This window comes from Sus scrofa, chromosome 1 (assembly GCF_054392235.1).
Source record: "Sus scrofa isolate SSC_HxYL_T2T_F1_AM1 chromosome 1, Sscrofa_HxYL_maternal_Yorkshire_Landrace_v2.0, whole genome shotgun sequence".
Lineage (NCBI taxonomy): Eukaryota > Metazoa > Chordata > Mammalia > Artiodactyla > Suidae > Sus > Sus scrofa.
The window spans coordinates 162390240-162462328 of record NC_139383.1 but is presented as its reverse complement, the minus strand read 5'-3'; positions in this window follow the sequence as shown (position 1 = coordinate 162462328).

The following is a 72089-nucleotide window of genomic DNA, read 5'->3' as shown; positions in this document are numbered from 1 at the left end:
AGAGACGGACAACGAAAAGTGATCTGAATCATCTTCCAAGGCTTAGAGCACTCAATTTTATATATAAAGTTTTCCTTTTCCTAATGGTAGAAAATATAATGCTGTGTTTTTGGGAATATTATCCATATAGAATGAGGAAAACTAAATTTACCAGTAAGGCATTTAGATATTAAAGGCATGATATGTGTGTAGAGATACTGTAATATATATATTATGAGATATTGATATGGTTTTACCTTTATTCATTTATGTTTGGTAATTTTATTTTGAGTGTGTGTATATGTGGCAGTAAGCATTTTACCTAAAAGCATTTCACATGTTCCTTGCATTAATTGCAGAGTTATAAGAAGGTGACAGTGTTAGAATATGTGGCAATTAAGCTGACTGGATAAGTTCCCAGTTGAAAAGAGTAAGAATAAAATAGTACATTGGGAACAATTTGAAACAGTCGCATTAAGTATGAATTTGCACATGAAAAGGAACGCACAACTCTGTGAATGTATTTAAAGCAATATCTCTGTCCTCAATTCAATAAAAGTATAATGGTTACATGTGATATCTGTGAATTTGTCAGTACTAAGGAATCTCTCAGAAAATATGCTCAAAAATGTCAAGTACTGGACAGAACAAGATGCAGAGTACTAGCTTATGTCATTACCATTTAGAAAAAAGAGAGAAAAACCTAGACATCAAATCATTAAATATGTTAATGATTTCAGGAACTTAGGAAAAAAAAAAACCTCCTGTGAAGAGTTATTCCCCTAGTAGCTCCAAAAATTGTAAATATTTGGAAGATATAATAAACTTAGAGAAAAATATCATTCTAGATTTTTACCTAGCAAGTCTCATATTCTTCCTACAGAGAGGAATGGGAAGGAAGCTCTGGCCCGGCAGCTCTATTACTCTGGGCCAGATTTTTATTATTGTCATTCCTTGGTGGGCTTCAGGTTGAACATAAATCATGAAAGGAGCTCAATAAGTTGGCAAGAAAACAGACTTTCCAGCAGTATTTATTACCATTCTGGTATTATGGAAATTGTATGTGTGTAACAGCAGATTGAATAGTTCTGCTGAGGTTTAGAAGACACAAGTAAGTGATATATAATAAATTTTATAGGCATTTCCTTCTATGGATTCAATACTCACCTTAGAGACTCGTTTGATTTCTTCCATAACATTTTGCTTTAGTGAGCTTATTTAATTTTTTTAAGGAAAATGCAGTCAATAAAAATTAAGCTGTCACAGATTCACAACTTTTCAGAACTTAATATGGCTGAATATTTCTAGATTCATGGGTCATTTCCAGACTATTGTTAAGTTGCCTTTACATCCATCCAAAGGATTTCTGAATCTTATTTCACTTAGAAACACTGACTGTATTTTATCTTTATTTGTTTTGCACACACTCTAATATGATGCATCTCAGGGCCACCTTATAATACACAATAACTATTGATAGAAAGGGGTCCAAGCAAAACCAGGCAAGGGTTTAACAAAAGATGAAAGGAAAGAGGAAAGTAGAAATGAAGCTTAATTGTTAGTTTCAGGTATGCTTGAAAAGCAAAGATGAAGGCAATGAGAAATGAATGCTGACTCTGTCAGCCTTGTATAGATGATGATCAAAAATAGCAGAGCACAGGACACCTACTTTACATAAGGTCATTATGATGATAACATACTGCTTAAAAATTAAGCAACAATCATACAGTTGTATGCATGAACTAAATGAGATGGGAAATTGAGCTTGTCTATATAATTGTAATTCATAGTTTTGTAAAGGAAGTATATGATGCAATGATGTCAAACAGGTCTTATGGAAATTAATTGTATTAGTAAAAAAAAATAAAATTAACCAGCTCCCCATAATCCTTTTGAACTCAGGATTAGTTTCCTATTGCATGTGTGTCAAGTTACCACACACTTAATAGTTTTAAAAAGTAGCAATTATTCTTAGAGTTTTGGAGGTCAGAAGTCTAAAATGGGTCTTATGGAGTAAAGTCAAGGGGTTGACAAGGCTACTCCTACTGAAGGTTCTTAAAGGAAAATGTCTTTCTTTGCTTTTTCAACTCATTGAAAAAGCTTCTCCACTCCTTCACTCCTGGCCCCCTAACCCACCTCACTCCAACTTCTCCTTCCATCATTGCATCTAAATCCAACTCTAGCCTTCTTTCCTCCCTTTTCTAAGGACCATTCTGATTAGACTGAACACCTGGATAATCCAGGCTCCTCCTCCCTTCTCAAGTTCTTTAATGTAATCACATGTGCAGCATGCCCTTTGCCATATAAGGTGACATTCATGGGTTTCAAGGATTAGGATGTGTACATTTCAGGAAAGGGGCCATTATTGTATCTACTTGAAGCACCTTCTATATGTATGGTATTGTTCTATATACTAGAGTGAATAAAAGCAAAGTGTGTTATCCTCAAAGAACTTACGGTACATGTGAGATGAATACTTACAATAGGTCCATGGTGAATTAGGGGCTAGGGGGATTACACTAGGAAGACTAGAGAAATAATTTGGAATCAGAGATGAAATCTGATAGACAAGAGTCAAGTTGGACAACATGGGTAAAAGTAATTTTATAGGAAAAGGGAAATGTGTAAATAAAGGAGTTTGTCAAGATCATGAGAGAGAAGTATTTGAGGAAGGGAGTGATGGTTTATGAGCTCCATAGATGAGAACCAGGTTATGTAGAGCATTTTACGTGAGCCTAAGACAGTAGGTCTCTTCCTTGATTTCTCATCAGCATCACCAAGGAACGTTTAACATCTCTGATACTGAGATCTTTTATCAAGTTTGCTTGCTATAAAGTGGATTTTGAACATGGGTAATGATAATATTACCACCATTTTTTAAATGCATATTCAGAATGAAAAATGCTTTGAATTTCTAAAAACTTTAAAATATTATCCAAGCACAGTGGAAAACTAATGGATTTTAAAAGGTCCAGGTCTGACATGGTTAAATTTCTACCTTAGAAAGATAAGTATGGTAGCTGCACAGACGTTAAATGGGATTGCACAAAATGGGAAACATAAAGAATTGAAAAGAATCTGGTATTTTAAATCAGAAACTGCAAGGGCTTGACTTAGAGAAATGGCATCTTTAATCCCTTAATGAGTACAGAGATAAATCATTGTTAATGGCTAACATGAAATGCTGAGTGGTGCTTTGGGGTGAATTTACAGGATACAGTGTTTTCTGTATAAAATTATTTTTACTTTTTTATCCTCAACCCTGACTTTGCTCCTAACACTAGATGTCTTCATGACTTTTGCAATTGATGTCATAAAAATATTTCAAATTTGATATAAATAAAATAAAAATCTTGATTAATTTACCTTCCCCACTATCAATTTTACCCATGGTATATATGAAAAATTAATTCTTCCATTTGTTCTGAGAAAATGTTTTGGAATTATCCTTATCTTCTCTTTTTCTTTCACTCCACCACTAAGCCAGCAAAATATCCTGGAGTCTCTACCTCCAAACTATTTTCAGAATATTATCTCTTCTCAAAAATTCCACCATGGCCACTTATATACCATAGTTAATATTGCAATAGATCTTAAATAGATATTTATGCCTTAGATTTTGCTTTCTTCAACTCTAGTCAACCTAAGAATCAGAAAGATTCTTTTAAAATGTAACTGTAAGGTCTTATCACTTTACTATTCAAAATGCTCCATTTGCTTCTCATTTCTCTCAGAGTAAAATCCAGGTCCCTATTGATTAATGCCACTTTTTTGTTTCCTGAAACCAAAGTCCATAATTGTATCCACAAAATATGTTTATTAATTCAATCAAAATGTAAAAGAATATAAGTAGGATTTCTGTGAGCTTCATATATTTAATATATGGTGATTATAAAGATGATTTGAGACACAGTAAAGGATATTTATGATATAAGGATTAGCTGACCATTGAATATGTATACTTTAAGTAGGTAAAAGAAACACGTTCACCTATGTTCTATATCTTGTATGCTACTGACTCTGCAAATTCATAAGAATAAATATAAAATTACCTACCACATAGAATTTAAAAGGTGTTGAAAATGATAAATGAAAATACATTTTACTGTTAATAATAGCAGTTAACTCTAAGCAATTACTAGTAAGCAATGATAGCAATTCCTGCAAAGATATAATTTTTTAGGATTAGAGCTTTACTATTACTCTAAATGAGAATCAAATAATATTTTACAATTTTATGATATTATTTTAACATCTAGTGATGTTTTATAAGTAAGATAGAGAAATTAAAAAAAAAAGTTGAGTGCTGAGTGCTTTGTCCTTTAAATTGTTCCTTTATTTACAGTCATAACATCAGTGATTTATTGTTAGATCTCTCAATCTCTCAAGCACAAAGATGCTGTAAAATATTGAACTCTGACAAACGTCTAGGAAAAATATTGAATAAAGAGGTCGAAAGTTCTGCTGAAAATTATTTTTGTAGTCAAGGGAAACATACATTTTTGACTTTCCATTTCTGTTTTTCTAGGGATGAAATATTTAATATATCCCTGAAAACTGTATTCTTAGAGATCTCTAGCTAAAATGGCCAAAATGGCCTAATGCTCTAAATTTTTTAGAGTATGCTTGAAGGAAGGAATTTGAAGTAGGTTTTGTTCATTTTGTTTTGTTTGTTTGTCTTTGTATTTTGGTTTTTTGTGTTTTCCATGTTGTAACACAGTATCGTGATATAGCTAGAAAGTAAGACAGAAATGAAAATTTTGAGAATAAAAATTACACATGGCTGTGAAAACTGAAGTCAGTTGATAAATTCCCCTGTCATACAATTAATACAATTATATTTATTAGTGCATTCCCACTATCACATCTGAAATGAAATCATGGAGAGCTCCAGAGTAGCCTCTGTGCTATAAGCTGGTGACTAAATGTTAATGTGATTGACACACCTTTGGATTCACACAAATTACTGTGTAGGATAAGAGACAGAAATTTTTTTAGACTCTCTGATTATGTTTATCATGCCTTGTGAGCATGGAGAGGGTTTCTTGCCCTAAATTCACCACAAAGGAGGAGCAAGAAGTTCAGGTTGAGGGAGCAAGGGTTCAGTATGCTAAGACCTTAATAGGATAAGGATTAAGAAGAAATCTAATCTGCCTGGAAAGTAGAGGGTGAACTGTGAGTCAGGACCAAAGCTGCTGGGAAGATGGTCATGAATGTTCTAGTATGTTTGCCAGGAGACCTGATTATTTCTTCAGAATAATGGGAAGCTAGTGAAAGATCTTATGATTCATAATTTTAGATGATTTTTTTATCTCAGAAGGAACAGCATGGTGGGAATATGAAGAGCAGGCTAAAGAGCAGGGCTAAAGCATGGAGGAAACTGTTGTGCTGAGACTGGGTTAGGAAAACTTCTCATAGTAGAGTGAGTGGGGTTGGAAAGAGATGAGTGGATTTGAATTGCAATTTACAATATTGTGGCAAGTGTATGTGGAAGCAATTACCCTAGTCTTTCTCCAAATAGCTCCATGAGGTTTTATCCATGTAACCATATACTAGGAAAAATAAAATACACACATATTTTGAGGAATGCTGTGTATAAGACATGAGCTAACACTGATCTTTGTGGACACAGAGTGTTCATGACACCCTCTATTAGGGGGAAATTGGTAGGGGCCATTGAGGATTAAGTAGTAAGTGGAGCTTTTGGTTAGGTCACTGTAAAGGGAACCTTCATCCATCTCACAGTGGTTCAAATGTCATGGTTCATAGAGATGTCGTCTTAGTATATTAGCACATATGGTTTCACTCAGGTGATACCGAAGGACTGAGTAGAGAGCAAATCCTTCTACTGGTCAGAGATTTAGACAGTGTCCCTGGTCATTCATTTTGGATGAGCAACTACAAAATGGCTCGTCCAGTTCATCAGGAACCTGGAAGGAGTGCCAGTAGAGTGTGTGTGTGATGGCTTTGAAAGATTCAATCAACCAGCTCCTGTTTGTTTATACACATAGTGGCTTTTAGAGATAAAACTGGACTATGTGTAACTCTGGATATCCACAAATAATCTCCCAGGGTGCCCAGGTAGGTATAGCTATACTTCAAGGATCACTGTGCAAACTTTAATTTTCCTTAGCACAATTTCTTAAAACTTCTCTGCCTGGAAAGACACATTCAAGGCGCCAAGCTTGTTACACTTTCCCACTCCCTCTTCCATAAGCATCCTTCTCCTACTTTAAGTTAGAGAAACATATTCATCATCCAGCCTGCTTTATATTCCAACACAATGACCTGGGGTGTAGAAACCTCTGGAGACTCAAAGGACAAGGGGAAACACTGACCTCTTCAAAGTCTCCCACCAATTCACAAACTGGATGAGGGAAATTGTCAGAGTTTACAGAAAATGCATGTAAAGCTCTTTAAAATATGTGAACATTTAACTGATAATGGCAAGTTAATGGTATGTCTGTTGTCTGCAGTGGTTCTGAATATATTAGGATAAATGAGTGTTTCTAAATAAAATGTAAAGTTGAAATTAATAATAATTTAATATTTCCTCATAAAATTATTGGCTAAATCCCCAGAGGATGAAGATAAATTAATTAATATGTAAAAAATTCTATTGGAAAGATGGTGTAAAGGAGTATGCTTTCAGTAATATTGTAGAAACAGCTAAATGATGTATCAATAGTCATATATTGCTGGGTAATTTTTTTTCATGTAAACTAAAAATAATTTAAAACCAAAATTGCATTGCTATGAAAGTCTTTCAGTTCTAATATACTTATTTATATAAATAAATGGTCTCAATTCTCAAAACAATATACAAAATTAGAGATAGAATTGATGCTGAGAGCTATCTTGTTTTCACAGTAACACACAAACTGAGGCCAAAAAAATCCCACCTGCCTCCTTGAGGAATGCATTTCCAATAAAAGTTCTCTGTTATGTTTCATAATTATTTATCAAAATGTATATTATCTATTTTGGTGGGCTATATTAAATGTAAATATAAATTGAACAAGAAGAAATAAGGCATAACTAGTAAACATGGAGCATGTGTGTATATATATGTATGCATGTATAATAGATGGTGGCAGTGATCAAATCACTGTTGTATATGGAGGATCCAGTTAGATAAAATTAGAAGACAGCTTATTATCTTTATTGCAGTGTACCAATATGTATTAATTCAGGAGTTATGTAATATCATATAAACTACATTTGCCACTTGAACAACATAGGATTGAACTGCATAGGTCCCCTTATATTTCAGTAGTAAATATTACAGTTCTACATGATTTTATACATTAGTCAGCTTTTTAGATTTTACAGTGCTCAGATTACAGGACTCAGAATTTCAGCTATGCAGGAGGTCAGCACCACTAACCAATGCAGTGTTCAAGAGGCTACTGTATTTAAGTGAAAATTTAGGTTTCTAATAAAAATCTTTATTATTTTTAGCCTGTCATCACTTTTCAAGAAATTAAATATTCAGAGAATAAAGTATGTTGAAGTCAATAGCTCTCAAGGGCCATTTGGTTCTCTGACTTCAGGAGTTTCTGATTCAGTAGTATCTGACATGTTTTATTATGACTATAGGAAACAATAGTTGACAAAAATATAAAGAAATTATTGTGCTTGTTTACTAAAATACATTTTAAACAACCTTTAAACCCCTGTGGAAGATTGTCTGTTAAAAATGGCATGGAACGTGGACATGAAATTTTGGCTACTTGGCTGACAAGGGCTCTGAATTCTGAGAATTATATTTCTTCCCATTCAGATTACCTAAAATGGACAAATTAAAATAACTCTACCCAATGCCATAAGTTGCTTGATTGATTAATATATTTTAATTTATCATGTGTTTTAACAGATTAACTATTAATTATTAAGACAAATCACCTTAATTATATACACAGTCTCTCATGGCAGAAGCATGATAGGATCATTATGGGATTGATTTGAAATTTCCAGTTAAATTTTCAACTATAAATTTGGAGGAAACTCCTGTGTCTCTTTTCAATAAGAAATTAGATATAATCCATTCAAAAACAATTAAGTTGGAAAGATTCAATAACAACATATGTATATTTAATCAGTACCTGAAAATCAGACTTTTTTCCCCCTCATACTCCTAAAGTTCCAATTAGTACCTGCCATTCTAGTGGAAGAAAATGCTATGAAATATACACCAGGGAGAAGAACTGTAATTTATTAAAGTTTTTAATAAGTATTTGGAGGAGAATATGCATTGCTTAGTTTTTATTCAACTTTTAACCTACATTTAAATTTTCAGGTTATAATGGTATTGTGTGGTCAGGGTGAGTGCTGATAAATGGAGTGCAAGTTTAAACATTTTAGTTTAATAATGGTCACTATTTACCCTGGCAATAAAACTCAGATTCATAATTTATTACCTTCTGTTATAGACACTGACCTGAAGTCACGCTTCACCATGTCAAGTGAAAAGAGCATGATAACACTTTTCTTAAAACTGAAGCCATAAATATAATAGTTCCTTGGTTAGGTAGCTGAAGGTCAAGACACCCAACTCCAGAATCTCAAGTTATATTGCAAGAAGAATGAATAATGCATTCTTTAGAAAATATCCTCTTTATTCCCAATCTAATTTTTGTACCTAGTCCATCAGAAAAGTTTTAGATGATTGTTAACTTACGCCATTGTCATCAAACTTTCTAAGTGTTTGACAACATTGGTCACTTTTGCTTTACTATATGATTGTTTTATAAGGAAACAGGACTCACTATTCCTGCCAAGAGGCTTTCATTTTGTTCCAGGCTTGAGTGCTTTTTCATGGTGCCATATATAGAACCCCATATACACTATGTTTAAGATGTTCTTGGCAGCAAATTGGCAGATGATTTCCCGAAGGAGTTACTGAAGAGAGTTTTTGAAAGGGATTATTGCAGAATTTGGGTAAGGATAAAGGTAAGAATATGATTTAGTGAAGGATTCAGGGACTAGGACAGATAAAAGCCCTGTCATGCCTGGTCTGAAGGGGCAAGAAGTATAGGGAACTCAGAGAGAGCTGCAGCAGGGTACAGGGACCCCCAGCTGGCTTTTGGTGGAGTTATAATCACTGTCCACAGTGATCCCTCACAGGGTGTGGGAGGGATTTGAGATAGCCACAATTCTCAATCCTCCTCTCTCTAATCCCTTGAAATTTCCTTCTATTGACTAATAAGCTGTATATTAACATATACTTTCCAGAGACTGCCAAAATCACATGGGTATTTAGTTTTTGTGGGAAAATACCTTTGCCAATCTCACTAGTCATCACCAACATTCTAAATGAATGTAAATTGCCCTCGACCATTTCCTGATAATTTTATAAAGACGTGGGTGGTTTTAATATGCTAAAGCATTTTGAAATTGTCATTATTCATTTTAAATTCTCAGGAAACACAAAATTACCCATTTCTTGTAGATAATGAAAAAAAATGATTCATTCTTTTCTTTGAATGTGCATTTCCTGTTTTCTGCATCAGAGATTAAATGTTCTTCCCAGTACACCTGACTTTAAGAAACTTGCAAAATTTGGAAGCTGGTTACATAAGGACTTCCAAGAACTTAAAAGGCAGGCACAGATACATTTCAAACCAGCACTTTTTCAACATTTTACAGATTATTTTGCATGAAGTAAAAATGGTGTCAAACTAGGAGAATGTGATTCTGTAGACAGAGATCCCCAAGGCTTCCCACACATTCCAAATACCCCAAGCAATTTTCTGCTTGAAAAATGGAGCAAGTGTTTCTTCCAGGTTTAATCTACTTCACATCAATGAACTGAAGAGAGGGACAAAGGTCCAATTGAAAGGCCTATTTTACACAATCGTCATATAACCTCAAAAACCTGCGTCATTTTAGGAGTGATGTATTTTTTTTAACAAGAGAATTTAAAATGCCTTATGAAAGGTACTGAATATAAAAATCTCAATGCAGATCTAGAAAATGCACATTGTACAAGTAGTCATAAAAAATGAAATCTGCAATAAAGAGATGCTTTGTAGTTTGAAATAATGTGATATATTCTGGATAGTCTTCCCTGTTTCCTAAAATCATAAATTGCTAGCTTGTCAGACAGTAAGTCATCTAAAATGCCAAGATCAATGAGTCTTATGTAAAGATTCAACATTTAAAGTAGCAACAAATAAAGTCACAGTTTAAATAATACCTCATGTAAGTATATATAAATATAAAATACTGAAAAAGAGCAAACAAGTGTTTAGTTATAAGCGATTAACTTCTTTCCGTGAAAGGTTACTTTTTCTTATTTAACCGGAGTGTGAAGAAGCTTATGTTGGAATTTGGGGAAATAAAATTGAAATAAATGATTTAAATACATGAACTAATCCATTTTGACTGTAAAATTATTTTTAAACATACACTTTAAGAAAATGTTAAAATCTTTCATACCATATTTATTTATCAAAATGAACAAAAATATATATTTTCTCCAGAGAATATTCCATATATATATCCATATTGATGGAAAAATATGAATGCTCTATGATTAAAATTAATGCCATGATAGTCATTTATTAACTATAAATGGTTTCACAAAGTAATAAATGTTTTAGCCTTAGAAGTAGGTGAACTGTCAGGTTTTGCTTTCATAACATTTCCCTAAGCTTTGTGGGTAGCTGGGTGTACCTTAACAAGCATAAACTCAAATAACAAACATTCACCATAATTTCTTCAGACTTGGATGACATTAAATATACCATAAAAACTTATATGACCTGTCATAGTGAATGTAGGTTACTTATGCCTATTTAAATATACATAGGTGTAGGAGGTCCTGTTGTAGCTCAGCACAAGTAGCCCAAGTAGTAATCATGAGGATGCAGGTTCGATCCCTGGCCTCACTCAGTGCGTTAAGGATCTGGTGTTGCCCTGAGCTGTGGTGTAAGTCACAGATGTAGCTCAAATCCTGCATTGCTCTCTCTGTGGCATAGGCCGGCAGCTGTAGCTCCAAAAAATTTGACCCCTAGTCTAAGAATTTCCATACACTGCATGTGTGACCCTAAAAAGCAAAATACAAAAATAAATAGGCCAATTCTTGGACAATCCCTCTGAGTTGGGTGCTCTGGGGAAGAGCCTCTTGGGTTCGCAGCAGCCCAGCTAGCTGCTCCAACCCTCAGGGGGTGTCACACTCCTACGGAATAGCTGCTCAGCACCCCCAGTCCACTGGAGTTGCCCCTGCAGCCCAGAAAAAGCTAGAACAAGCTTGGCCGGGCCGTGTAAAGATCTGCCTACATTCTCAGACCGTCCTTCTGAATCAGGCTGCCCTGAGGAAGAGCCTCTTGGGTTCTCAGTGACCCAGATAGCTGCTCCAACCCTGGGGGGGGATGGTCACTGCACTCCTGCGAAACAGCTCCCCAGGAGCGCCAGCACCCTGCAAGAGCCCCACAGCCCAAAATCACCAGAGCAAGCTCTGCCCCGCTGAGTGAAATCTGCTCTTTTCGTGGTGTGGATCTCCCAGCCCTGTCTGCCCTCAGGAAGTCCTCCTTTGCTTCAGAGAGACCCTGTTAGCCCCACCAACACTCCAGAAAAGCCACACTGCCTCAAAAAAGACTGACCAACAACGCCAGCCCTCAGGAAATATTCCACGGCAGTGACAAGGCAAACACTGCCTGGTCACGGGGAGTACAACTCCACCAGGAAAAAGAAAACAACAAGCAAGATGAAGAAGCTGAGAAACCACTCCCAGTTAAACCAACAGGAGAACTCACCTAAAGTAGTCAACAATGAAACAGACCTCTGCAGTCTGACAGACCTGGAGTTCAAATGAGAAATAGTGAAAATAATGAAGTAATAAAGAGAAGATATGAACAGTCATGCAGACACCCTCAAAAAGGAACTAGAAAATATAAGGAGGAGCCAAGAAAAACTAGAAAATTCATTTGAAGAGATACAAACTGAACTAAGGGCAGTAAAAGCCAGAATGAATAATGCAGAAGAACGAATTAGTGATATGGAAGATAGAGTAATGGAAATCACCCAATGAGGTCAGCAGACAGAAAACCAAATGAAAAAACATGAAAGCAATATAAGAGACCTATGGGATAATATAAAGCGGGCCAATTGATGCATAATAGGAATTCCAGAAGGAGTAGAAAAAGATAAGGGAAGGGAAATATATTTGAAGAAATTATCACTGGAAACGTCCCAAATCTAAAGGATACTGAGTTCAAAACAGAGGAAGCACAGAGGGCCCCAAACAAACTGAACCCAAATAGACCCACACCAAGACACATCATAATAAAAATGGCAAAAGTTAGTGATAAAGAGAGGATCCTAAAGGCAGCAAGAGAAAAGCAGAATGTTACCTACAAGGGAACCCCCATAAGATTATCAGCTGATTTCTCTACAGAAACTCTACAGGCCAGGAGGGAATGGCAAGAGATATTTAAAATGCTAAAAGGAAAAAATATGCAACCTAGAATACTCTATCCAGCAAGAATATCATTTAAAATAGAAGGAGAAATAAAATTTTTTTCCAACAAACAAAAGCTAAAAGAATACAGCAATACAAAACCCAAGCTAAAAGAAATACTGAAAGGGTTTCTCTAAACCAAAAAGAAAGGAAGGAAAGAAAGGGAGGAAAATGAAAAAAAAAAAAAGAAGAAGAGGAAGAACTAGGATTGAGGAAACCACAATCAGAGAGCAGTCACTCAAATAAGCCAGCATACAGATTTAATAATGAACAAGTTTCAAACAAAATAAAATTAACACGAAAAAAAAAAAAGAGTCATCAAAATCACAAAATGTGGGCAAGGGATGTTAGGAAATAAATAGACCCTTTGTTTGTTTGTTTGTTTGTATCTCTTCTTAATTTTAATATAGTAATGAAGTGTTTGAACCTACAGGACCATCAGGCTAAAACACACAATTATAGGAAGGGGTTAGCATACTTAAAAAACAGCGCAACCACAAGCCAAAACCAAACATTGCATTTCCAAAAAATGGAAAAAAAAAAACACTCAAACAGATAATAACTGGAGACCATCCAAGCAAAAAAAGAAAGGAAGAATGGAGAACCATAGAATCAACTGGAACACGAGGTTCAAAATGGCAATAAATAATCATCTATCAATTATCACTTTAAATGTCAATGGACTGAATGCTCCAATCAAAAGACACAGAGTGGCTGAGTGGATAAAAAGGCAAAAACCTTCAATATGCTGCCTACAAGAAACTCACCTCAGGACAAAGGATACATATAGATGAAAGTGAATGGGTGGGAAAAAGTATTTCATGCCAAGAGACATGACAGGAAAGCAGGAGTTGCAATACTCATATCAGACAAAATAGACTTTAATACAAAAGACATAAAGAAAGACAAAGAAGGACGCTATTTAATGATTAAGGGAATCTATCCAAGGAGAGGATGTTACTATCATCAACATATATGCCCCAAATACAGGAGCACCCAGATACATACAACAAATACTAACAGACATAAAGGGAGAAATTGATGAGAATACAATCATAGTAGAAGACTTTAATACCCCACTCACACCAATGGATAGATCCTCTAGACAGAAAACCAATAAAGCAACAGAGATCCTAAAGGAAACAATAGAAAAGTTAGACTTAATTGATATCTTCAGGACACTACATCCAAAAAAATCAGAATACACATTCTTCTCAAATGCACATCGAACATTCTCAAGAATCGACCACATATTGGGACACAAAGCTAACCTCAATAAATTTAGGAGCATAGAAATTATCTCAAGTATCTTCTCTGACCACAACGCCATGAAATCAGAAATCAACCATGGGAAAAGAAATGAGGAAAAACCTACTACATGGAGACTAAACAACATGCTACTAAAAAACCAATGGGTCAATGAGGAAATCAAGAAGGAAATTAAAAAAATACCTTGAAACAAATGATAATGAAGACACAACCTCTCAAAATCTATGGGATGCTGCGAAAGCAGTGCTCAGAGGGAAATTTATAGCAATACAGGCCTTTCTCAAAAAAGAAGAAAGATCCCAAATTGACAACTTAACCCTCCACCTAAACGAATTAGAAAAAGAAGAACAAAAAAGACCTAAAGGCAGCAGAAGGAAGGAAATTATAAACATCAAAGAAATCAATAAAGTAGAGATTCAAAAAACAATAGAGAAAATTAGCAAGATAAATAAAATTGACAACCCCCTGGCCAGACTCACTAAAAAGAGGAGAGAAAGAACTCAAATAACCAAAATTATAAATGAAAAAGGAGAAATCAAACGGATACTGCAGAAATACGAAAAACCATAAGAGAATACTATGAACAACTATATGCCAACAAGTTTGACAATATGGAAGAAATGGACAATTTTCTAGAATCTTACAGCCTGCCAAAACTGAAACAAGAAGAAACAGACCAACTGAACAGACCAATCACTAGAAATGAAATTGAAGAGACCATAAAAACACTCCCTACAAATAAAAGTCCAGGACCAGATGGCTTCACAGGTGAATTCTATCAAACATATAAAGAGGAACTGGTGCCCATCCTCCTTAAACTCTTTGAAAAGGTTGAAGAAGAAGGAATACTCCCAAAGACATTCTATGATGCCACCATCACCCTAATTCCAAAACCAGACAGAGATAACACCAATAAGAAAACTATCCGCCAATATCTTCGATGAATATAGACACAAAAATTCTCAACAAAATCTTAGCCAACCGAATCCAAAAACATATAAAAAAATTATACACCATGACAAGGTAGGGTTCATCCCAGGTTCACAAGGATGGTTCAACATACGCAAGTCAATTAACATCATACACCACATTAACAAAAGAAAAGTCAAAAATCATATGATCATCTCAATAGACACAGAAAAAGCATTTGACAAAGTCCAAAATCCATTCATGATCAAGACCCTCACCAAAGTGGATATAGAGGCAACATACCTTAACATAATCAAAGCCATTTATGATAAACCCACAGCAAATATAATCCTCAATGGGGAAAAACTGAAAGCCTTCTCACTCAAATCTGGAACAAGACAGGGATGCCCACTCTCACCACTGCTAATCAACATAGTTTTGGAAGTCTTAGCCACAGCAATTAGACAAACAAAAGAAATAAAAGGCATCCATATAGGAAGAGAAGAGATCAAACTGTCACTGTATGCAGACGACATATCACTATATAGAAAACCCTAAGGACTCAACCCAAAAACTACCTGAACTGATTAATAAATTCAGCAAAGTAACAGGATATAAGATTAACATTCAGATACCAGTCACAATTCTGTATACTAACAATGTAACATTAGAAAAGGAATAGAGAAATACCTTTTAAAATTGCACCTCACAAAATCAAATACCTGGGAATACACCTGACCAAGGAGGTAAAAGACTTATATGCCGAGAACTATAAAACATTAATCAAGGAAATTAAAGAAGACATAAAGAAATGGAAAGATATTCCATGTTCCTGGATTGGGAAAATCAATATTGTAAAAATGGCCATACTACCCAAAGCAAACTACAGATTCAATGCAATCCCTATCAGATTACCCATGACATTTTTTAAGAACTAGAACAAACAATTCAAAAATTTATATGGAACCACAAAAGACCCAGAATTGCCAAAGCAATCCTGAGAAACAAAAACCAAGCAGGAGGCATAACTCTCCCAGACTTCAAGAAATACTACAAAGCCACAGTCATCAAAACAGTGTGGTACTGGTATCAAAACAGACAGACAGACGAATGGAACAGAATAGAGAACCCAGAAATAAACCCTGACACCTATGGTCAAGTAATCTTTGACAAGGGAGGCAAGAACATAAAATGGGAAAAAGAAAGTCTATTCAGCAAGCATTGCTGGGAAATCTGAACAGCTGCATGCAAAGCAATGAAACTAGAACACACCCTCACACCATGCAGAAAAATAAATTCAAAATAGCTGAAAGACTTAAAGACGGGACACCATCAAACTCCTAGAAGAAAACATAGGCAAAACACTCTCTGACATCACCATCATGAATATTTTCTCAGGTCAGCCTTCCAAAGCAATAGAAATAAGAGCAAAAATAAACCAATGGGACCTAATCAAACTGACAAGCTTTTGCACAGCAAAGGAAACCAAAAAGAAAACAAAAAGACAACTCGCAGAATGGGAGAAAATAGTTTCAAATGATGCAATGGACAAGGGCTTAATCTCTAGAATATATAAACAACTTATACAACTCAACAGCAAAAAAACCAATCAATCAATGGAAAAATGGGCAAAAGACCTGAATAGACATTTCTCCAAAGAAGATATACAGATGGCCAACAAGCACATGAAAAAATGTTCAACATCGCTGATTATGAGAGAAATGCAAATCAAAACTACCATGAGATACCACCTCACACTAGTCAGAATGGCCATCATGATTAAGTCCACAAATAACAAGTGCTGGAAGGGGTGTGGAGAAAAGGGAATGCTCCTGCACTGTTGGTGGGGATGTAAACTGGTACAGCCACTATGGAGAACAGTTTGGAGATACCTTAGAAATCTATACATAGAACTTCCATATGACCCCACAATCCCACTCTTGGGCATATATCCGGACAAAACTCTTCTTAAAAGAGACACGTGTACCCGCATGTTCATTGCAGCACTATTCACAATAGCCAGGACATGGAAACAACCCAAATGTCCATCAACGGATGATTGGATTTGGAAGATGTGGTATATATACACAATGGAATACTACTCAGCCATAAAAAGAATGACATAATGCCATTTGCAGCAACATGGATGGAACTAGAGACTCTCATACTGAGTGAAATGAGTCAGAAAGACAAAGGGAAATACCATATGATATCACTCATAACTGGAATCTAATATCCAGCACAAATGAACATCTCCACAGAAAAGAAAATCATGGACTTGGAAAATAGACTTATGGCTGCCAGGATGGGAGAAGGAGGGAGTAGGAGGGATCGGGAGCTTGGGCTTATCAGACACAACTTGGAACGGATTTACAAGGAGATCCTGCTGAGTAGCATTGAGAACTATGTCTAGATACTCATATTGCAACAGAACAAAGGGTGGGAAATAATGCATACATGTAAGGATAACTTGATCCCCTTGCTGTACAGTGGGGAAAAAAATAAATTAATAAAAAGCTTAAAAAATATAAAAATAGACAAACAAGGATATATGCACACATATTTTTGTACAAATCACAACTAGAATACATTGTATATATTACAAGTAATGGCTGTTACATGGGTAGGTGTGTGTTCATATCACATAATTTTTCCTCTGGGGGAGGGAAGGGAGGAAAGTTCACAGACATATTGAAGTGAAAACTTATGAAGATGTAACAGAGATCCAGGGAGAGACACCAGGAAATTAGAAATCATGAAATTAATGGAAACATCTGATGTATATATACATACACACACTTCTATACATACATACATACTTATATACATATGCATATATGTACATGTACATGCACACACATACACCTTGTGATTGATATATGCATTAATATAAATGTATATATGTATTTATATCTCCTTAAAAATCTTATATGAAATAATATGTACATAGTTATTTACCTGTATTGATGGACTGTCTCCTTTTCATAAAGTATAGTAAAAGACACACATGAGATAGTAATCCATGTCCCCCAACAGCTGACACTGAGCCCTTGAGTATCTTGGAAGGGACAGGAATGCTAGTTGACTGTGGCAAGTGATACATGGAATATGTTAAATGGCATTTTAAGAAGCCAAGAACTGCTGTGGATGCTTGGAATTTAATACGATGGGGGGATTCTGAGATTTGTCTAAAAGAGATGGCTATGAATTATTTTACACAGTGGCCAAGGAGGCTGAGGTGTTTATACACCAAATCCCTGGAGTTACTGTTTGTCGACAGCACCCAAGATGTGTTAGTTCCATGGCCTCCAGGCCTGTGGCCATGTGGGCATAGCAGTTTTCAGGGCAGTCACAGACACCGTGACTGGCATCTGGAAGTCTCTGGGACACAGTGCAAGCCCCAACAGAAATAGAGGGGCCCCGAAGACATCTGTAATTATTCATGTACACATTTATGTATATTCAAGAGTCAGGTATCTGTGTTCAAACTCAACGTTTACACCTAAATCATCATAAATACATCTATCTCTATATCGGCTAAGGATGACAACAGTAAATGTCTCTTATAAATGATTTTTTGTGTGTAATGTAACAAAGCTTTCATGATAAAATGTGTTGTAGAACACTATGCATTATTAAAATATTAACATAAAGAGGTAATGGGATTCATTTTGAAAAATGATGGCTAAATTGAATGCAGTGTCCTTTTCTCCCAGTGTACAGGATTCTCTGTGGAGTTGAGCACACAAATATTCAATTTTAGAACATTTATCACAAAAGGGCAAAATCCTTTTGGAGAATATATGCACATTTTTTCTGTCACCTCTGAATATTATTAATGAGCAGTAAATGGTATTTTAACATTGTTTTCAGGATAGCAAAAAGGTGGATGTATAATTTACAATATTGTGCTTTCTTATTCTCTACATTTCCTAGAAACCTAATAATTGGTATGATTTAAATTTTTTAAAAAATAATTTCTCTGTATTTTATATGCTATATTTTCTATTTTGTTTAGGAGAAAATAAAAAATAATCTCTCGTTATAGATTTTCTTTTGTCTTCTTCTTCTTTTTTTTTTTAGACATATGAGGTTCCCAGGCTAATGTTTGAATTGGAACTACAGTGTCTGGCCTACGCCACATCTGTAGCAATGAAGGATCCCAGCCGCACCTGTGATGTACACCACAGCTCACGGCAATGCCAGATCCTTAACCCACTGAACGAGGCCGGGGATCAAACCTGTGTCCTCATGCGTATTAGTCAGATTCATTTCCACTGAGCCACGACTGGAACTCTTCTCTTAATATAGATTTTTAAGAGCTATCCCTTAGTAATGAGGTAAAACACAGACAGAAATGCCTATTTTTCTCTCTGTAAATTCATTTTTTAAGCAGTTTTTTTCTCAAAATCAAGTCATCTGATACAGTACCTCCCCAAGGCACATATATATAAATATTTATAAATAATTCACTTTCGCATATAAAAAATATAAATTATAGTCTATAATATTACTGCTAGTTCTTGACAGTAATCCTCTAATTGAATATGGCCCATACTAAGAATACCAAATGCTGATAATTTTATACTATATAGAGAAATCAGAATACAAATACATTCATTCTCAAGCCTCTAGAAATATAGAAATTTATATAATAGGTTGTGACTTTTAACATAAAATGCATTCCATAGGTAAAAACAGTTCAAATGCAGAAGTCGATTTTGAATTAAAACATCAAAGTAATAAGTAGACAAGAAAAATAATTTTGAGGATACGGTCATATAATATTATTTTTCTTTATCGCCAAAATTTTTGTCATTATAGTACTTTAATGACATAAACTTAGTAAATATTATAAATATTAAATATGTGAGTATTAAGAATATATGATATACAATGCATGTCATTTAATAAGTTTTGAATTTGATAAGTTTGTTTTAAAAATGAATCACATTATTTCTGAGTTCCTGTTGTATCTCAGAGGTTAACAAATCTGACTAGGAACCATGAGGTTGTGGGTTCTATCCCTGGCCTTGCTCAGTGGGTTAAGGATCCAGCGTTGCCGTGAGCTGTGGTGTAGGTTGCAGACGCGGCTCAGATCCCGCGTTGCTGTGGCTCTGGAGTAGGCCGGTGGCTGCCAATTTGACCCCTAGCCTGGGAACCTCCATATGCTGTGGGAGCAGCCCAAGAAATGGCAAAAAGACAAAAAACAAAAACAAAAAAATGAATCACATTATTTCTTTATTTTTCCTTATTAATTTGGCCTGCAGATTTCTGTTCCTGAAATATAAGTTCATGTTTTCATAACTATCAAATAGAGTTACATTTTTTTCTGTGAAATTTCTAGGGAATTATTGAAAACATCTAGTGACTTGCCAGTCAAACTGGTTTCCAGTTCCCCTAAAGTGTAGCCACTGGGATTGGCAGAATGACAGTACTAGTGTCTCGTGATGAGTGTTGATGATGGAGGAAATTGGTTGTGATCTAGCAGAACACATGAGGTGAGAGAGTGGAGGATCTCAGCTAAAGAGAGAAGTTTATTGTTGTGAAAGGAAATCAGTTCTTGGCATTCCTCTTTGCTATTTCATTCCTCTTTCTCCCAATTCCATCACCTACATTCCTCCCAGGAGCTGTACTCCAGAGAAGGTAACACTCTGTGCTAGAGAGATCCAGTTCTTTCTTCCCTCATGGGAGCACTATAGTGTCATCTTGCCTCCCTCTCCCTTCCAGCCCCACTTAACTTCTCATCACTGTGGGTCATCCCTGAGTTATGAGCTTAAACCTCATTTCCTTAGGGAAGCATTTCCTTATCCTCAGGAATGGCTCTCATATAAACCTGACATTTTCCCCATTTCATCATAATGTCTTCGTTGTTCACATTTTCTGTTTATGAGTAAGTACCATGAGGTAAACCTCAGTGAGTGATGTGCCTGCTGTTCAACAGTGAACTTTGATCTGGGAATTCTCTTGTGATACAGTAGGTTCAGAATCTGGTCTTGTCACTGCAGTGGCTTGGGTTGCTGCTGTGGTGCAAGTTCGAACCCTGGCCTGGGAACTTCCATAGACCGTGAGCCAAAAAAAAAGAAATTAGCATTGATCTTCCATTAATATAAATAAGACAGTCAGGGGGGCAACCATCATGTGTATTTATCTATCTTTTATTGAGGTGTAGTTGATTAACAATGTTTTGTTAGTTTCAGGTGTACAGCAAAGTGACTCAGATAGACATATACATATATTCATTCTTTTTTCAGATTATTTTCCCATATAGATTATTAAAAATTATTGAGTATAGTTCCCTGCGCTATACAGTATGACCTTATTGGTTATCTGTTTTGTATAGTAGTGTGTATCTATTAATCCCAAACTCTTAATTTATACCCCCCCTGCCTTTTTTCCTGTGGTCACCATAAGTTTACTTTCTATGTCTGTGGATCTAATTCTGTTTTGTAAATAAGTTCATTTGTGTCATTTTTATATTCCCCATATAAACAATATCATGATATTTGTGTTTGACCTCAGTATGATTATCTTTAGTCCGTCCATGTTGCTGCAGATGCTGTTATTTCATTCTCTTTTATGGCTTAGTAATATTCCACTGTTATGTATATACACATCTTCTTTATCCATTTGCCTCTCACTGGGCATTTACATTGATTCAATGTTTTGGTTATTTATTTTTAAGTAAGCAGCCCAGAATGAAAATAAAACAATACATAGCTTCTCATATCTTGTCTTAAGTAACAAGACTTATCACATTGTGGTTCATAGTTCAAAAGGCTTTTGTTCTAATGGAGAGGTGTTAGATTCAACTTGTTTTCCATTGAAACATATCAAGTAGGAATATTTTACTTTTGCTCCTCCTAAGGTTTGGAAATCATGGAAATATTTATGTTAAACTTCTGTGTTTTCCTCCTTTGTTTTTCCTTGTCTATGGTAGGTGGTCCTTTCTAGCTTTAGGTAGAAGTTACACTTGTGTTCTCATACCATTTTCAAGAAACTCCTACGGTTTTCAAATTTGGTCAGTGTTATGTGTATGAAAAGCATTTTCTAGAGGGAAAGGAAAGTAGTAGCAGAGAAGGGAGGCATTTTTGCTACCACACTTCTGTTAGGTAGACACTCCAGGCCCATACTGCAGATGCAATACTGGGGATCAGAGAGGTTAAGCAGTTTGTACAGTGTCACTCAGTGCTGGATCTGGGATTGAAACCCAAGTTGCCTGATGCCAAAGCTTGTGCTTTTATAAAAAATAAATCAATAAATGAAGAAGCAGAAATTCTCATTGATTAATTATACACTATGAGAAAGACATGGGAAATGTGAAGAATATCACAAGCTGGAGTTAAAATTGGTCATATTTTTGACTGCATCTTCCATTTTTTCTGTGTGTATTGGTATAAAGCTAAATATATTGCCTATTTAACTAAGGTTGTTACTCCTAGTTCTGGAAGAGCAGGAATTTGAGAGCTTCTCACTAATGTGAGGAAAAACAATACAACATCTCAAACAATATGTTTTCTTTTTCTTAATTTTCTAACCTCACTTCTAAATAATTATAATTCTATTACTGGAAAGATTAAAATATAAAAAACATGCGAACAAAGCATCAATTGTGGATATATTTTAAACAAATTGAAAGTTAGGATGTATGGCTTCAGAAAATAATCCCCTTTTTAATTGAATTGAAGGACTAATAGCTAAATCTTTCACAGCCTTACTTATATAAAATCTCATGCACTCTTATTGGAGGAAAAAAAAAAATAAGCACACCACAGTTCTTTCCAAGTCTGTTAGGCATGCTTTTTCACATCATAAAAATTTGCATCATGAGTGTCATACAGAAGCTGTCTTGTTTCTCATATTGCAGATAAGGAAATAGACTTCGGGCGTTCCCATCGTGGCTCAATGGAAACGAATCTGACTAGCATCCATGAGGATGCAGGTTTGATCCCTGGCCTTTATTAGTGGGTTAAAGATCCAGCGTTGCTGTGACCTGTGGTACAGGTCGCAGAAACAGCCCAGATCCCTCATTGCTGTGGCAGTAGTATAGGCTGGCAGCTTCAGCTCCGATTCAACCCCTAAACTGGGAACGTTCATATGCTGTGTGTGTGGCCCTAAAAAGACCAAAAAAAGAAAAAAAAAAGAAAGAAAATTCTCTGGGTATTATGTCTTCATTAGGCCACGAGTGTCAGATGTTAAATTAGTGAATAGAGCAGTAATGCCCTTAAAGTAGAAATCAAATCATATTTTATACTACATATGATGAGAGAAGGACATATTTATCTTGTGACTAAAAATACTGTTCCTTTACACTTTTTAGAGCAAGGTATCTTAGAATGCATTACAATGTGACATGTCAGTAATGTATTAAGCCAACAGGAAAGGTACTAGTGAAATTTATCTCTACCTTTCTGTGTTAGGGAATGTATGTTCAGGCAGTACAAATGATAACCACCACCCCCACAACAAACACAAAATTGTGTGCTTTCAGTGACTATATAAATGAATGAAGAATTTGAACCATTCTATTCTACATTACTTATTTTTTTAAACAATCTTTTTCATATTGCTTTTCTTTTTTTTAATTATTTTTAGTGTTATTTCCCCAATGCAATTTTTTTTCCTACTGTACAGCATGGTGACCCAGTTATACATACATGTATACATTCTTTTTCTCCCATTAGCATGGTCCATCAAAAGTGACTACATATAGTTCTCAGTGCTACACAGCAGGATCTCATTGCTAATTCATCCCAAAAGCAATAGTTTGCATCTATTAACCCCAAGCTCCCAATCCATTCCACTCCTTCCCCTCGCCCTTGGCAACCACAAGTCTATTCTCCAAGTCCATGATTTTCTTTTCTGTGGAAAGGCTCATTTGTGCCATATATTAGATTCCACATATAAGTGATATCATATGGTATTTTTCATTATTGTTTAGCACAGGATATTGAATATAGTTCCCTGTGCTATACAGTAGGATCTTGTTGTTTATCCATCCTGTATATAATAGTGTGCATCTCCTAGTCCCAAACTCCCAATCCTTTTCTCCCCTCCCCATTAGCAACCACAAGTCTGGTTCTCTATATGTTAGTCTGTTATTTTTTTTCCATAGGCATAGTAATTTGTGTTGTATTTTAGATTCCATGTGATATCATATGCCTTTTTATTTCTATTTTACTTTGCTTAGTATGCTATTCTCTAGGTCCATCCATGCTGCTACAAATGGCATTACTTTATTCTTTTTAATGAGCAAGTGTTATTCCATTGTATATCTGTACCACATCTTTATCCGTTCATCTGTTGATGGACATTTAGGTTTTTTCCAAGTTTTTCTTATTGTAATGGTGTTACTATGAACACACAGGTGCATGTATCTTTTCAAATGATAGTTTTGCCGTATATGCCCAGGAGTGCAATTGCTGGATCATATGGCAACTCTATTTTAAGTTTTTGGAGGAACCTTCAAACTGTTTTCCAAAGTGGCTGCACCAATTTACATTCCTACCAATAGTGTAAGAGGGTTCCCTTTTCTCAACACCCTCTCCAAGATTCATTATTTGTGGATACTTTAATGATGGCCATTCTGGTGTGAGGTGGTACCTCATTGTAGTTTTGATTTGCATTTCTCTAATAATTAGCCATGATTAGTATCTTTTTATGTGTCTGTTGGCCATCAACATCAAATTTTATATTTCAGGTGATGGCCTACTGAGAGAAAACTTTTATTAGATTCCTAGGGTTGTTGTAACAAATTACCATATATTTAGTGGCTTACGACAGCAGGGATTTCATGTCTTATAGTTCTAGAGGCTAAAATTCTGACAGGGTATCTCAAAGTGTCAGCAGGGCTGCATTCCTACTGGGGCTCCAGGGGAGAAATCCTTTTCCTCATCCTTTTTGATATCTAGAGATTTCATGCATCCCTCAGCTCTTGGTCCCTGGCTCCATCTTCAAGCCAAGAGCATAGGGTTTTCAAACATCAATCTCTCTGACTATGACCTCTGATTTCATAGTCATAGTTCCTTCCAGGATCTTTAACTTAATCATATCTCCACAGTCTCTTTTTCCATGTAAGGTAAAATATTACAGGGAATCAGTCATAGACAACTTTCAGAGGAAGGCTTTGTTCAGCCATTATGACCTCCCTTTGGTGCACATGGTTTCTTCAAGATAAAAAAAAGACACCACGTGTACTACTTTCATATGATTAGTGCTTGCTGTTGTGATGTCAATTAATTTATTCACTACTAGCCTTGGCAACAGCGTATTTGTCCAAATTAATATTTTTCCCCATACATACACAACAACTAAGCTTCCTAGTATACATAATACTGGGAACCATCAGATTTGGAATGCAGGAATTATCAAAAGATGGTTATTTGGAATTATATAAAATTACTGAACAGTATTTGATCGCAAATGGAAGTTCATTTTTTATTCACTTTTTTCCCTAGCAAATCCAGGAAAAGGATTTTTTTTCTCTTTTTAATTAAGGTGCAAATTTTAACAGCAGTTCATGTGCAAGATCTCTTTTTCCATGTATATCAGAAATTAAAAGAGGTTACACACCTCTCCTTCTTATATATATATATATATATGGTTATCTCTGGCAAGGTTCTCCATTTAAATTTAAGTAATTAGGTATATTTGATAAAGTGATATTTATGTATTTATCACACCAAGAATGACAACGCATAATGTATAATTAGGTGCTTTGTAATAATAGTTATATTGTTCCTCAGTGGAATGTAGTAACAATTTAATCAATGGGTATGTATTGCGAACTTAGTTTATATTCTGGGGTAGAAGTTCTTTAGATAACAAGACTGTGGAATGGCTCCGTGTACATATAATTTCCAGTAAAACTATACAAATTCCTCTATAGGATATGGTGCATACTAATCACATTATATGTAATTTTATTGCAGCAAAATAATAGATCAATTGTCTGTGCACATTATGTTTTTGCGTGGAAATGGTGTATCCTTTTCATGCTTTATTAATTGTCTTACTGAATAACTTGGAGGGCAGTGATATGAGATACAAATTTCTCCCTCCCTATTAATTTTGAAGTTAAGCTTAATCAAGATACAGTAAGTGGAAGAGAAAGGTGTGTGTATACTATCCTGTGAATTCTAATGCATTTCCAGAATAATGACCTTGTCACAGAATATTAAAACATGTCTTATATATCATGAAAATATTCAAATGTTATTTTATCATGCATATTTTAGATTATGATTTTAATATGCCAAATTTCCTTAAATTTTTCTTTTTAATACAATGGGCAGATGAATGTCACATCTGTTTATAACATTTTGATAGTGATGTTCAAAGTACAACCATCCTCAGTTATGGTAATTTAAAATAACTCTTTTATCTATCAAACTAGTGTATGCAGTGAAAGTTTATAAAAGTGTTGGACTAACTTCAAATTTAATAAAATTATGCAAAGAAATATGAATCTAATACTGTGCATCCTGGGGCAAGTTGCTATTTAATTTATAAGATGTGTTGCTTAAGTATTATATTCAGGAAATTCAGAACATAGCAACAAATAAAGCTGTTTTTCTAAGATGATCAAGGGCTTAACTGAATAAGTCCCCATTTTGAAAATGTTACTATTTTATGAGTATTAACAGTGTCCAGTCCCATAAATCAAATGGAAACCTCAAATGCACTTACACACACACAAATATACACCATAGACACTCAAAGACTCTCTAGGTTCTTCTTCTTAGAACGTGTAATACAGCTGTTCCAGTATCCATGTATTTTGAGGATTAAAGGTAAATAAGTTCTAGTGAGATTAATGAGAAGATACTATTTTTTAAAAAACTTGATCCATGTTGAGGTCAAGATTACAGCAGGTTTTCCTACCTATTTCCTTTTCTAGTCATCAAATTGTCACAGCCACATTCCTTGGAAATATATATGTGAATCATAAATAAAATGTATGTCACTTCTATAGTATTTTCTAATGTGGATATTTATTTGAATCTATGTAGCATTATGGGGTTAATGGCTGTGACTCTATGTGAGGATGCCTAGCAGATGGTTGGAAATATGGATCAAGAGTTAAGAAATAAGGTCAGAATTGTGGAGAAAATGTTAGAAATTCTCATAGAGCTGATAAACTACATAATTAAATGAGATTAACAAAGGGATGAATGTATACAGAAATAATTTTCCATCTCTTGGATATTTAATAATCACTAAGTGCTTGTTCTAGAAGCGAAGAATCTGAGTTACAGCTCCAGGTTATCTGATCTGATAAATCTGGATCAGAGTAGAATCTACAGGTTCATAAAACTCCTTGGTCTTTATAAAGCAGATGATCCCAGAATTTATTGTCAGAAAATTGCCAGAGAACAGTGAAGAATAAAAACAGATCTTTCGAATCCATTTACACTTAGAGAGAAAGAGTTACAAGTAAAAGAAGGTGTTGGTGAAAAAAGTGTGTGTGTGTATATATATATATATATATGTGTGTGTGTGTGTGTGTGTGTGTGTGTATGTATGTATGTATTTAGAGAGAGGGAAACCAAGGAGTCTAATGTCACAAAAGCTAAGAAAGAAGATTGTTTGGTGGAAGGAATAGTCAGTGCTTTTCAATACTGCAGAAAATTACAAAGAATACATTGCAGACAAACATAAGAATTTGCAATTATTATCATGATGACATAATTTTGTACAACATGATGAGAAGATTATTACATAACTTAAGAGAATGAATATTGAAGCAATCAATATAGACTTTTAAAGTATGATGACATAAGGTAAAAGTGAAGTAGGGTAACATTAATTATGAAAGATGTTTTCTGTTTCATTGTTTTACCGATAAAGGAAAGAGAGAGATATTAGCAAAGGATGGACCCAGGGAAGAGGAAGAAGTGGAAGGATGAGGAAAAGAAGATATAATGGGCACAGTTTTCAAGCCTTTATAGAGGAACTGAAATGCTCAATTAAAGAGCTTTTCTCTTTGGAAACAGGAGTATATGTGTGTGTGCACATGCATGTGTTTCCTCCTTCTTCTCCTCCCCTCCCCCTTCTTCCCCTTCTTCTTCGACTTCCTTTTCCTCTCCTTCTTTCCCTTCAGATAGAAGAGGAAGGTGAAAGAAATGGTGGAATCACAAAGACATAATAGAAAAAAATATAATTAAAGTTGAGTGAGAACACATTGAAGGGTCTTGATTTTCTCCACAAAGCATAAGGAAAACACACTTGAAAAGGAGGAGGAAGACAAACCTAGTCCTCAAGGCATAACAGAGCTAAAGAGATTTGGAAACACCTCTGGGGAAACAGTTGGAAGTGACACACTGAAAAATAAGAATTTGAGATAAAGAGTTGTAGGACATCACATCTTCAGTGCATTAATGCTGGACTAATTTATGAGGTTGTGTTACTTTGCAGCAAAAAAAAAAAAAAAATGCAACACAATTCTGGTGTTTGGGGAGCAGGAAAAGAGGAAGTGAAGATGGTGGTCCATCCATAGCCAGGAACTGTGAAGATTGGTAAGGTAGAATGACCAGGGGTGGGCCAATTTAATTACATCAAATTGCTCTTTATAAAACAGTCTGGGTAGGGAGGAGAAGCAGGTGGAAGTTGACTCAAGAGGCTCAAAAGATGGCAGCCTGCAGACCACACATCCTAGGAATGTAAAGGAGCAAAAGAATGTGAGCCCTGGGTGGGTAGGAAGTAATAAAATCATGTTTCTGATACAACTAGTTGTCTGCACTTAGTCTTAAATATGCAATGACATTTACATGACCTTTTAAAATATTATTTAAAATATCAGATGTGGGAGGTTCTATTTTCAGAGATAAAAAAGTAGCAATCTTATATGGTAGAGCATTTTAAGAAAGAACCTTAAAATACTTGTAATTTGTAATTCTTTTAATTGGCATATTATGTTTTTAGTAGTATTCCAGCTTTTCTGTTGGGAATATGTTTACATAAGTGAAATTGGAAATATTTTCTCTGTTCCTTTTGTTGTTGAATTCAGATAATTTTGAACAATTTTGCCCTTTGTATATAAGCATTTGTTATGGGAAAGTGAATAATAAAGCTCATTTATCCAGGATTATAGTCTTACCATGCTTAATAGCAACATTTCATAGAAGGCTGTTAATACTTAGTAGATTAAATATTACAAGTTTGTGAAACAACTTCCAGTTGTATTTGTACAGATGTGCTTTGGTCCTTACGCAACTTTTCTTATAGGAAACGATACAATAACAACTATAATTATCTAAAGAAGATGTTCGGTTTTCTGATTAAAACACTGTTCCTGGCCTGTTTAATACACATTGTATGAGAACTATATATTCAAAACTGAATGAAAACTAAAGGATATATTAGTATACATGCCCTAAATATGCTAATGTTACAGATTATATCAATTCTCCACTTGTCTTTTGTTCAGAATTAATGGAACAGTGTTCTTGGAGTTCTCTTAGCTCATCTTCTGATATCAAGGAATGACTGCTGTCTCATTTAAAATACAAGCTAGTGGAGTTCCTGTCATGGCACAGTGGAAACAAATGTGACTAGGAACCATGAAGTTGTGGGTTCGATCCCTGGCCTCGCTCAGTGGGTAAAGCATCTGGTATTGCTGTGAGTTGTGGTGTAGGGCACAGATGTCGCGTGGACCCTGTGTTGCTGTGGCTGTGGCGAAGGCTGGCAGCTGTAGCTCTGATTGGACCCCTAGCCTAGGAACCTCCATATGCTGCAGGTACAGCACTAAAAAAAAGCAAGACAAAAAAAATGCAACTTAGAAATATATACAGATTTTATTTTTCTTTTTAGGGCCACACCCATGGCATATGGAAGTTCCCAGGCTAGGGGTCGAATCTGAGCTATAGATGCTGGCCTACACTACAGCCACAGCAATGCCAGATCCGAGCCATGTCTGAGACCTACACCACAGCTCATGGCAACAACAGATTGTTAACCCACTGAGTGAAGCCAGAGACGGAACCCACATCCTCATGGATACTATTCGGATTCTTAACCTACTGAGTCGTGATGGGAACTCCAGAAAGATATTTTTTAAATACCACATTAAAAATCTATCATAATCTAGTAGCACATGTGGAATTGCATTTTATGCAGAAAACATCTTTTAAATATACATATATGTATACTATATGTATATGAATATATAAACATATGTATTCATGTGATAAATATAAGATATATGCATAATCTAATTCTGCCTTTTTACAAGATAATTATAGATGTAGATAGAGAATCAGATAAAGGAGGCAAAAATAGAAACAGCTAGATGTACACATGAGGTACAGTAGAGTTAGTGTGTTTATTCCCATTCCAAAACCTTATCTGTACCATGTTTGAGAGAGTAAAGAATATCCAGCATCAAGCATTCCATGGGCTGGAGTTGAGATTTGTTTAGTTTATGTTAAATCATTACTAAACACTAGTGGTATCTTGATAATGAAATAAGAATCTATGTAAGTAAGAAGTAGAAATAGTACATTTTGCTGCATATTGTAAACGTTCCTTAAATTACTAAATTCTGGTATTTAAACTTAATAATCTTTATTGTATCTTTTGCTGGAACCAGATTAAATTTGCTTTCATTGCCACAAAAAAAAGTAGATCAATACAGGTAATAAATCTTTAAATGCTTTTTAACCTTACAAGCTCTTTATACGCTGAAGGATAATCAATAAGCACAGCAGAAAAATGGTGTGTGATTCATCTTTTAAAGCAGTGTTATTCTATGACATAATGCCAATAACTCTGAATGTAAATGCCAAGATCAATTTTGCTTCTGAAAAATTATTCAAACAGAGAGAGTGGTATGAAATAATCACTTTTATTTACAAATATGTTAGATCAGTTTTAACATATATGATAATTATTTGTGACGTTTTAGAAAAAACAGTAACTTTATTTCACAATAATTTGCTTCTCTTGAGGTATTAATAATCACCAGAATGTGTCTTTAAAATAGATATCAATTCAAATATGGATTTTTCACTTAGGTAGTGTGTGGCAATTCATGGACACTTAGTGTATCTGATTCAATTTTTAAAAAATTTGTTTTCAGACTCAAGAGAAAACACAGTAAACAAAGATTTTTAATATTTTTCCCATTGAGCATATATTTTATCACTTTAACAACTTTCTTAATTTTTATAGTTACATTTGATTATGCTTACATACATGAAATACATAACAAAGACTCTCCCAATGGATGGTTGCAACAAGGCAAATAATAATTTGTATCATTTTGTTTTATCTTCCTAATATATCAATAATTTGGTTAATAGATGTAAGCTTTCAGATTCACTTCTATAATTATTTTCCAATAGAGAAGATTTATGCATTTGTCAATATTCATAAAACTACAGCAAAAAGAGTCAACTTAAAGTATGCAAATAAAAACATCTAAGAGATTGGACATTATAGGACAAAAGGCAGACTGTGAAAATATTAACTATTGGAAATATTAAATGACCTCACAGAAGGGGGTGGGAGTAAAAGTTGTTGATTTAAGTAACTTTGGAAATGAGTGGCTTTTGTATGATTGAAGACAAGAGGGTCATACGTAAGTCTCGTACTTGAGTAAGTGATGTTATTTCCTGCAGCGATATTAATTCTACTAATTCTTAATCCATATAAACATGTACTGAAAATAAAAAATTAAATAAATGAATGATAGAAGCTAAGAGTCAGGTGTCTCCGTGGGAGGTTACAGACATGAAATGCAGTAAGTATAGAATAATACATATGGTATAGATAGATTTGGCAGTATCAGTTACTTAATATAGCTGAAAACTATACATAACACAATACTAGATCCATTCCACTAATGACTGTTACTACAGATTAAACATAAAATAAAGTAATTGACAAAAACATGTGCAGAGAACAGTTCCCATTGGTATACAACTGAAGAGAATTCCAGTATACCAGGCAAGTTAAGTAGAAAGAACACAGATGTGGCTTTAAAAAATAAAAAAAAAAGTGCATTATTTTCTTTTCCGTGGAAAGGTTCATTTGTGGTGAATATTAGCTAGTCACATATGATGGAACATGATAATTTGAGAAAAAAGAGTATATACATGTATGTGTAACTGGGTCACCATGCTGTACAGTAGAAAATTGATAGAATGCTGTAAACCAGCTATAATGGAAAAAAGATAAAAATCATTAGATAAAAAAATTGTTTTAAGTGCAAAAGTAAAAAGAAGAAGAAAAATTCAAGTAAGTAATTTTAAAAAGTAACATATGAATGGGAATAAGGAAATATACTTCTAACTTTCAAAAGAATAAAATACACACACATGTTAGAAATAGATTGACAGTTCTCAAATTATTTACTGTGTCCAGATGTACTCCAGTAACAGGGGTTATAAAATATTACTTGAAAACTTAAATCTAGACTTCTGAGAAGTTAGTCAAAGAATTTTATAACAGGCAGTCATAAAAATTTTTAAAGGATCTAGAACTAGTAATACTTAAAATTAGTTTACATAGTTCTGTTGGCTTAAATATGCAATAATGCAAATGTCAAAATATTTGTAAAAAAGTAAATAATAAGAGATATAAAATAATTTTATTAATGTTATTTTAACTAAATATTAATCCTGTTCTTTCAGCTATAATGTAATGAATATGGGAGTAAATAAAAGTCTGTTGTCTTTCTTAGACAATTGTCTTAGTCAATTCGTATGCAATTCTTTTATGAGCTGCGCTATAGAGATAAATTGATCCTTTTAAAATAATGCATTATCATTAAATTATATGAATGTATGTATTTGTGCACATGTCTAGGAAAACATCTATAAACATTGATGTAAATAATAGTGTCATTGTTAGATTGCAAGATTTCAGTTTATTTGATGTATTTTCTAAAATGTTTTCAAGTTGTTACAGTACAAGTATATGACTTCTATAGTTAAAAAGGAAAATAAATGTGACTGAAAGATAGCTATGGACAATTCTAGATAGCTATTTTGAATATAATATTATAGAAGTTTATATAATATGTATCATCTTCATCCACAGTACTGGAGTAGACTCAGCACAGCTGATTCAGTTTTTCCTAAAACTGATTTCTAAACCAAATTATATGGGAGGAAATATTTTTGACATGACGCAATGGTTCCTATAAATTCTATGAAGCTTATTTTTTCCTTACCCTTACCTAGAGATCTTTAAAAAAACCACTAGTTTTCTATGACCGCATAAACAGAGACACTGCCTTCTCAAAATATCCTGTTAAATATGAACAAAGACTCAGGATAGCAAGTAATGTAACAAGTAACCCTTAACTGAAATATTTTGTAAAGGTCTATGCTTATGTCAAAGCTTCCTTGAAAACAAAATTTGATATTTTTTAAAATTCTGAGAAGTAGTCTCAAGGTGTTTGTGTGTTTTGTGTGTGTGTGTGTGTCTGTGTGTATGTTCTATTGATAACAAAATACACAGTAATATGAAGATTTCATAGCAGTACTCTAAGGAAAAAAATATTTTTTTATCTAATACAGATCTGATATATATTTGATCATTACAATTTCAAATAATTTAGCTGGATAGCTGAATATCACATAATGTACATAATAATAAACTTCTATAGATATACACTAAACAGCAACTTACCAAATGAATGTGGGCTAAAATTGAAAAAATTCATAAAATATCCTGTTACAATGTGGCAAATGCTTATTGATTTTAGACATTACTACTTTATCCTGGAGGCCCATGCTTTTTACACTTTTCATTTTTATATTACATTGTACCTGCTGGATGACACTGGTTTTTTCAAGTAATGTTCTTTTGCTTTGTTCTTTAGAGTTTTTGTGATATTTTAGCTAACACATTTTTGCTATGTTTATTTGTTTCCAAAATAAAAAAAATTCAAATAAAATACTATGCCATCACCATTTTTACTTCTTTCTAATAAATAAGTTCCATATAAGTCCCTATGGAGGAATGGGTAAATTTGCACATTCATAAGGAGCTTCTTTGAGACCCAACAGTTCCTTTTCCTTCCATGGCAAATAGATTTTCTATTCTTACAGAAGTCGCAGGCCACTGTAGAAATTAGGCAACATATAAATGTACGTAAAAATATTGAAAACTGCAACATATGTTGGTTTAACTTAAAGGAGGACTTTCAGTCCTATTTTAAAGTATTTTCCTATTATTTCAGAGTTCTAGTACATGAAAGGAGTTTTTGATATACCTGCAGCATATCTCCATTATCCATCAGTCTTTACAAGGTTGGTTATTTATCCCAGACATATTGACTCTTATCTGTACATAGAGTAGGCATTCTCTGAAGGGCCATCACTATGGGTGCTCTCCATCTGAACTGCCTTCAAGGCTCTACTTGATGCCCAAACCCTGATTGTCCCTGTCTAACTGGCAAGGTATGCTTGACTTTCACATGAAATGGTACCACTTTAAACCTGAACTTGCCTAGTGAGAGCATAGGGGAGATGTTTTGACTCATGTCATCCATCATCAAGTTTCATTTTTGGATAGCCTGATTTTAACTATCAATGCTATCTTAATTGTAAAACTGCCTTTTTCCTGAAATCTACAACTGCATTTTGTGGCCCTTTAAGATTCAGGGCAAGCACTTTCTTTGCAAGGTCTATCTCTCTCTTTCTCCTTCTGCACAACCTGTCCACCCACTTCTTTGCAAATGCCTGTTACCTCCCTTGAACACTCATAAATAAATGTTGGTTTGATTATCACAGTGTTATCATGAATTAGAATTCTCTCTAGTCCTTGTTTCTCTTCACCCACCTCAGTCCAGTGTCAACCCAGGAAGAGATATGACCCCACCCCCCATCCCTTTTTAACATACCATTTCCTCTTTTGAGTACCTGATATTCACAGATGAGACCCTCTTTATGTCGAGTTTTTGTTGTTGTTGCTATTGTTACTTTTATGCTTTTAGAAAGGTGATTCAGAAAAATGATCTTGAATTCAAGTTTGAAAACAAAATGAAATTTCTTAATATCAGAGACTGTATTATTATATACTTGCCAAAGAACAGAATGAAATACTTGTACATTTGCAAAGCTCACTGATGCAATTGAAACTTTTGTTATTTTTTAATCATTCAGCTTTTCTGTTCCCTGTTTACTGGCAATGTCTTCAGTCTAGATTTCCATAAGATGGAAAGCTAGCTATAGTGGCTTGAGGCACTATATTCAGACACAGAAAAATATAAGAAATCATCCCTCTCTTTGCTTCTCCCTCTCTCTCATTTTAATAGTTGTAATAAACCAATATCACACTTGTCTACCATACAGAGTTGTACCATCTTCCTTGACCTTAAGAAATCACCAGCAAGGCAGTGTAGACACCTTAACTAAATTTGACCAACCCATATCTAACCTCTGAAGATTAAACCAAGTCCAGCCTCCCCTTAAGTTCAGGGTCTCATGGAGAAAGGTGGATACCTGAACAAATATTTGGTAGTATTGGAAAGAATGGAGAGTAAATTTCAGATTTCGATGTCAAGCGTCAGTAGGATAGACTTGTAGAGGCCACTCCAGTGGGTGCGAAAGATACACTCATGCTTATCTTCCTATTCATAAAGCCTGTGCTTGTAGAACAGACCCTCTCATTCATCTGCAGTGTGGCAAAAGCTCTGTCCTGCTGTTACATCCAACTCTAATTCTAGAAACTCTGATTTATGTGCAAGTCCTTCCCATTACATCTTGATAGAGGCATCTGTGTACCTTAGATTTAGGTTAGGTACCAATGTGGATGGAAATAAGAGAAAAGAAAAAGTAGCATAGTAAAGAAATTGCAAAAGATAGTTACTTTTAAATAGTCATAGCTGTTCTCATTGAGAGTTGGAGTCTGTTTACCCAGCTCTCAAATGTGAACTGCTCTTATAACTTGCTTTGGCCAAAAGAATGTGAGCTGACATTTCAGCATTCCATATCCAAATCTAGGCTTCAGGAGCCTTGGACACTCCTGCTATATCTTGTAAGTACCTCTTGAAAGCCAAGGTGAGCCTCATGGAAGTAAAAGATCATAAGGCAGAGAGTCCAGCTGACCTAGTTGACACATGATGGAACAATCTCTACAGCCAGCCGGCCAATCCCCCAATATATGAAGAAGCACAGCCTGGAACAGGAATCAGCCCACTACAGCACCAGGGGCAAATCCTGCCTACAATCTGGTTTTGTGTAACCCCCAAATTAAGACTGCTTTCTACATTTATAAAGAATAGTTTAAAAATAAGCAAAGGAAAATATGTAAAAGAGATTGTATTTGGCATAGAAAACCTAAAATATTCACTTCACAGTAAATTTTGGATCCTTGACCTCTTACAGGCTAAGAGCCACCCACTTAACCCACATATGACTGTGCGTGTTTGGCTGAGTTCTTCTGACAGCAGAATAAATCTTCTATGAAATGCAAAACTATTAATAGTAATAATAGATTATTGTTTTAAGCTGCTGGATTTGGTTTGATAGCATTGACTGACGGAATTATTAAGTAACTTTTGTTTAGAAAATAGAAGAAAAATAATATTTAAAATTCATGGATATATGTAGCAGAAGTTGACATAATTTTTCTTTTTTCTCTAAAGATACTTAATATTTTTAGACTTGTGGGCTATAGAATCTTAGTCACCACAACTTAGGTCTGCACAAAAACATGCACAAACAATAACTAAATGAATGGATATGACTGTATTCCAATAAAACTTTATTTACAAAAAGAGAAGACAAGCAATATATTTGGCCCATGAGCTGTATTTTCCAACCCCTGAGCTGTAACATATAATAGATTTAGAAAGTATCCCTAGTGCACTAAAAGAAAGAAGATTCCATGAAAAAGGAAAGAGTTTTTTTGTTTTGCTTTGATTTTTTTTTTTTCTTGTATAATGTGCATGTTTAGTTTCTGCTTTCTGGTTGAATTTCTGTAGCCCTTTGATATCCATAGTTCTTGGCTCTGCCATTGAGGAAATGTTCCTTGCCTGTCCTAAATGGTCAAATCTGAGCTAGATCCTGGGAAGACTGTTTTCTGGGAGTCAACCCTGCCTAAAATAGGTTTTTAGTGCTCGGTTCTTCTCAGTGGAACACAACTCACTCATTTTTTGTTAGAAGTTATCTTCAGACAGGTTTGGGGTTTCTTTAGAAATAGAATACATGCAACACTTAAGAGACTTCTGTTTTTTTTCTACCAGTCAATTCTCATCTCATAGCACCAACCAAAATTCTTGCTTTGACATTGGTTTTTGTATGGAAATCCCACATATCCTGGTCACAGTCCTCTGTGTATTCATATCCCAGACCCTCAGGGCACTGATCTTGAGACACTATGACAGGGCAGTCAGGGGATGGAGGCAGTGTCACAAAAAGAAGGCACTCAGAGTGATTGGACTTTGTCTCAATCTTATCTTACGCTTACCATATTGTTTGTTCTCTAGCCTAACTTTCTTGTAAAACCTTACCAAGAGCTACAACGAAATAGCTAAGAGATCCCAAAATTCTGATATTCATCTCTATTTATAAACTCAATATCAATAATTTGTAATTATAAATCATTATAATTTACCTCAATACTGTATTACCTTATAAGTCTAACTAACTTTCACATTTAGTTAGGTGGCTTCAGTGTCCTCTCTCATTTTTTTGATCAACTAAGTCTGCCAGCTAGATGCCATTTCCAGATCCCTACTCTTAATACCAAATTCTCCATCGTCAATGTCCTCTAATCAGTAAGTGAAAGAAAACCTCATTTTAAATTTGCATTCCTGAATATTAATTAGTTTTAGAATTAATAGTAATCAATATTCACTAAAAATACTACTTCTAGAACTGGCTTATTGAATAGGCAGATGAAATGAAAGTTAATATTTCCATAGAATATGTTTAACCTAAAGCTAATTTTATTTCAGTATGAACAAATAGACATACAGATACATAAATCTATCCATATTTTTAATAAAAAATTTTATGAAAATTAAGACTAATTTAGGCTTATAATCATCTCATTGTCAACATGAAGAATGAAATAATTTCTCTTAATATCTTTTTTCATTCTCAGTTTTCTTCCTTCTTTAAGAAAGGCTAGATAAGATGGAATGCTGTTTCGTATAACTATGTATATGAATGCATTTATGCTCAAGTGATCTGAAGATTTACGATACACCCCAATAATTCTCGCCAGAAATGACAACCACCATCAATTTATTTACTTCTCATTGGCTATCAAAACTTTCATAGGTGGAAATAAAATTCTTCAGTATAAATTTTTTCATACACATAAGATGCACGATCATTCTTAATCTTCTTTGACTTACTTGTAATGCACTACAACTGAGAAACAAAAAAAGAATAAATTGTTCTAAGGCTATCATTATGTTATAATGAAAACAAACAACTTGATATCTTGAATTTTAATCATATTCCTTTATCTTAGGGAGAAAGGGAAATTAAAAAGAAATATAATTAAATTTTCCCTAGATCTTTGAAATCCATGGGCGTACACTTCAGGAGAAACAAAGCCATCTGTTTTTATTTTTCCAACCAGGAAATGAGCACTACACACCTGAATTGCTGGCATCTTAAGTGTTGTAAAAGAACCACTGCTTATCTTCACCAAGAGAAAATTTTCCCTAGATTCCTCCAAGATATTCTTCAGTAGGATTAGGGATGATACCATTTCACTGAAGTGGATTAACAATACATTTATAAGCACAAACAGCTAAAGACATTCATTAGCTACCCTAACCAACTCACTCTGTGTAGGGGTGAATGATTTATACTAGCCTATAAGAGTTTCAAAAAATAATTATCAGAAGATACCAGAGCAGATTATTTTGGATTTTTGATTTTAAGCATGATTTAAAAAGAGAAGAGAAATAATAATCTTAGTTGGTATGTTTAAACATAATTTCCCTATGGTACAAAAATTTATGCGGCAAAGCCTAGGGTGACAATAAAAATAACAATTAGTACCAACTCCATATGCAATATTGTCATTTGATCTCTACATAACCCTACCTTCTCTGTGATTTTCCATCCCCAGTAGCACCAAGTGTGCCATTCTCTGGTGCTTGGTATGGAAATCTTATGATGCCATTAGTAGTCTGGTGATATTGCATGGTGACCAGTGAGATTTTGTTGAATACAACTAAAGTGTATTTTGATATGATTGAAGAACTATAACTGGGGGTAAAGAGAAGGAAGGAAAAAGCTATTTATGGTTACATTAGTGTATAACAATTTATTGATAATTCTCTAATAACAGGGAAATATATTTGTCAGAGTTACTTTTTAAAAATAGAGATTTTTTTTTTCTTGTTACACAATTTCAAGTTAAATTGCTTCAGAAAGGTCAGACTAGAATAGACTGGACTGTAGAAGAGATTACCTGTGGGAATGATAGGGATAGAGAAAAACTATGTTTGATATTACATCACTCAGCCCCATAATCCAGGGCATTCAGTAAGTGGCTCAAAAGGATCAAAAAATACTATAGTGAATGTATAGTTTGTGAAAATTTAGAAGGGGTGTAGTTCTGCATCCAGAATCTTGAGACATTTTGAAACTATGGAAAAGGTGCAATATTCTGTAGGCCTTTGTCGATAATACAGATATAACTTTGGTATTGGTCCCTAAAAATGGACAATTGGAGCACATTTAATGATTTCTCTGAGGCAGAGTCCATCGAGATGACATCAGGAAAGCAGATCAGGGAAAAGGTCTGTTAACTAGTAATTCATTCTATTTTGGACTAATCCATGAAAATTTGAATGTAAGGTCCTATCCAGAGCTATAGCTATGATTAAATCTTCCAACGTTTAACTGTTTGCTAGTGTTTCAAAAGAAGGTCCAGATATATTCAGCATTGTGGACTTAGCCACCAAGCCCCCAGCATTTCTCTCTGGATTGACTACCAATGGAAGTGTTATCTTTAACCAAGCCTGTTTGGAAACACAATCCCCTGTGGGCCTTAGTTGCGACTCACTAGGCTATCCTGACTTAAGTTTAGAGGATCCAGGAAATAATACTGAAGATCTTGCAAAATAATTTCACCCAAGTTCTTAGAAGAAAGAAAATATATCTGAGTTTGGGGAACAAAGCATTTAGTGAGCTCTGATTTTTACCTAAAACAAAGGTGGGTATTCTGTATTTGCATATGTTACAAAGTGCATTTGCCAGAATTTATTTTAGACAGGACATGGTGCTAACTTGCATTCATCCCTTGATCATCTCTGAAACTGAACATGAACAGAATATTCTTGTGAACGCCAAGAGAAGAGTAGGGTTGGTGAAAAGCAAATGTGCACTTAAATAAGTAGTTGGTAAATAAATAACATATAATACATACATTTACATATATATATTTACACATATATACATACACATTTTAAATATATACATTTCTAGAAATGTAGTCTTTTAATGAATGATGCACTTTTTCACTTTACCTAGTCCCAAAAATATTAAATAATAATGTACATATCATGAAAATCTAGAGCCAACATATTTGCTATGAAACTTGTTTCAGGAAAAGGTTTTGATTTAAATATGCCAGCGCAAAAAAAGAGAAGCTTCCTCATTCAGAAGGAAAAATGTAAATTACCAAGAAGGGCCTATAAGATGCTTAAATCAAATGCAGGATAGGAAGGGCTTGGTGTTATGCCAGGAGTTTGAGAATGATTCCATCAAATCGTCCAGAGGCCATGGTTTCCACCCATCAGGGCATCTTGGCTGACTTGAGTGGAGTAGAAAGCTAACATTTAGATTAAGATAGTACAGCTCACAGGAGAACTTCATTTTCAAACAAATTCAGCCAAATTGTTTTCACCCCTATCTCTGCAATTAAAGATCATGTGATCTAAACAAAGACAACTGAGATCTGCTCCACAGCCTCCTAGAGGACCTCCCAGGACAGAGCTCCCTTTCAACCATCTCCCTCTGTGGCTCTGGGTAAGGAGAGTTGCCCCAAAGAGAATAAAGCCTGAAATAAGGTTTTGTGCAATTTGGAGCTGAAGCGATAGAGTGCAGTTGAGACAGGGAACCCAGACATGTGATGTCCCCATAGGTGAAATATGCTTGATCGTGGAGGATTATACTCCACACGAGTGAAAATGAAAGTGGAAACATTTTGATTGGCTCCTGTTTCCTTAGTCATGTGTATTTTGTGGTGGATAATTTCCATTAAAAAATAGATTAAGTCCTGTTGTATAGCACAAGGAATTATATCCAATCACTTGTGATAGAACATGATAGAATATAATATGGGAAAAAGAATGTAATAACTGGGTCATTTCGTGGTACTGCAGAAGTGGACACAACATTGTAAATCAACTATACTCTAAAAAATTAAAATTAAAAATTAGATTAAATATATTTCATTCATCTGAGTGAGCCTATGGGATATCTGAAAATATCTTGAGTTTTTCAAGAAAAAAAATAAATGATATCACTTGGTTCAAGAATTTTTTATGAATTTTTAAAGTGATATTTTTAAAAGATACACTTTCCAAACAGTGGAAAAACCTGAATGAAGGAGGGGAAACTTGAAGCCAAACTTGTTGCTTGTAGGCAAAGCAAAAAGAACGAGGGTGATATTCTCAGCTTATATTTATAACATGCTAAAATTTGATATGGGCATATTTACAGAATTTTAAGTTTAAGAAAATATATACTTTAGCAAATATCTCTTAAGGGACATAAATCCTTTTAGAATAAATGAAATGATATGACTGTTTCTTCAATCAAAATATATCGTCTTTCTTCCTGGTCTGTGAAACTGTAAGGTGAATGGAAAGTTCTCGCAGTTACTACAGATCTATAAGGTGTCATCTGACAATGAATTCACTGTTAATTTATTCTAAGCACAATTTAACAAGCAGTTATGCAAGAGTAAAACATTTTTGTGATGAAAATATTTTCAATAGAGCTTTTGTAAAAAGACATTCAGATTAAGTGAAGGGGGAAATTACATCATCACCAAGTTCATAATTGAATAGATTGTTATGATTCATTAAAAAAAATCTTTCAAGGAGTTCCTGTCGTGGTGCAGTAATTAAAGAATCTGACTAGGAACCATGAGGTTGTGGGTTTGATCCCTGGCCTTGCTCAGTGGTTAAGGACCCAGCGTTGCCCTGAGCTGTGGCGTAGGTTGCAGACACTGCTCAGATCTTTGTTGCTGTGGCTCTGGAGTAGGCCAGTGGCTACAGCTCCAATTAGACCCCTAGCCTGGGAATCTCCATATGCCATGGGAGAGGATGTGTAAAAGGCAAAAAGACAAAAAAAAAAAAAAAAAAAAAAATCTTTCAAGAAGTAAACTAAAGCAGAATGAGAGAAGTTTATACAAATCTGTGCCTATAGATTTGAGGCTTGTTCTCAGCCATTCTAGCTCTAAAGGCTAATTTCTAGGGAGAAGATGGTTAAATTGATCTGTTCACCAAGGATAAATGGCTCAAGCCTATAGTTCTTTGTGTGAGATGAATAAATCCACAGTGTTCTGAGAGTGGGCTTCATATCTTTAACCAAAATACACTCACTTTATAATGGTTTAATACATATTTCAGTACTCCATTTTTTGCTAGGTCATGCTGTGGTGTCAAACTAAATCACAAATCCCACTACTTTATTTTTTTTAATTTTTATCTTTACACTTGATCTTAGCCAAAAGGCCGAGAAGCGATTAATTTTTATTTTTAAATGATTTTTTTCCACTATAGTTGGTTTACAGTGTTCTGTCAATTTCTGCTTTACAGCAAAGTGACCCAGTCATACACACATATCTATAAATATTTTTTCTCACATTATCCTCCATCATGTTTCATCACAAGTGGGTAGATATATTTCCCTATGCTATACAGTAGGATCTCATTGCTTATCCACTCCAAATTATTGAGCCCATGCTCCTAGTCCATCCCACTCCATCCACCTCCCCTTTGACAAGCATAGTCTGTTCTCCAAGTCCATGAGTTTCTTTTCTGTGGAAAGGTTCATTTGTGCCATATATAGGAGACTCCAGATATAAGTGGTATCATATGGTATTTGTCTTTCTCTTTCTGACTTACTTCACTTAACATGAGAATCTCTAGTTCCATCCATATTTCTGCAAATGGCATTATTTTATTCTTTTTTTATGGATGAGTAGTATTCCATTGTGTGTGTGTGCATGTGTGTGTGTGTGTGTATAAAATACCACATCTTAATCCATTCATCTGATGATGGACATTTAGGTTGTTTCCATGTATTGGCTATTGTGAATAGTGCTGCAGTGAACTTGCAGAGGCATGTGTCTTTTTCAAGGAAAGTTATGTCCAGATATATGCCCAAGAGTGGGATTGCTAGATAACGTGGTGGTTCTATATTTTGTTTTCTGATGTACCGCCATACTGTTTTCCATAGTTTTTGTACCAATTTATATTCCTGCCAACAGTGTAGGAGGATACCCTTTTCTCCACACCCTCTCCAGCATGTTATTTGTTGACTTGTTAATGATGACCATTTTGACAGAGGTGAGGTGGTATCTCATGGTAGTTTTGATTTGCATTTCTCTAATAATCAGTGATGTTGAATCTTTTTTCATGCGCTTTTTGACCATCTGTATATCTTCTTTGGAGAAATATCTCTTCAGGTTTTTTTTTCCCATTTTTCAAGGTTTTTTTTCTGTTGTATAATTTGTTTGTGTATTTTAGAGATTAAGTCCTTGTCAGTTGTATCATTTGAAACTATTTTCTACCCTTCTGTAGGATGTCTTTTTGTTTTATTATGGTTTCATGAAATCCCAGTACTTTAAAAGGAGTAAGATTATTTCCTTATTCATGCTGCAGAGTAGTTGCAGGTTGGCTGTAGATCAGGTGCATATGTTCCCCCTTATGAAATTCCAGTGGAAGGAACATCCCTTGTATGATGTGTTTAATGGTAGAAGGAATATTGTTAAATGGGAGACATACTGGCTATTTCAGCTTCTTCTAAGACCTGTCAAACACCAGCTGTTCCTGCATTCAGTTCTTCAAAAGGCCAATGGTACAAGGGTTAATAATCCTATCAGAGAAGACAGAAAACAGGAGTAATCATAAAATTACATATGGTCCATGTGAAAAGTAAAGAAAAACGGTTAAATATGGTCACTTCATGGGTTTAGTGTGTATAACAGAGACGGCTTATGAGTCAGAGATGGCAGATCAGAGGTCAGAGGAAGAGGGCAGCCTGAGCCAAGACATGGAAGTTGGCAAATTCCTTGAAAAAGGATAAGCAGTTCAAAAAGGACTTGGCTTTCTGACTCAGAGCCATGATCCCCTGACTCCAAGAGGGTGCGGAGAGGGAGGTCAGAAAGGTCTAAGTATTAGGTAGTTTCCCACCTCCTTGTCTTGATTCTTGGGGGGAGGGTGGGGCAGGGAAGGGGAGTGGTGGGGGTGGGAGTGAATTAGCCAGGAGTCAATATAAATTAAATATCCATTTGAATAATAGTTTTGTCCCAATATATGCCCAGGAGTGGGATTGCTAGATCATATGGTAGTTCTATATTTAGTTTTCTTAAGAACCTCCATCGTGTTTTCCACAGTGGTTTCACCAGTTTACATTCCCACTGACAGTGAAGGAGGGTTCCTTTTTCATCATACCCTCTTCATCATTTGTTGTTTGTAGATTTGTTAATAATGGCCATTCTCACCTGTGTGAGGTGGTAACTCATTGTAGTTCTGATTTGCATTTCTCTAATAATTAGGTATACTGAGTATTTGTTCATGTGCCTACTGGCCATCTGTATGTCTTCTTTGGAGAAATGTCTACTTAGGTCTTCTGCATGTTTTTTAATTGAGTTTTGTGTGTGTCGTTGAGTTGTACAAATTGTATATTTTGGAGCCTAGGTCCTTGCTGGTTGTAGAGTTTGCAAGGATTTTCTCCCATTCTGTGTGTTGTCTTTTCTTTTCTTTTTTTTTTTTTTATGGTTTTCTTTGCTGTGCAAAACTTTTGAGTTTAATTAGGTCCCACTGGTTTATTTTTGGTTTTCTTGTCATTATTCTAGGAGGTGGATCAAACAAGATATTGCTATGATTTATGTCAAAGAACATTCTGCCTGTATTTTCCTTTAGGAGTTTTATAGTATCTGGCCTTACATTTAGGTATGTAATCCATTTTGAGTTTGAGGAAAAGAAGTGAGGTGTATGGGGAATTTGGGGGTTGTAGATGCAAACTATTACATTTAGAATGGATAAGACATGAAGTCCTACTGTACAGCACAGAGAACTATATGCAGTCTCTTGGGACAGAACATGATGGAAAAGAGTATGCGAAAAATAATATATATATATATATATTATATATGACTGGGTCACTTTGTACAGCAGAAATTGACACAGCACTGTAAATCAGCTATAATAAAATAAAATTAAATTTGAAAAAGACATACAGTAATGAAAAATAAATACATTTAAATGTTTAAAGTGCTTGCCATTAATAGCATGAGATGCTAGCCCTTACCACCACCACCCTTCACCATTAACTTTATAAGCCATGGGTTTTCTCATCGGTACAATGGGCATAAGAGAAAAAAATCAAATCTGTTGTCTCGTGTGTTTCATGCCCCAGAGTTAACCATACATATGTATTAAGTGGGATACAAAAGTACATATTTTAATTAAAATGATCAGAGAAATTATAATTTTAAATACTATGTGTATGCATTCATTTTAATAGCTAGAAGGTGTTCCATGTTAAATACATATACATTTGCTAGAGATGTCCGTAGTTTTGCAGTGAGCATCCTTATATGAATCTATGGCACATACATCCTATATAGCAATATGTATCCAATACTGTCATTACTAAATCATAGGGCACCTTTAAATTTTGATGGATGTTGTCAAAATGCAATCAAATATGCATACCAATATGCATTCCCAGCAAAAATTCGTGAAAATCATGTTTTTAAAGGGAAAAACAAAGACAGTGGAATCGATCATTGCCTTGTGACATTTTGTGACATTTGTTCAGCATAGTTTCAGGGGTTACAATGCCTCTGGTTTAAGATTCTGTGGCCTGGTGGCCCATGGCTCTGGGGCCTGTTGGCTCATCTTCTGCTGGAGAACCAACCTGAATTTGTAAGTTAATGACAATATATCTACAGCAGTGATTTTAGTACAACAACAGTATTATCAACAGTTACAATTTTAGTGATCTGACTCTAGATTAGAATTCAATTACAACAAAGCTGACAAGAAAGGGAATCAAGTTTGGGATAGAGAGATTAATCATAAACTCAGGAAGGGAACTCTGTTTAGGGGGGCTTAGTTTTATTCGTGTTCCAATTCGTAAGCCACTTTGTATAGATAAAGAGCAGTTCTAATCACAGAAGCACTTTGGTTAGTAGTTTACAAATATTTCTTAAAGAAGAGATAACAGTATTTTCCCTTATAATATGGCAGAATTTAGATATATGAAGAAAGGCAGCTTTTATTTATGGTTCGTAAATTGTGGCATCTCTAAAATGTTTATTAGTACTACAGACACAATGCTAAAATACTCTGCATAATTATGAATTTTAAACCAAGTTATGTATTAATACACACGTTTTGTGTCAGTCTCAGTCTATTGGTGGTGATACTATGGATTTGAAATGTTCGGGAGCACTCTTCTGGGGTACTATAAGCTGCTGCACATGTTTGAAAAAATATGAACTGTTCACAGGTCCTGGAGGGTACAAGGCGCTGACAGACAGTGGAGGGTGTAGAGGGGTATACAATGGGTTTAGGTTGAGGAGAACAAGAGAGAGAGAAGATCAGGGTTCCACTTTAATTGGAATTGAGTGTTGGGTGCCAGGGTCTCCTAAATTAATTTTTCATTGGTGAATTTAAAGCATAAGAGTGAGAATTAACACTCAAAAGGGTACAGCAAGCAGTCAGTCAAATGGTCCATTTGTCTAAGTCATCCTGAGATTAAAAAAAAAAAAAAAAAAAAGACTCAGAGATTAAGATGGCAGAATAGAAGGACTAGAGCTCAACTTCTCTCCTAAAAACAACAAAATTCACAATTAAAGACTGAGCATTCTTCACCCAAATGGACCAGAAACCTTAAAAAAGATATCCTACTCCAGAAGAAAAAGAGGAGGACACATCAAGAGGTAGGAGGGGCGATTTCACAGTATAAACATCCCCATACCTCCTGGGTTGGAAGCCCCACAGACTGGAAACTAACTGATTCACAGAGAATCACCTACAGGAGTGAGAGTTCTGAGCCCCACATAAAACTCTCACGTGTGGGCATCTGGCATGGGGAGAAAGAGCCCCTGGAGCACCTGGCATTGAAGGCCAGTGGGGCTTGTGCACAGGAGTTCCACGGGACTGGGGGAAATGGAGACCCCATTCTTAAAAGGCACACACAGATTTTCATGTGCACTGGGTCCCAGGGCAAAGCAAAGTCTCCATGGGAATCTGGGTCAAACCTGACTGCAGTTCTTGGAGGACATTCTGGGAAAACAGGGGTGAACGTGGCTTGTTGTGAGGGAAGGACATTGAAAGCAAAGCTCTCAGGAATATTCAGTAACCATGCCTTTCTCTGGAGGTGGCCATTTTGGGAATATCTGGCCCCACCCATCAGTCAGCTGCTGAGAAGCCCCATGGCAAACAACAATCCAGGTAGTATCACAGCCCTGCCCCTCTTAAACAGGCTACCTAAACACCCCTCAGGCACATAGCTGCCTCTAATCCCAACCAGAGACTAAGCCCCACCCACCAGAGGGATTAAAATCAGTAAGGAAACACAGGCCCTGAATGATGCATTAGACCAGATGGACTTAATAGATATTTATAGGACATTGCATCCAAAAGCAACAGAATACACATTCTTCTCAAGTGCACATGGAACATTCTCTAAGATTGATCATATCCTGGGCTACAAATCCAACCTTGGTAACTTTAAGAAAATTGAAATCATATCAAGCATCTTTTCCGACCACAATGCTATACGACTGGAAATCAACAACAAGAAAAAAAATGCAAAAAACACAAACACGTGGAGACTCAACAACATGCTACTAAACAACCAATGGATCACTGAAGAAATCAAAGAGGAAGTTAAAAAACACCTAGCAGCAAATGACAATGAAGATATGACACTCCAAAACCTATGGGATAGAGCAAAAGCCATTCTAGGAGGAAAGTTTAGAGCAATACAAGCCCACCTCAGGAAACAAGAAAAAGCTCAAATAAACAAGCTAACTTTACATAGAAAGCAGCTCAAGAGAGAAGAACAGACAAGACCTAAAGTTAGTAGAAGGAAAGAAATCATAAAGATCAGAGCAGAAATCGATGAAATTGAAACAAAGAAAACCATAGAAAAGATCAATGAAACAAAAAGCTGGTTGTTTGAAAAGATCAACAAAATGGGTAAACCCTCAGCCAGACTTATCAAGAAAAAAAGAGAGAGGACTCAAATCAATAAAATTAGAAATGAAAAAGGAGAAGTAACAACGGACACCACAGAAATACAAAGGATCATAAGTGACTGCTATATGCAACACTATGCCAATAAAATGCATAACCTAGAAGAAATGGACAAATTCTTAGAAAAGTACAATCTTCCAAGACTAAACCAAGATGAAATAGGAAAGATGAATGGACCAATCACAAGAACTGAAATTGAAACTGTGATTAAAAAACTTTCAACAAACAAAAGTCCAGGACCAGATGGCTTCACAGGCAAATTCTATCAACCATTTAGAGAAGAGCTAGCACCTCTCCTTCTGAAACTATTTCAAAAAATTGCAGAGGAAGGGATACTCCCAAACTCATTCTATGAGGCCACTATCACCCTGATATCAAAACCAGACAAAGATACCACAAAAAAAGAAAACTACAGGCCAATTTCACTGATGAACATCAATGAAAAAATCCTCAACAAAACGCTAGCAAACGGCATCCAACAAAAAAAGGATTGTACATCATGATCAAGTGGGATTTATCCCAGTGATGCAAGGGTTCTTCAATATCCACAAATCAATCAGTGTGATACACCGTATTAACAAACTGAAGAATAAAAACCATATGATCCTCTCAATAGACGTGGAAAAAGCCTTTGACAAAATCCAACACCCATTTCTGATAAAAACCCTACAGAAAGTGTGCATAGCAGTAACCTACCTCAACATAATAAAGGCCATATATGACAAACCTACAGCGAACATCATAATCAATGGTGAAAAGCTGAAAGAATTCCCGCTGAGATCAGGAACAAGACAAGGATGTCTGCTCTCACCACTAACCTTCTACAGTGTTTTGGAAGTCCTAGCCACAGCAATCAGAGAAGTAAAAGAAATAAAAGGAATCCAAATTGGAAAGGAAGAAGTAAAACTATTGCTATTTGCAGATGACATGATATTATACCTAGAGAATCCTAAAGACTCTACCAGAAAACTGTTAGAGCTCATCCGTGAATTTGGCAAAGTTGCAGGACACAAAATTAATACACAGAAATCGATGGCATTTCTATACACTAACAATGAAAGAGAAGAAAAAGAAATTAGGGAAGCAATCCCGTTTACCATCACATTCAAAAGAATAAAATACCTAGGAGTAAACCTACCTAAAGAGACAAAAGACCTGTACTCTGAAAATTATAAGACACTGAGGAAAGAAATCAAAGATGACATAAATAGATGGAAAGATATACCATGCTCATGGATTGGAAGAGTTAATATTATCAAAATGAACATACTACCTAAGGCAATCTACAGATTCAATGCAATCCCTATCAAATCACTAAGGACATTTTCCACAGAACTCGAACAAAATATTTTAAAGTGTGTTTGGAAGCACAACAGACCCAGAATAGCCAAAGACATCCTGAAAAAGAAAAATGGAGCTGGAGGAATCAGGCACCCTGACTTCAGACTATACTACAAAGCAACAGTCATCAAAACTGTATGGTACTAGCACAAAAACAGAAATATAGATCAGTGGAACAGGATAGAAAGCCCAGAATTAAACCCATGCACTTACAGCCAACTAATCTATGGCAAAGGAAGCAAGACTATACAATGGAGAAAGGACAGCTTGTTCAATAAGTGGTGCTGGGGAAACTGGACAGCCACATGGAAAAGAATGAAATTAGAACACTCCCTAACACCATACACAAAAATAAACTCCAAATGGATTAAAGACCTAGATATAAGACCAGACACTATCAAACTCCTAGAGGAAAACATAGGCCAAACATTCTCTGACATAAACGACAGCAACGTCTTCTCAGATCCACCTATCAGAGTATTGACAATAAAAAGAAAAGTAAACAAATGGGACCTAGTCAAACTTCAAAGTTTCTGCACAGCAAAGGAAACCCTAAACAACACAAAAATACAACCCACAGAATGGGAGAAAATCTTTGCAAATGAATCGACTGACAAGGGATTAATCTCCAAAATTTATAATCACCTTCTGCAGTTCCATACCAAAAAAAAAAACAAGCCTATCAAAAAATGGGCAGAAGATCTAAACAGACAATTCTCCAAAGAAGACATACAGATGGCCGAGAAACACATGAAAAGATGTTCAACATCACTCATTATTAGAGAGATGCAAATCAAAACCACTCTGAGGTACCACCTTACACCAGCCAGAATGGCCATCATCCAAAAGTCTACAAAAAATAAGTGCTGGAGATGGTGTGGAGAAAAAAGAACCCCAGTACACTGTTGGTAGGAATTTAAATTGGTGCAACCACTGTGGAAAGCAGTATGGAGATGCCTCAGAAAACTAAACATAGAACTACCATTTGATCCAGGAATCCCACTCCTGGGCATCTATCCAGAGAAAACCATGACTCACAAAGACACATGTACTCCAGTGTTCATTGCAGCACTATTTACAATAGCCAAGACATGGAAACAGCCTAAATGTCCATCGATAGAGGAGTGGATCCAGAAGAGGTGGTACATGTACAGCCATTAAAAAGAACGAAATACTGGCATTTTTAGCAACGCGGATGGACCTAGAAACTATCATGCTAAGTGAAGTCAGCCATACAATGAGACACCAACATCAAATGCTTTCACTGACATGTGGAATCTGAAAAAAGGACAGACTGAACTTCTTTGCAGAACAGATGCTGACTCACAGACATTGAAAAACTTATGGTCTCTGGAGGAGACAGTTTAGGGGGTGGGGGGATGTGCTTGGGCTGTGGGATGGAAATCCTGTGAAATCAGATTGTTATGATCATTATACAACTACAGATGTGATAAATTCATTTGAGTAATAAAAAATAAAGTAAAAATAATTAAATAATTAATTAACATACCAAGGCCTTAAAAAAAAAAAGGGCGGGGGGGACTTCATGGGTGGGGCAACCCAGCTCTTTATCTAGTTGTGTATCTGGTCAGGTGTTTATTGGAGGTAGATGTGTTTGAAGTGGAAGCCTCAGCAATTAAAGGCTTAATGTCAGGTACTTGCAGTCAAAAAAGCTTATAAAACTTGTCACCTCTAAAAAATTTAAAATTTGGTAGCTGATAATACCAGTAGATATCATTAGAATAAGTAAACAAGCAGAATATTTGAAAGGACATTCTAAGTGACAAAAGAAAGAACATTTCTAAGTATATAAAAGGGGGGATAAGAATTAGTTATTAGAATGAGGCTTGAAGGTTAAATAGAATTTCCAGAGGTGAAAATTGATGGGGAAACTCTTTCAATTTGTAGAAGTACTATGAAAAATAATAGGTATATATGCAGACAGCTTTTGAAAATTGCTTGAATAACTCATTAAGAGAGTAAAAAGGGAGAACTTAAAATATGATCTGGGCAATATTGTCAAGGGTGTTGAGTCTTGGGATCTGAAGTTTATACATGACTTGGTGATCAAATGAATCCACTAAGTATTTGAGCAGTAATATGACTCTATCACCCACTTAAAGTTCCGTATGGCATGTGGAAACACAATTGATTTTTACTTGATAGTTTGCATCCTGTAACATTACTAAATTTGTTCATTAGTTCTAATAAATTTGGAGGGAGTATTTCGACTTTTCTGTTTATAGGGTCATGTCTACTGCAAAGAGAGGTAATTTCACCTCTTCCTTTCTGTTGTGTTTCTGCTTTATTTTCTTATCTAATTGTTACTGGCTAGGGCTTTCGATACTGTGTAGAATAGAAATGGTAAGAGTGGGCATCCTTATTTTGTTCCTGATCTTAGAGGCAAAAGCTTTAAATTTTCACCATTAATTATGCTCAAACTCTAGAATATCTAAAAGAAAACAAAGGAGGAGTTCTTCTAGATATTGGTCTGAGCAGTGGTTATGATACCAAAAATACAGGCAACAAAAACAACTATAGGCATGCAAGACTACATTAAACAGAAAAGCTTCTTCACAACAAAGAAAACAATTAACAGAATGGAAAGAAATATTTGCAAATCATTTACATGATAATGGGTTACTTTCCAAAATATATAAGGAAGTCCTATCACTCAAAAGCAAGAGCCTATGATCCAATTAAATAGTGGAAAAATGACTTGAATAGACATTTCTCCAAAGAGGACACAGAAATGGTTACCAGGTATGTGAAAAGATGCCTAATCATTAGGGAAATGCATATCAAAGCCACAATGGGATATTATCTCTCACATGTCAGTATGGCTATTATTAAAGAACAAAAGATAGCAAGTTTTGGTGAGCATCTGGGGAGGATGGAACACTCACTCATTGTTGGTAGGATTGTAAAATGGTACATTAGCTATGTAAAACACTATGTAAGTTCTTCAGAAAACTAAACTTAGAACTACCACATGATCTAGCAATACCTTTCTGGATATACATGTAAAAGAATTGAAATCAGAATCTCAGAGAGACACACTTCCCTATTCATTGCAGCATTATTTATAGTAGCCAAGATATGGAAACAATGTTACTGTTCATTGTTGGATGAGTGGGTGAAGAAAATGTGGCATATGTGTACAAGGTGATATTATTCAGTCTTATAAAGGAAGATCCTGCCATTTGCAGTAACCTGTATGAAACTGGGGAACATTACATGAAGTGACAAACCAGTTACAGAAGGGCAAATAATGTATAATTCCACTTATATGAGTCATCTCGAAAACGTCAAACTCATAGAAGCAGAGAGGGTAGTGGTTGTCAGGAGCTAGAGGGTGAGGGAAATGGAAGTTGTTCAAAGGATAGACAGGTTCTATTAAGCTAGATAAATTCTAGAGATGTGCTATACAATATAGTGTCCATAGTTAACAATAATGTAATGTGTAATTCAAGTTTTGTTAAGAAGGTAGATCTCAAAGATTAAACATAAGACAAGACACTATCAAACTCCTAGAAGAGAGCATAGGCAAAACATTCTCAGACATCAACCATACAAATGTTTTCTTAGGTCAGTCTCCCAAGGCAGCAGAAATAAAAGCAAAAATAAACCAGTGGGACCTAATCAAACTGACAAGTTTTGTACAGCAAAGGAAACCAAGGGGGTGGGAGACACCCTAAGGAATGAGAGACAGTAGTTTAAAAATATGCAACTGACAAGGGTTTAATCTCTAAAATATACAAACAGTTTATACAATCAAGAGAAAAAAAATTGAAAAATGGGCAAAAGACCTGAATAGACATTTCTCCAAAAAGATATACAGATAGCCAACAGTCATATGAGAAAATGTTCAGCATCACTAATTATTAGAGAAATGCAAATCAAAACTACTATGAGGTATCACCTCACACCTGTGACAATGGCCATCATTAACAAGTCAGCAAATATCATGTTAAACATTATTACCACAAAAATAAAATAAAAACAGGCACAAAGAAACGGAGGGATACTGGAAATATTTACTACCGTGATCAGTGGTATTACCACTGGTTTCTACAGAAGTCCAAATCAGTCAAATTGTACCTGCTGAATATGTGCGTTTCTTTTAATATCAGTTATATTTAAATAAAGTTTTTTAAAAGATATTAATTTGGGAGAAGAAAATTTGATGATTTGACATGAAATGGAGAGGAACACATTCTCAAAGCGATAAGTAAGGGACTGAAAAATAAGCACAGTGATTTGGAAAGAGACTAGGAGAAAGATAAATGTGAAAATGTTACAAGTTACTAGAAAATAACAATGGATTAAGTATGTGGGTTGTGCAAAAGGGCTAAATAAAAGATTGATATGAGGCTTTCAAAATTAAATCTCTGAGGGATATTGCCAACTTTAATAGAGAGTCAGAGGGATATTTGGAGTTAGAAAGATAAATGATTCTGTGATGTTTATTTTCATTCATTTTGATGCAAACAGAATTTTCTAAGAAAGTTTTCTCTTAGAATTTTCTGTCTCAGGATGTGAGACTTCAAGATTACAAAGAAACCTTCTCAGTTATCAGAATTGCAGGCAATTCTGAACAATGGAAGAAATCAAGCCTAGGGTTGAGGATGTTTCTTAAAGCTATTCCAGGAAGGCATCTGAAATGGTATCAAGTATGTCTATGTCATCCTAAAGGGAAAACAAGCAATGCAGGTGCATTTGCAATAACTTCAGTCTAAGTAAGGAGTGTAGGGAGGAAAAAATCGGCAATCACAAATATACTTTGATAACAGCAACTGCATGGAATATATTCTACTTAGTGTAAAATACATGAAAGTACTTTCTTTTTATACATATAAGTGTGGATAATAACATGGATCTCATCTATCACACTGTATTATTATTGTTTTATTGTGTCCTTAATATACTGTTAATGCAATCTGGAAGTTTAGTGTCCATTCATCAAGTTGCATTAGTGTTGTATTTTGTTATTATTGTATTACGCTAATATAATACAGTTCTTAATATATCATCAAAGTCCATACTGAGTAGGAACATTAATATCAGGGAATTTTCAAATACATTTCCACAGGACTCGTGAATCTTTCAAGTGCTTAGATGCAATAAGAGGCTAGAATTGTCTGTTGAGACTGCCAGAGTATTTGTGAAGAGACATTATGACTGTGTTATTTTGGGCATTCCGAAGGCATCCCCATGGAAGCATATCTCCTGTGAGTCAGTAAATCTACTTTAAGAGTTAACAACATTTTCTGTCCTGACTCTCATATATGGAGGAATGATTCTACTTTAGAGAAAAAGTAGGGCATGTGTTTATCCTCTCAGTGTCAGTTTGGTTTTGGTCACTACTTACCATACAGGGGATGAATATCCAGTTTAGAAGCTAAACTATACCCACATGAACTAGTTAAGTAGATGCTCAGTTATCAAACTGTTAGTGCTAATTACTTGAAAGACAGTCCCCCTATGTAGTTGGAGTTGTAGAAACACAATTTTTAATATGAAAGAGTCTATAATTATATGTGAAAAGATACATGAATAACCACCAAAATAACAGGGCAAACAATTCAGACTCTAGAAATACAAGGACATTTTTTTGCAGATGAGAAATGGAAAGTTGTAATGGGGGAACATGGAGTAAAAGCGGAGTAACTAATTGGACTGATTGTGGTATTCGTAGGTTATAATAAAGAGACAAACTTGTTTCTAAAGAGGTCTTATAATCAATGGGTATAATGGGGGATATGAAGTAGAGAACTGGATTGTATTTTTAAAGATTAATCCTGTAGAAATCTGTGAAGCTGTTTGAAGATTTTTAGTATGATAAAGAATGTATAAATTATAATTTTAGGATGATAAATACATTGATGGTCTTGTACATAGGAAAGGAAAGAGGCATAAGGAGATAAAAACAGAAAAATAATTACTAAGAACAGATTAATAACGGGGTGCGTGGGGAGAAAAAAAGTTATTTCACAGAAATGACTGAGGAGCCTTATATTTGAGCTTGGTAAGCCTTCAAATAGTGTCTCATTTGACTTTGTCTGCATGTAAGATAATATCAGCAAAATCTGGACCTATTTGTATATTGCCAATAAAAATATTAAATATATTTGGAAAAAATAATTGCACAAACTAATGAAATCAAGAAAGAAGTAAGTGAGGGTTTAAAGGGGTGGAGGTGAACTACTCTGAAATATTAACTGAATGATACCAGGCTGACAAGATGAAAATGAATTTATAGGTAACTATGATTGTTAATATTGATTTTAAATCTCGTGACAACTGTAATCATAAGTTAGAATCAACTCAATAAAAAATAATATAGAAAAAAATCCGAGCAGGTCAAGGATACTTATATCACATTTATGGTTTAGTAAATATCATATTTTCTGATGTGAAATGGAAACCAAATCAAACAACAGTAGTCCGCAAATTATACATTTAACATAGAATTAAGTCAAGAATTTTCTAAAAAGTGAGTGCATAAAGTGGAAGGCCCAATTCTAATACCATAAAACTGTAAAGCTCCTGTAGCAAAGAAAAATCACCATATTTTATTTTCACCATTTTCAATATTGACCTGACGAGAAAAGAAAGAAATCTCTATTTATAGCCTCCATTTCTTTCGGTGGAGAAGATTTTATTTCATTTTTGACACTTATTTAGATCAAGACTTTATATGAAATAGGTTTTTTCTCCCCCTACATGGTCCACTGAGTAGAATGCCTTTTCTCCTGTCAGAAAACATGATATATTTAATCAGCTCTGCCTTCTGAAGAACATGTTCAGTCAAGTAGTAGTAGAATTCCATCTGGTTGAGTGCATTTTGGGAGTGTATGGTTTTCTGCACAGCTGATTCAGACAGAGCCCTCACAAGATGACTGAAGTGGTTACAAGAGACATTCATCTACAGCTCTGTCACTGAAAGCTGGATAGATTATCCTGGAATCAAAAGACTAAAAGACTAAGGATAAACCTCTTTCTCTAGCATCTCTAGTATGTGTATGTATATGTATGTATGTATGTGTGTTTGAGAGATTCAAAAATAGGGATTTCTTGAAGAGTTTGCAAATTTGAACTTTCAAGCTATTGAAGGCATGGTCCACTACATCTTTAGGCTTCATATGTGAGCAAGTCATCATGAAGGCGTACCCCCATAACCTACCATTGAGTTTTGTCTTAAAATCCCAGATGAATTGAATTTTTATTATCTCTCTATTTTGTGAAAATTAAAGGCATGTGGGAATTATGAATCATACAGAATATTGTCTAAAATATTTTTCCTGAAAATAATTTCATATTGATAGTGAGTTAATTGTGTCTCTCTGTGTGTGCTTTTACAAGGTCTACTTCACTTGGAATATCATGCATATTTTTTTGTAATTTTATTATTTTAGCAGGTTTTTTTCATGTCCCTTCTATATTGGATTCAATTTTCTGTACTCTTGTATAATTTAGTTTTTTGTTTAATTCCTCTCTCACACACACATACACACACACTGAAACACTTATGTGTCAAATATAATTTATCCCTCTATTAAAAGATAATGAAGCATTTATTACAGGAAATTTTTTTATTAAACACATATCCATCTGTAATTTATTCTTTTCTTATTGTATTTTGTGTAAATCTATAAGTATACTCTGGCAAAGAGATGTGTTATGGGTCATTTTTTTTTTTTTTTGTCTTGTTAGGGCTGCATCCAGGGCAGCATATGGAGGTTCCCAGGCTAGGGGTCTAATTGGAGCCATTGCTACCAGTCTATGCCAGAGCCACAGCAAAGCCAGATCCGAGCCGTGTCTGTGACCTATACCACAGTTCACGGCAACGCCGGATCCTTAACCCACTGAGCGAGGCCAGGGATCAAACCTGTAACCTTGTGGTTCCTAGTCAGATTCGCTTACACTGCGCCATGATGGGAGCTCCTGGGTCATTCTTTTTAACCCTTTATGCTGTCATGAATTGAAAACATGGGCTCTAAGGGGCCTATATATGCCAACCTTCACAGAAGTGTTATTCACAATAATCAAAAGGTAGAAAGAAAACCCAGTGGCCATCAATGGATGAATGATTAAACAAAATGCGACATATACATTGAATGGATTAATATTAAGTCATAAAAAGCAATGTATTTCTGACACATGTACATAATAGATGAACCTTGAAAACATTATGCTATGCGAAATATACCAGGCACAAAAGGATGAACGCTGTACAGTTCCACTTGTATGAAATATCAATTATATGCAAATGTATAGACACAGTAGATTAGAACTTATCACAGATTGGGGGTAGGAGAATGAAGAGTTCTTGCTTGGAGGGCATAAAGTTTCTGTTTTAAGCAATGAAAATTTTGGAAATAGATAGTGGTTCCTCCCCTTCCCTGATTTCCCTCTGCTGCCCCTCTAGGCTCTAATGTGTCCATTTTATTTATCTCAACTCACAACTCATCTCGTTAGAGCCCTTTCCCTTGGACATCTAATAGAGCCTTCTCCTAAATCATGTCACCCTTGATCCATTCACCATGTGCTGATGACAATTTGCAGGCCTCAGGAGTTGACTTCCGAGATGATGTATATGTTCTCTCTATGACCCGGTACAGTGCCATTTTCCCTGTAGAAAGAACATATGACTCTGCAGATCAAAGAATGGGAGGGGAGGCTCCTTGTGTTATAGTAAACCCTCACTTCCCACTTACAAAATGTTGTTTTTGTCTTTGGTATATGTCGGTCTATCTGTCCTAGTGACCAAAGTAGAAATGCTTCTGTCAAGAGATACAAAATAGTACAACTGCCTTGGAATACACTGCTAACTGGCAGTTGATTTATCATGTTGATTTATCAAATGTAAAAACAAAGATTATACTATAGACTGAATAATTGACTGGATCACCGAGGGGAGGAGTTGGGAATGTATCTGCAAACCGGGACATTCACCAGGCACTTTTTACCATGTTTCTGTACTCACTGGTCAGTTTTACTAGAAGACAACAAACAAATACAGATAGAACATGAATGACTTAGACCATTCAGGAACAAAAGTTTGGGGTCAGTCTGCAGAGTAATAAAATAATCTCAGCTAAGTCACTTTCTGAAACTAGAGGAATCATTGACTGGAGAGAGAAAAATAAGGTAGAGTAACCAACTCTGACCATAAGAAAAATTGCAGTGATCAGAACTACACTTATTATGTATATTTTTCTCTCTTTACACACATGGACACATGCATGCACACACATATACAAATATTAATTTATAGAGGGACAGGTAGTATATTTAAGACACTTTGTGTTTTAATCAGTTTTCTTTTTTTTTTGTCTTTTTGCTATTTCTTGGGCCGCTCCCGCCGCATATGGAGGTTCCCAGGCTAGGGGTCGAATCGGAGCTGTAGCCACCGGCCTATGCCAGAGCCACAGCAACGCGGGATCCGAGCCGCGTCTGCGACCTACACCACAGCTGACGGCAACGCCGGACCCTTAACCCACTGAGCAAGGCCAGGGACCGAACCCGCAACCTCATGGTTCCTAGTCGGATTCGTTAACCACTGGGCCACAACGGGAACTCCTAATCAGTTTTCTTAATCACCTTCCCCTACCCTTTCTTTGAAAGTTCTGCTGTAGATTAGGAGTTCCTGTTGTGGCTCAGCACATTAAGAACCTGACATAGTACCCATGAGGATGCAGATTTAATCCCTGGCCTCCCTCAGTGGGTTAAGAATCTAGCATTGCCACAAGCTCAGCGTAGGTTGCAGATGTGACTCGGATCTAGTGTGGCTGTGGCTGTGGTGTAGACTTCAGCTGCAGCTCTGATTTGACCTCTAGACTAGAAACTTCCATATGCCACAGATAAGGCCCTAAAAGAAAATAAATAAAGTACTGTTGAAGATTACATTTATTGCTGTCTTTGATTTAATGGATATCCAAAGGAGGCCTTGTAACAGATGTAGAAAAAGAATGCAGATGCTGTAGAGGAAGCTACTGTGACTTGTAGAAGTACAACTTTGGTTTTATGTGAAAAACTTGAGTCATGGCAGGCAGGAACAGAATGGGATTTTGAATTGCACAGTAGTTTAAATTTCTTCAGAAGGTCATGCATGGGTGCAGAGTTGACAAAGACACGGTTAGGCTGGAATTTCCATGGATATCTGAGCATCCAAATCATATCCATTGAGCCTCTTGGCTCCTAAGGGAGGAATCCAGGAAGGACCTTTCTCTATCTGATTTCCAGTAACATTCCATGTCAGAGCCTGCCCAAGAGAGGGATTCATGGGAGATTTAGAAAACAGAGGGAATGGAGGGGACACCATCCTGGGAACTCCTTTTCAGGCAGTGTACTTGCAGATAGGAAATGTTGGAAATGCCAGCTTCTGTGCTGCAGGGTGTTGAATTTGACACCATTTAGCCAACTCTCCCTTCTGCCCATCACCAACTAAAATTCTTGAGTTTCACACAAGTGTCTTTGTGAACTCCTGAAAATATTCTCCTTAGAATGGTGGCCTTTGCACTCACAGACATCCTACTGATGTATAATAAATCTCCAGTCACCAGCTTCAAAATGCTGTCCACTTGTACCTAAAAGTGGCTTTCATTTTCCTCACCAAATCCTGGCTGAGGGAGCTGCCCAGAGTATAGCAGGCTGAGAAAACTGCTTCCCCAGACACCCTGGGGAGCAGAATGCACAAATTAAGGTTCTGGTTCATTTGCCTTTTACTTGAACTTAAATTAACTTTATAGTATCAGAATTTCCTTGAAGGTGCTCTATAAAATAATTCCTTAGGCAGAGTACTTAAATGATGTTTGATGGATTTTAATAGCAGAACCTGTAAAAGAATCTTCTGCCTCAAGTGAACTCATTCTGTTTTATGTCAAGCCTGATGCCTTCAATGACTTAATCATTTCCTGTCCTTTAAACAAGCCACAGCTCATGTGATGACCAAGCCCCTTGATCCTGGTTAGTACATGACTTCTTTTAGGCTCGAATGACTGAACTGGCTTGAAATTCTGTAGTTGTATCAAATAATGTCATGAGCATCTATATCGATGTTTTGAATCGACGAATTGTGCTTACTGGATTTTTCCAGCACAATAAATTCCACTCTGTACTGAGAAATGAAGCTTACTGTCATTAAAAATCAATGCAACATTTGTCAGTATCTACATTTTAACTCAAGTAGTCACTGGGTTGAAGGAAATATCTCGAGTGAAATGGATATACTGAGAAACTTTCTTGGATCTTCTAATAGAAAGTGACTTCCATAACCCCTTACTGGTGTTGTCATTTGTGTATGGATGGACAGAGACAACACAAATGCAGCCAACAGCTTCCTTAATATGGAGAATGCCACTTCCAAAGTCTCCATAGGCTTTAGAAGTACTAAGACTTTAGTAGAATCTAAATACCAATTAATATGGTCTAAGACTCACCGAGTGCAGAAATCACAAAATTCATATGTTCTTCTCTATAATTAGTGTAGACTCAATTGTCCATTCATTATTATGTGGCAGTCATGTTAAAATATGCTGTCTTAGTGAATTTAATATTTGTTTTATAACCATTGTGTATGAAAAATCGCTACATTTGGACTCACGAGGGATCAAGTATATAACACTTAAAATTTTGATTCATTTAAAAAGTGAAGAGTTTGGCTGATAAAAGGTAATTTCTATTGAGCAACACACTTTCTATGAACTAATACATCTGACATATTCACTCGTAGGAAGGAACTTAATTGAATTCAGGGTCATTGAGGACCAGAGAGATTAGTTCTGCTAAATTCTATTTGTATCTATTTGTTCAGGCTGGGGCTCCCAAGAGGTCGATATTCAGGAGACCAAATGCTGGTTCAATGCCTAGTAACTAGAAATCAACCTAAAATATGTCCATGCTATTGGGAAATTTGACCAGCAGTTTTAGTCCAACTTTGAAATATTTGCTTTTAATGTGATTATCATGTTTCTGTTAAATATTAGATAGTGACTAATATTTATGAAAAAGTTCTAGTGTCTAATAATATGATAATCCCTTATTTCTACAATTGCCAACTTTTATCATCCACTCTCACTTTTGGGTGCTATGGATCTCAAAGCTACCACACACCTGTTGAGATCACTTCCTTATTCCCAATCCTTAGAATAACTTGCTCTCAATACCTAGAATAACTTTCTCTCTTTCATTTCTGCCTATTGGACTTCACTCATCTTTTAAGAAACCTAATTTAAATTTCATCCTCTACTCAATTAACTGTCTTCATTTTCTCTCTCTCCTTAAGTAACCCTTAAGTAATCAGTTGAAGATTTTCTATACCCTTAAAATATCTTGCCTCGTGTTGTACAAAAATCCATGCTGCCTCTGGACTATAATATACTTCGTTGTGTAGAGGTCATATTTTGTATACCTGTACATCATAGTGTATATTTTTCTTCCATTAGTTCAGAGCTAGCAACATATTCTGAAAGATCGAGAGCAAAACAATAATGTAGGGCCCAGGCCAGGTCCAGGAAGTCAGGACAGACACAACCTCAGAGAATGGCAACCTTCCTGGCAGAAATGCTCAGTGTCTGTATCAGGGATGGAGGAGGGCCCCATTGAGTCAGGCCCACAGTGCGTGCCTAGGAACCGGTCGTCCGAGTCCAAGGCCCAGTCAGGAATAGAGGACAACATGAGCCCCCAGACCCCTCAGTAACCTTGTTGCCTCCATATACATGGGCAGGTGGAGATAGGTTCAGGTGGGGAAAGTAAAGACAGGTGAAAATTGAGAGGTCAGGGGTCAGGGAAGAGGCAGCCTGGACCCCATCTTAGAGAGGCTCCAGAATGGAGCACTGTATGAAGCCAAGGATCCCAGCCCTAGGGGATGCTTCTCTATCTCAGTGGACATCACCTCCATAACTCAAGACAGTGATCCAGAATGTTAACCCCGAAGCCTGGGATTGCCCTGAGTGACTTCACAGGCTTCTGCCCTGAAGCTGGCCCTTATCAGGTATGAAGTTAAAAAAAAAAAAAAAAAAAATGGCTTTTGCTATAAAATGCTTATGGGGTTTAACTACCTTAATCCATAAAATAATATAGATAGTCAATTATTAAAATAATGAAATGTTTGAACTTGATGAGATGGATACATATTTTTATTCTTCCTAAATTTGAGGGATACATAAGAAAAAATCACCTAAAATTGTTTCGGATATATTAGGACTCAGCTGATTCAGAAAGTAAGCTAGGCTGAAAAACATTATTTTGAAATGTTACCAGACCTCAGTAGTGTATAATATTAAGAATACTGATATACAGTGATGAAAATACAACCCGGATTCGCAGACTATATGATAATAATTGAAAATCTGTTGTAGACACTTAGAAAGTTCTAGCTTGTTCTTTCTATTAGCTATTGTAGGTCTTAAAAAACAAACCAAAAACTATTTTTTTCAAATATTCTTGGGGATATAGCCTGAATCAAAATCACAGCATGCAAAGAAGAAAGCATGGACCTATCTATAAAGAATTTAAGTGTTTTTTTCAAACATGATTTACCTTAATGACAATCATTAAATTTCATTAATTTATACTTATAAATTATAGTGATATATCACTTATGCAACCTAACTTCTGTCTTTTTTAATACTGTCATCTTTATACATAAAGACTTTTGTTTTTTAAAGTTAACTGAATTATCAGGTATCAACAATACCAGGATATGTTTATAGTCATTTTTTTGTTTGTTTTTTGCCAGTCCTTGCTTATGCTAAATAAAGAACCACACCAAAGAGTCTGCATACTGAATAGAAGTGTAAAGACAGGCACACAAGTAAATTTTTATCATATGTGAGATGCAAGAGCAAAATGATAAAGTAGGACCCTGGGCAGGGCCAGGAATTTCATGATATATAGGAAATACATAAACATACAAATACAGATCAGATTTACTACAGAGCTAAATTTCACTCTATTTTGTATATACCTTGTTGCCTCATTGGCTCTGATAGGATAAACATGGTCCTGCAGCCCTTTGCTCAATCTTACTTACAAAGTCCTATAAAACCACTGGTAGTGATGTTGTGATCACGTGGTCCCTGTGCTCTGATTTGTTTGTCCTTTTTCATAAAACTTTATCTACAGTTGAATGTGCAGCTAGTTATATTTTATCTTTTGTATCTTTTCAAATTCTGTGTTAGTTTCACTACAGTTAAATTTCTTAGTAACTTATACTTTTTTGCAATTATTTTAGAATACAACATTCCTTTATGATTATGAATTTGCGATTTATTGGTGACCATTGTATTCTTCTAGTTAAAATACAGCTAAAGAATTTCTGAGAAAGCAAACTAGTATGTGCCTAAATTTTTGCTTTTGTCAGCGAGGGCTTTGTTATATATCCGCACCCCCTTAATAGTGTAATTTACTATTCAGGATATAATTTGAATAAATTAATTTATAAAAACACTGATTAATAACCTCATTCAATAATTTCTTTAAAAAATGTTTAATACCATCTGCTGAGTCTGTGCTAATTACTTGAAATATAAAGTCAAAAAACACCAATTAACTACTCCTAGATGATTAAGAAAAATTAATTTTTTTAACAGTCACAGTAGAGTGTGTTAAATATGATAAGAGTACACTTCATATTTGAGCAGGGGCGCCTCAGGTAATCCAAGATCTAGAAGGAAATGTATCTTCTTAAAACTGAGATTGTAATGAAGTTCACTAGATAAGGAAGGAATAAGTTATCCTAAATGTTTTCATCAAATTTACATATTTTTATGTGTTTATATTCAGTAATGGGGAAAATAAAAAATGAACATTCTAGAAAAATAAGTTAGTTTGGAATCCATATCTATACTTCTGAGTGTGAGCAGAATTTAAGGTCAGAATTGTTTTTCTACATAGGGACAAGTTTGATTTAACCAAACTGACCAGCTAGACAGCAGTAGAAAGTCAGAGCTGCTTACTGTGTATTTATGACATATTTTTAGCTTTCACAATGTAAGACATTTGTAAAAAATTGTCATGTTGCTGTCTTTAGTAACGTGGTCTCCCCACAAGGTCTAGATTGTTTTAAGATTAGTTGAACCCTGAGGCAGTATATATTTTTATTTGATGGTGGATTAGGAAAGCCGTGGATGGCATTCCATAGCTTGTTTAAAACTCTTGCCAATGTATCACTGAAGAAACCCTCCTAAAAAGGAGAAACAAAAGTTACTAAAGAATTTGTACTCTTTAAAGCTGTTTTATTGGTTTGTTTTTCTTCATAATGAAATGGCACCCAGCTGGATTCCTCGAAGATTGAATGCTAGAAGGTCTTTCTCAGGATCAATGAAAAAATATCTATTCAGAAGATATCATATCTGATAAATCAAAATGATTCCAAAGAAAGAGAATATCTTCTCATTACAGCTCAAAGACTTTCCCTCAAGTGTTGATAAGCAGATAGTCCAGCTTAGTAAACTGCCATACAATGACATCAGAAATAGCTGTGTCGAGGATTGAAAAACAAGGAAGACTTGTTCTCTTGTATTATCCAGGGACTTCTGATAAACTAGTAGTAATTCCTGAGGTTTTCATTTTAGCCATTTCCCTGATACCCAGGCTTACTCTTTCATAACTACAGCCTTTTCTCTATTCCCAGATTCATTAGACTCAGATGTTTGCAGACTGAAAAATGCAGACAATCTTTAGCAGAGTGTAGCTTTTCTACATTGAGCTATTTTTTTCCTCTTTATGTTTTGCACACTGAATTGATATTAAACTAAGAAGAATGCAGGTGAGAACATTTCTCTTTAATATATGCTAATGACTGCAGTTTGGCCCAAAATGTGCTGCTGTTTCTATGTAACACTTTGATACTGCTGGGAAGATTTTCTCCTAAGTGGTTTTATAGTTAATTATTATCCTCTTCATACCTTAATTTGGATTCTGTACTACCATTCAACACTTTCTCAGACTTCCAATATCTAGCAAAATAGCTCATAGTTTTATCACCTATACCGAAGATTGAGAAAATAAAGAACAATTTCTTTTCAGATTTGATTTTTGTGTCTTGAAAAACATTTCAGAGAACATTAGAATTTCTAATATCTTATTCTATTACCTTGAAAATAGAAAATTTAAAATAAAAGCCTAGATTTGAAATTAAATGGATATAGTGAATGTATTCTAAAAACCCAATGAAAATTGCCTTAAACCTCAACCGATTTAAAATAAATGAATACCTCTTCAACATGAATAATTATTAGAACAACTTGAAATTACAGACCTTAAATGTAGTGTGAATCATGTGCTTATCTTTTGTAACACCTAAGATATATCTATAGAAACTAACATCTATAGATAGATGCAGAGATAGGTAGATACATAGATACATAAATTGGTAGGTAGTTAGATAGGTAGGTAGATGGATAGATATAGAGGTATATATAAAGACTATTTTCAGTTGATTTCTCCTCTATCTTTTTTTTTTCTTAGTGTTACAATGAGACTGAGAATGTATTAGGACCTTAGAATCCATGCATAGAAGAATTCTCAGCTGTAATCTTTGCAGTAGTAGTGGCATCGTGAATCCAGTGTCAATAACCAATTTCTGTATTACTTTGTAAGCCTGCTCCACTATTTACTAGTTTTGTGACTTCAAGAAAACATTTAATTTTTTGGATGTTTAGTTTTTCCTGTGTCAAATAGAGAAAGAAGAGGAGAAATATGGGGGAAGGGAAGTGATTCCTTCCAAGTATTGGAATCTAATGATTGAGGACAAGTTATTGTACTTCGATATTATTTTCCAGTACATTATTATGTAGTGCCTTCTGAAGAGAGTGTGATGTTTTCTATATATCGTTGCACTTAAAAGCAAACTGGATGGTGGATTTTTGTGTGTCCTGGAGAAACACTGAAATGATGTTGGCCCCTGAAACATAAAACACAATACGGGCTCTGAATGTATTGTGAGACCCCTGGGCTCTGCAACGATGCCTGGCCCAATCCATCTAGGTTCTTAGACAGTTCATCTAATTACTAGTTTACAGTCATGCATCCTTGTTCCTTCATCCTTGTAGTGCTTCTCTACACTAGATTTCGTATCATTTCTTCCCAAGTGGCAGTGAAAAAAATGCACCACAAGTGATGAAACCAGATGAAGAGAGAGTGAACAGTTGTTCTCTACCAGTGAAGAACAGAGTTCTTCAGCCATCTTAGCTTATCTGGTAGAGTTCTTAGGCATTCTATATAAAAGATAATGTAATAATAATAATAGTAAGAATGATAATAATAATAATGTTGTGGTATCAGGATCCAGAGGTAATTACGTACAAAGGATGGGTTTCAGAGGTAATTATGTACAAAGGATGGGTTATTCAGAGAAAGTTATACTCACTCCATGGCCTTATGGGAACAGATAAGGTGCTGAATAAAAGTAAATCCTACATATTGGGAATATGTTCGAATACTTTAAAATCCCTAGCATTTAGGAGAATTTTCTCTGAAATGTCTTGTATTCATCGTAAAATAAACTAGGCTTCTGAGAAAAGGGAGGTCAGAATGTAACTTCTAATAATTGCATTGTTAATATTTTCTCTCTGTCACTGTAAAATCCATAATATCATCTCATAACGTAGTCAAAAATTCTTTGAAGACCTTAGGTTATTTGAATTTTGTTGATGTGAGGCCAGATTCCTATAAAAGGGCCAACATTTTTTAAAGTTAATTCATCAATATGCTTTAACAGAACAAGTAGCCAAAACAAATAATTGGCAGTTGTAAGTAGGATTGATCAAATTACATGAATGATAGTTAATTTAGGTTGCCATTGACAACCTGTCACTTGTCTAAAAAGGACATTTGAAGAAACATTGAACAACTTTTAAGATGAGCTTGTTAAAACTGCTCATTTGCTAATGACAAAGGTAGTTACTTCTGTCAAATATATGTCTGCAAATAATATTTTGACCACACAATTTATTTGATTTTATTTTCCTAGGATAAACACACAACCAAGTATGTTTAGTGAAGGTCATTAAAATTGAATAATGAGCAATTATAAGAAAACATTAAATAATGTTTTTCAATAAAAATTATGACTACATTCAAATTTTGCTCTTATATAGGCCTTTAGTGACTTATGAAATTATTTATGTAGGTACAAAATAAGAGCTCTTTTATTTGGCTAACTAATCAAGTAAGTGACTTTTAATTTGTTGCAGCTGTACATACAGTGAACATCCCACTTCACTGAACACTTAATGCTACCTTTTATCCTTTATCATTTTCTTTATGAGCTAAGGGATTGTTCATTCAAATTCTTATAATCCTCATAATACCTGGGCCATTATTACAAATCCTTGCTATTCGGATAGCATCCAATTTCTTATGAATCTCATGAGTATTAGAGAAATCTTGTTAAATTAAAATAGAGGTATCACATCCTGCCTTGAATTTCATTTGCAAGTCAGTGGTTTAAGTGCTAACATAAAGAAAGGGCTCACTTGAAACTCACACTACCAGTTTTCTTTTTTTTTCCCTGTTTGCGGGTATGCCACACTTAGAAGGCCATCTCTCATCAATATGCAACAGCCAGAAAAAATATTACTTTTGAGCTCTTTTCTTTATCATAAATAAGACTGACTAAAGTAGAGGTAGAGTTGGAGAGGGATTCATGGAGGCAGCAGTTCTAAGGGATGTAGAAATCTGTGATCAATGGCACAAAATGGAATATTTTTAGGATACATTGACTTAAAATATATTATCCATTATAGTCCTCATCTTGATAGTAACACATTCCCTTTGGTACAAAAAAAAAAAAAAAAAAAGCTTGCAACATTTCTACACAACTTCCTTAGATCTAGTTCCTTATGGAACTTTGCCAACTGATACAAAGTGTTGCTATGGACTGAATGTTTGTAAGGCCCCCACTCCAAATCCCTACCTTGAAATCCTAATCACAATTTGATGATTTTTGGAAGAGGAGACTTTGGAAGTTAGAGCCTTCATAAATGGGATTAGTGCCCTTGGGAAAAAGATGGCAGAGAGCTAGCCTATCCCTCCTGACATGTGAGGAGGCTGCTAGCTATGAAACAAGAAGTAGCTCTCACCAGACATTACACCTGAACTTGGATTTACCAACCTTCACACTCTAAGAAATAAATCTTTCTTATTTAAGCCATTCCATCTGTGGTAATTTGTTTTAGCACTCCAAATGGACTTAGTAAGAAATTAGTACCAAGACCAAGATGCTATTGTAACAAATACTCAAACATACAGAGGTGGTTTTGGAACTGGGTAACTGGTGGATGACTGAAGAGTTTCCACATGCATTTTAGGGAAGCCTGCATCTTTTTAAACAGTCTGTTAAGGGTGATTCTGGTGAGAGCTCAGAAAGAAAAGAGGAGAGCTGTAGAGACAGCTGTCTTCTAAAGAATGTTTGAGTGATCATAAACAGAATCCTTGTATAAATATGGAATGTAAGAGCCATTCCTGTGAGATTTCAGATGGAAATGTGGAACATGCTGTTGGAAACTAAAGAAAAGGGAATCTTTGTTGAAAGGTGTCAAAGAACTTGGCTGAAATGTGTTCATGATCCCATGTTTTGTTGAAGGCCTAGGTAGTTCCTCCTCACTGCCTAGAGAAAAAGGTAAGAAGAAAGAAATTTCTTAAAGATGGAATCATTAAGAAGAAAAGGAAGCAGAGCTTAAAGAGTTGGAAAAATCTCGATCTGTCCATATTGCAAAAAAATTAGACCACTAAGGGTATGGCTAGTTGATCATAAGGAGATGAGGGTCATCAACCATCTCAATAAAGGCAAAGTGCTGTTCTTCCAGACAGTGAAGAATTACAAGGAAGGGGATTCTGAGGCCATTGGCATTGTCATTCCTGACTCAGCCCCAGAGTGCCGGGGCCTGGTGGGGCCTGGCTGCTTCACTCATCAGAGGAGCCCTGGCATGGACTATACCCCAGCAAGCATAGGGATGGTGTTGTCATCCCAGTGTGTCCAGCAGGCAGAGGACTGAGCAAAGAGGATTACTCTCAAGCCTTGAAATTTAACATGTTTGCCCTGTCAGGTTTTGTTCTTACTAGAGCCTGTTATCCCTTTCCCCTTTCCCATTTCTCCCTTTCAGGATGGATAGATCCATCCTTTACCTGTCCCACCACATATTTTGAAAGTATTTATCTTGTTTGGTTTCACAGGTTCAGAGCTGGCGAGCAGAATTCCTTGGGATGAACCTTACCTTGAGTTTCATGCATATCTGATTTAGATGTTATTTAGATGAGATCTGGGAATAGGCCTTAGATTTTTGGGGCTCTTGAGATCAAAGGAATGCATTTTGCTCACTGCCTCTGGCAGAATGAGTTATTCAGTAATCTCCTCATCCCAAAGCCTTAGAAAATTACCCTTGGTCCAAAACCCCTAAAGTTATACTCCATACATGACAAACCCTAGTGAAAAATGGTATCTCATGGTACAACCCATTATTTATGATCTTTACACTCTTCTGCAGTGGACATCAAAGAGGCATTCAGGTCTTTCAATGTTGAATGTCCCAGCTTCATACTCTGGCTTTTTTCAGAAAATATGGAAAGGGGCGTAATAGACCAGGATATATTTCATGTCTCCGGGTCTTCCAGATTAGACTGTCATGGAAACTTGTAATTCAGTGTGCCTGAAGGGTGCATTTTCAGAAAAAAAAAAAAGCAAGGTTTTTGATCAGCAGTACATTTTTCTGAGAAGCACATAGATAGGAGAAGAGAATTGGTTTGGGCTGCTGGAAATAGAGAATATTGACTGTGACCCTAGAGATCATAATCCTTGCTGAGTGGTTTAGGGTGTTTGCCATGAGAGGGTTTGTAAAAGAGGAAGATGGAGGTCTTACAATGATGGACACAAATGGGGCTCATGCCAGGACATAGGGTTATTGTTTATCCAAATCTAACTGGAATAGAAAGCAAGCTGGAAAGAACATGACGCTTATTCCATCTTTCAGGATCCTTCTATTGCCCACAATTTCTGAAAACACTTCGGCTGTGAGGGAAGAATTATAGTCTGTAGAATCCACATCCCAGCATTTCAGAAGGATGGGTTCAAATTATAAAGGAAGAGGCTTGGGGGAGGGATGGGCTGGGGGTTTTGGATAGAAACGTTGTAAAATTGGGTTGCAATGGTGGTTGCACAACTATAAATATAATAAAATTCATTGAGTAAAAAATAAGAGGCTTAAAACATAGCTCAATTTTAATATTAAGTTCCATTTTAAGGTTTTGGCTCAAAGAGAGTAGAGGAAAAGATCTAAAGGAGAGAATGAGATGCATAAATGAACCTGGATAAGCACACACACACACAATAGCAACATAAAGCAAATTAAGGTAAATAAGTAAACTCCCAGCCCGGGGCTGTATTAGGTTACAGAGTAAACACCACCATTATCCTCTTTCTGAGAGTCTGTAGAGGAAGAGACTTAAAATGGAGAGAGCTAAATATGTGAGGGATTCCTTCTGTGTTCTGAGTTGTTCTTGACTTAAAGTGGTTGGTCTTTAAGTTGAGTACACCGCTTAGGCCCGCCCTGTTAATAGGGACCTCATTGCTGGTGGGATGTATATTGATATAGGTGTGTTGAGGCATCATCCATTAACACAGTGTGGCTGAAAACAGCAGCTTTGAAATAAGTGACATAATTTGCCACTTACTGATTCTGTGCCCTTTAGGCAGTTATTTAAACCCCTTGAATTTAGCTTTAGCTCTAACATGGAGGAAATTATGCCCATCATATAGCACTTGTATGAGTTTATATAATTTGTAAGTATATATAGAACAACTTGAGAGGATTTAACACTGACTGCACATTTAATAAGTCATAGCTGTTGTAATTATACATGTAAACTTGTTTTCATACTAAACAACCTGGCACGAGAAGATGGGAGAAATAAGCAAAGGATAAGGAAATGTCGAAGGTGTGTGCAGAGTCAGAGAAAGATATTGCGATGCGAAACAAGAGCAATGGCTAGCAGGCATAGCATCAAGTGGGGACAAAAACTCAGAGGTAGTATAAGTAACTGGATGCTCTAAATGATAACAGATTGGGTGCCTAATTAACCAATTAGATTAACAAGATGAAAACAAAGTGTTCAAAGAGAAACCTTCACTTAATTTTGCTTATGTTTTAAACTAAAAATTATGGCCTTCAATTTTATGAAGAATAGCATCAAAATTAGATACCTAATATCTATCATCTCTCTCTCATCTATCTACCTCCCTACCTACTACCTACCTCTATATCAGCTATCTACCTATCATATGTAATACAGTTTCATGTAAGATTTCAAGAAAATCTATATTAGAATTTATATCTAAATAAAAATTGAGTTTAAATTATTCCTCAGCAGACCAATATATGGCTTTCTTACTTTACACCTAAACTAAATATTTGTTGGAAAAAAAATGTAATAATAAAGTATCTACCTTTGAAGTAATGTTTCCATTGGCATTATTTAAATGGCCTTATTGACAATTTTTGTATCACTATATTTAAAATAAAAACAAATTAATAGCCAAGTAGTTTTCCCATAATCATTACTGTGTTATTATAATTAAAAAATTGAGATCAAAAAGATTGAGAAGTAAAACTCTGGCATGTGATGCAAAATGCTCTTCTATTGTATTTTCAAACATAACCCATTTTGTGTAACCCAGTCATAATACATACACAC